Consider the following 62624-nt stretch of genomic DNA (forward strand, 5'->3'; position numbering starts at 1 on the left):
CTGCAGCTCACAAGCTGTTTGACCCTGTGCGGTCGTCAAGGACCTTAAAATGAACTAAAAGCTTATGAACTTAAAAGCTTAGTCCATTCCTCCTCTCTACAGGTGGAATAATAAGTAATTTTGGAATAATAAGTGATCCCTCCCTGTTCAATGATGCTGTGACTAGGCTCTTCCTCTGCCGCAGAGACCTTAGAGCCCCAATCTTCGCTCCTCACAACAATCCTATAATATACAGGATATGATACTTGTTTTCTAGGTGAGGAAATTGAGGCTTAGAGAACTTACGTAGGCAAGACCTGCAAGTTAGCAAGCGGCAGAACTAGAATGCCAAACCCGTCGTGGCTCCAAAACCCTCACGCAAGATGGAGGAGGACTATTTTCATTTGACGTTACCTGGTGACCATCTGACGCATGAAAATATTGACTCATCCTGAATCCCCACCGCACAACGACTTCAGAAGCGAGCGCAGCAGGCCACGCTTTCTGATCCTATGATGCGCTTAACACGTACCACGTGTTCCGAGGCCTGGCGTTTAAAAGGGCCTTGACGCACCCGGGCGCGCGGGCACAGGCACCGCGTCCCCTCCCGCCCCGCGGCGCGCGGAGACGCCCCACGGCGGAGCCCGCGCGTGTCTGTAAGTGGCGCCCCAAACCCCGTCCCCGAGTCGCTTCACACTGGGGTTCGGAAGCGTTTTCAGGGAAAGGGCTCGCGGCGGGTTTGCTCCGTCAAACCACAAGCCGACCCTCGGCTGCGGGGCCCCGCGGGCGCGCGTCCTCGGCTCCGCACCCCGGGGCCCTCGCGGGCGGGGCCGGCCCCACAAAGGCCTTTATTGAGGCCGGGGCGTGACGCAGGGGCGCCCGCAGCTCCGCGCGCGCGCGAGCGGGAAGGAGGCGGGGGCTCGCGGCGCGTGCGCGGACATGCGCCCCTAGATGGGCGCGCGCGCGCGCGGCCCTCGACCCGCGGGGGACCGCGTCCCTCCCCGAGCGCCGGTAATGGGGCGCCGGCGTCCTCTCCCGGACCCGTCTCGCAAAGCCTGCGCGGAACGGGCGTCTTCGCCCCGCGTGTGGGGGCCGATGGGAGGAGGAGCGGGGCTCTGGCGGGGACGGCGCGCTGGGAGGGGTCCCCCTTTTCCCTCCTCCCCTTCCCCCTTTCCCCCCCTCCCCTTCCCCCTTTCCCCCCCTCCCCTTCCCCCTTTCCCCCCCTCCCCCTCCCTTCTTCTCCCCTCCCCCTCCCTTCTCCCCTCCCCCTCCCTTCTTCTCCCCTCCCCCTCCCTTCTCCCCTCCCCCTCCCTTCTCCCCTCCCCCTCCTTTTTCCCCTCCCCCTCCCTTCTCCCCTCCCCCTCCTTTTTCCCTTCCCCTCCCCCTTTCCCTCCCCTCCCCCTTTCCCTTTCCCTTCCCCTCCCCCCTCTCGCCCCCTCCCCTCTCCCCTCTCCCCCTTCTCGCCCCCTCTCCTCCCCCCTCTCGCTCCCTGCCCCCCCATCTCCATCTTGATCTCCAGAGCCAGTTGCTCCCGGAATCTTTGTGCATAGTGGGTGTGGTGCTTAAAGTGGGCCACTTTTTAAGTTCAGAAGTTTGAAAAAGGGAAAATGTGGAAAGGTTTGCATTCTTTAAAGGGCTCCAGCGGAAGACGGAAAGTTCCTGTGCCCCCAGACCTGTTTGTTGCCACATCGCCAGACACTCTTTGGTGATGAGGTGTTTGAGCCAGTTTGGCAAGTGTAGGCAATGACAAAATCCGGGCCGGAATGCCGATGCTGTTCACCTGGCGTTTTCTCCTTACATGGCGAGAAACGGTAAAATGGCATCATGGAACACGAAAGACGGTGCTGCAGTAGGAGTTCAGTTCATAAACATTAATTAGGGACGTTCAGAATTTTTTTTCTGAATATTTTGATTATTTGACTAGTAAAAGTATCCAAATGAATATTTTAACATTAATTAGGTGCATGGCAATCATTTCAAGCAAAGTCAACCGAAAATCTGAGTCATTACACCAGGCACCTGTGTAAGGAAACTGGACCGTAAAAATTCACCATGGCTTATGGCTTGCCAAGAAAGAACACAATGGAAACCATTTTGCGGTGCAGTTGTTACGAAGTGTAAGTATTTTTATCACTGTTAAGCATTGACTGGGATGGGGAGAGTGTCCTTGTTAAAATAAAAGTACTGGGCACCTGTACGTTCTCCATGAGATAATGTGCTGTATGGCATTTTCAGGTGTGTGGATAGTTTTGTTTGTTTTTGTTTTAAAGGAAAATGCTTTTACAAGGATTTATATAAATATATATATTTTGCTTGATCTTTACAACAAAACACTTTCAGATGAGGAAACTGAGGTTTGGAGGCGTGGTATGATCAAAGTCCCACAGTCATGTAGTAAGGGAGTAACTAGGGCTCGAAGTCTGAGTCCTCTTACTCCAAAGCAGCATTTTCTACTACTGACAGCTACCTTAAAATACCTTAGATAGTGTAAGTCTACCTAAAAATACCTTGGTGTCAGATATATCTTAACAGAACACTGAAGTAGCTGGTACAAGTCAGTTTTGCATCCTGTACACTTTAGTGGGTGATGCATGGATCAAGAAGAACGGGGCTCAAAGCCTGGCCCTATCCCTGGCTCCCCATGTGGCCTTAAATTACTTAACTTCTGTGCCTTGGCCTCCACACCTGTGAAACGGACGCATCAACATCTACCTATATAGTGAAGAATACAAACGAAATAATGTATGTAAGGTATTGCATGTTGAAAGTTCCAGTGTGGCTCAGCAAGTTAAGGATCTGGCATCGCTCCAGCCGTGGTGCAGGTTGCAACTGTGGTGTGGGTTTCTTCTCTGGCCCAGGACCTTCCACGTGCCACGGGTACGGCCAAAAAAAAAAAGTACTTGCATCTTGCCTGACATAATAGTGAACCCATAATAAACATGGGTTGCTACCACATGGGAGTTCCCCTCTGTGGTGTCGTTGTGCTGCCTTTTTAAAAAAAATTTTTTATTATATTTGATTTACAATGTTCTGTCAGTTTCTGCTGTACAGCAAAGGGACCCACTCATACATATTTATACGTTCTTTTTTTTTCACATTCTCCTCCATCATGTTCCATCACAAGTGATCAGATACAGTTCCCTGGGCTATACAGCAGAATCTCATTGCTTATCCTTTTTAAATGCAATAGTTTGGCTCTCCTAACCCCAAACGCCCAGTCCCTCTCCCTCCCTCCCCCTCCCTCTTGGCAACCGCAGGTCTGTTCTCCATGTCCATGAGTTTGCTTCTTTTCTGTGGAAAGGCCGCATATTAGATTCCAGGTATAAGTGATATCATATGGTATTTGTCTTTCTCATTCTGACTGACTGCACATAGTATGAGGCTCTCTAGTTCCATCCCTGTTGCTGCACAACAGCAAAGAACTATCATATGGTCCAGCATTTCCACTCCTGGGCGTATATCCAGACAGAGCTTTCTTGAAAAAGGTGCATCACCCCTGTGTTGCTGCAGCACTATTCACGATAGCCAAGACACGGAAACAACCTAAATGGCCAAGGACAGATAAATGGATTAAGAAGATGTGGTACATATACACAATGGACTACAACTCAGCCATTAAAAAGAACGAAATAGTGCTGCCTTGTTTTTAATTTTTGGACATCTTTCTTCTTGTTTGCTTGCTTGCTACGCCTGTGGCATATGGAAGTTCCCAGGCCAGGGGTTGAATTGGAGCTGCAGCTGGGGCCTATGCCGAAGCAACACCAGATTCTTAACCCACTGAGCCAGGCCAAGGAGGGGACCTGCATCCTCATAGAATGTCGAGTCCTTAACCTGCTGAGCCACAGCAGGAACTCCTGGACTTATTTTTTTAATCTCTCTGCCACAATCCATGACACATTTTCTGCTGTAAGTCAATTGAATTTTACTTTTTTGTTTGTTTGTTTTTTTGCTTTTGAGGGCTGCATCTGCGGCATATGGAAGTTCTCAGGCTAGGGGTTGAATCAGAGCTGCTGGCCTACACCACAGCCACCGCAACGCCAGATCCAAGCTGCATCTGCGGCCTAACCACAGCTCATGACAATGCCAGATACTTAACCCACTGAGTGCGGCCACATCCTCATGGGTACTAGTCAGATTTGTCACTGCTGAGCCACAATGAGAACTCTGAATTTTACTCTGACAATTTTCTAAGAAATAAATGGAGATAACCCACAGGTTGCAAAAGCAAGAGCAGGGGAAAGGCAGAGAAAACTCACCATTGCATTCTATGTAATTTTTTTTTTTCCTGTCTTTTTGCCTTTTCTAGAGCCACTTCTGTAGCATATGGAGGTTCCCAGGCGAGGGGTCGAATCAGAGCTGTAGCTGCCGGCCTACATCACAGCCACAGCAATGTGGGATCTGAGCCTCGTCTGTGACCTATACCATAGCTCACGGCAACGCCGGATCCTTAACCCACTGAGCAAGGCCAGGGATTGAACCCGCAACCTCATGGTTCCTAGTCGGATTCATTAACCACTGAGCCATGATGGGAACTCCTGCGTTCTATTTAGATTTATCAGTTCAGTCTGTGTTTAGACCTTGAACTATAAGCAAATACTGCTGTAGTCATTATTATAAACATAATTTTTATGATGAAGTTATTCTTGTGTCTAAAGCATGATTTAAAGCACTGATTCTAGAGTTCCTGTTGTGGCTCAGCGGAAATGAATCTGGCTAGCATCCATGAGGACACATCCTTGCTCAGGGGATTGAGGATCCGGCGTGAACTGTGGTGTAGGTGGCAGACTCAGCTCGGATCTGGTGTTGCTGTGGCTGTGGCATAGGCTGGTAGCTCTAGCTCTGATTCGCCCCCCAGCCTGGGTATCTCCATGTGTTGTGGGTGCAGCCCTAAAAAGACCAAAAAAAAAAAAAAGTCGCTGATCTTGTGGTTTTGGCTGTATGGAATCTTATAAATAATATCCGTACAACCAGTGTCAACTCTATCATTCTCACAAGAAAATATTTGATATTCTTTTTGTAAGAGCAGCTAAATTGAGAGGAAGAGAACTCTTTGGAGTTCATTTGCTGAGGCAGCTCCTCGCTTTGGGCTTTTTTTGGTTAAGTGTTTTTGGAAAATTTTAATTTAAAAACATATACTAAAAACATTCAAACAGCACAGAAGCATTTGAAAGGAAAAATGAAATGTTATTTCTCATAATCCCATTCCCATCCCCACCCAGGTCAAGTGCTTATATTTTTCTAGCATTTCTAACCCTTGAACTAACCCTTGCTCAGGAGATACACACACGCATGTGTGTGTACACACGTTTTTACACTTGGGATTGTATTGAGCTTTGCTCTCTCCCCTACTGTGTCTTGTGCAGCCTCATAGTTAAGAGCATAGATTCTAGAGTCTGCCTTTCTGGGTTCAAATTTCAAACTCAAGCCTTGTAACCTTGAGCAAGTTCTCTAGCCTTGTTTCCTAATCCAGAGAATGAACATAACAGTAGCATCTGTCTACTTCAGAGGGTTACTATGGCAATTACATGTGTTTATATGTGTAAACTGATTAAGACAGTGTCTAGCATGTAGTAGGTGCTAGGTAAATATTACTTATTGCCAATCTTTCCAAGTCAATGTATAAGGATAAACCTCATTCTTTCGTTATATGTGTGTACTACAGTTGTTTAACCAGGCTCTTCTTGATAGATAGTAAAGCTATTTTGGGGGGGTTCTGTTGTGACAAATGATGCTTCACTGAGTCCTCATGACCATGCCTTTGTGCATTAGCTCAAGGGCATTTATAATAACTGTAGATTTCAAGTCGCTCTTTAAAGTTAATATAAAGTAGCAAGGAAGTCAGAGTGTCTGCTGTGGTGCAAAGGGGCCGGAGCATCTCTGCAGCACTGGGATGCAGGTTCGATCCTTTGTCCTGCATAGTGGGTTAGGGATCCAGTATTGCCACAGCTATGGTGTAGGTCACGGCAGCATAGGTTGAATCTGCGGCTCGGCTCTGATCCTAGGAACTCCATATGCCTCTGGGAGGCCAAAATAAAATAAGCCACCAAAAAACAAGGAAAACAGATGGTATGGGTAGAATGTCCTCACTTCCCCTACCGGTACCGAAGCAGGTCTTTCATCTTTCCTCGTGCATGTGAATGCATGTTGACTACAGATGAGAAATGTAGCAAATACATTTCCAAATTAGGATACACAGAACAATCCATTGAAAGTTCATTGTGATACTTTTTTTTTTTTTAATTTTATTTTGGCTGCTCCATGGCATATGGAGTTCCCAGGACAGGGATCAGATCCAAACCGCAGTCCAGACCAGTCCAGACAACTGTGGCAATGCCAGATCCTTACCCCACTGTGCCAGGCCGGGGATCAAACCTGCATCCCAGCACTCCCAAGATGCTGCTGATCGTGTTGGGCTACAGCGAGAACTCTGTGATTACTTTTAAATATTGTCTTTTGGGATTTCATTCCCTTCTCCAGTTTTCTAAGACTTCTCTTGACACTAGTGCTGCTTTTATTTATTTATCTATTTTGCTTTTTAGGGCCACACCCGAAGCATATGGAGGTTCCCAGGCTAGGGGTGGAATCAGAGCTGTAGATGCCAGCCTACATCACAGCCACAGCAATGAGGGAATCCACGCTGTATCTGCGACCTACACCACAGCTCACAGGATCCTTAACCCAGTGAGCGAGGCCAGGGATGGAACCTGTGTCCTCATGCATGCTAGTCAGATTCATTTCCAGTGAGCCATGATGAGACCTCCAAATGTGAACATACTTTTAATCAGCCAAGAAAGACTTAGAGCTTGCAGTTTTTTGTTGCTGTTGTTTGTTTTCTTCTTTCTTTTGTTTTTTTTTTTTTTTTTTTTTTTTTAAATACGGCTGCACCCTTGGTGTATGGAGGTTCTGGGCCAGGGATTGAATCCAAGCTGCAGCTGGGGCCATGTCGGCTCCTTAAACCACTGCAGCAGGCCAGGAATCGAACTCTAGCCACTGAAATTGGATTCTTAACCCACTGTGCCAGCAGGAACTCCAGAGCTTACAGTTCTTAACCACATCCTCTTTAAAGACATGGAAAGATTGGATTGACTCCATGGAGGCTGTTTTTTGAGCAAACGTTCCTGTCATTGCAATTAGTGGTCATTTTTCAATATAGCTCTACACTGGTTAATATAAGGCTCCTTCTCCTGGCTAGATTTGCAACTTTGGAAAATCCTGAATACTCGCCTATAAACCAAAATGTCTAGTGGGAAACGGAACTAAGAATTCAGATGCCTTTTCCATGTCCTGCAGTAGATGTCAATGAGTATCTATTGAATGAATTCATGAATTTGTGCCCCAGCCAGGACCCCTGGGAACTTGCACTGCTTACAGAGACCTGGCACACGAAACTAACCAGCATCAAGTTGCCTTTCTTGGAAGAAATTGCATTTGGTAGTTTGATACGCCTCAAAAAATGTCAAACCAGTGAGGACGGTGTGCTCCCTTCAGCGGAATGTAAGTTCTATACGAACTGCTTTAATTGCCAGTTTTGTGTGTTATTTTGGTTATTAGAGAAATGTTTCAATCAGCTCATTCGCACCCATGCTCCCTATCTAGGTAGGCCTGTCTTCGCGTTTGGTATCCAAGAATGTGCATTTTTCTGGGTGATGGATATTCAGTTTTGACTAAATCATGCCTGGTGGAAAATGTCGGTTGCCTTGCTTCACGTGTTTTATTTTTCAGCCATCCGACTTGAAAGGGAGTATGAAATGAGGCGTTTGAATAACCTGAACCATCAGGAAAATACAGCCGAGGAGGTTCAGTTTTCCCTGAGGGCAAGGCCGGGTGGCTTGAGAAGACCGCTTCCGCCCAAGTGCTGGGCGTCTCGTAGCTGAGTCTGCGCTCTGTGCCTTCTGCTTCCAAAGAGCACCAAGGGCCCCGACCTTGCACTGTGTGAAGTTGGGCGCAGACATCGCTCGACCCCCGGCGGGTGCGCCAGCTCTCGTGGGGTAGCGGACAGCTCGGACAGACCTTCTGGATCCCCGCCATGTACTGGTACCTTCATAGCAGAAGGGACAGCACGGTACGTAGATGACAGTGTAGCTGGCATTGAGTCATTTGTGCCATTCATTTTGATTTTTGCGAAATTGTACGAAGACTTTTTCCCCCTCCCCCGCCAAAAAACATTATTTTGAAGAATATTTTTTTTAATTAAAAAAATTTTTTTTTGGCTTTGTAGGGCTGCGCCCATGGCATATGGAAGTTCCCAGGCGAGGGGTTGAATTGGAACTGTAGCCACCGGCCTACACCACAGCCACAATGCCAGGGCCTAGCCATGTCTTCGACCTACTGCACATCTCATGGCAATGCCAGATCCTTAACCCACTGAGTGAGGCCAGGGATCGAACCTGCATCCTCATGGATCTCCGTTGGATTCGTTTCTGCTGAGCCATGACGGGAACTCCTACGAATATTCTGAATGTTCATCTTTGAGACCCCCAAGGAGGTACCAACAGGGAGAGAGGGGGAAATTTTTTAAAAGGATCAACTGTGAAACATTTTGTTTAAGAAAATGGTAGGTTTCATTAGTAAGTCTCTAGTGCCAGTGAAACATCATTTACTAGCCTCATGGGGTACTTTAAAGTGGTGAGTAGAACTGCCTTTGTTTTCGTTCTCCTAAGAAACCGTCTTTTTCCTTTTGCCTTGTTTCGCGTTGTCTCTCTGGGAGGCCTGCTGGAGCGGGGGGGGGCGGGGGGAACACATGCACGTGGGAAAATGATAGGAACGGAGATCTCGTTTGTGAGCGAAACTCTTTAGTTGTACAGAGTGGTTGCAGAAGGGGGAATTGATGAGCTGGAAAGAATTGGATTTGCACGAACTAATTTTCCTAGAATTTGAATCCAGCAAAGCACACCTGGATGTGAACGTTATATTGAAGCACAATTTAGCGTTCGTTAGATGATCCAGTAGCACGTCATGGTCCCGTATTTTAGCCTTATTGTGCAAGGCGTTGTACTTGAGAGTGTGCATGCTGTAACCCCGTGTGCTTTCTTCAAGTCCCAGTAGTGTGACCTGGGGCAGGTTAGTTGATGGTCCGAGCTTCGGGTTTCTTACGTGTAAGATGGGCAGAGTCCCGGTACCTGCTGCACGGCGTCGTGACGAGGACTGGATGAAAGCCGCGTGGCACGCGCTGAGAAGCACTCCAGTGCTAGCTGTCGCTGTGAGCGTCACCTCCTTTGTGGCGGGGTACCTCAGGATTGTATGTGATATTGCGCTGACCCGCTGACCTTTGTGGAGACCAGAAGTCTTGCATTTTCAGAAATGTTTGTTTGATTCTTGGCAACGTCTGTGAACTTGCCAGACCGTATGACCCGATTGTTTTAGTTACACATCTGGCTACTGGGAGTTCCCGCTGTGGCTCAGTGGTAATGAACCCGACTAGTATCTGTGAGGACGCAGGGTCAGTGGGTTAAGGATCCGGTGTTGCTGTGAGCTGTGGTGTAGGTTGCGGATACAGCTCTGGCCCTGAGTTGCCGTGACCGTGGCGTAGGCCCTAAAAAGTGGGGGGCGGGGGGAAGAAAGAAAAATCTGACCACTGTACCTATGGTGTATCCTGGTCATTTCTGTTTATAAACAATAATCTCTGATAATCAGCTTGTCACTTATGTCCTTTTAAAAGAAGCGTGGAAAGTTTGTGTGTGAAAAATGCCGCTATGAAACTCAGGCACAGACCTATTGCTTTTATGTCTGCTCTCAGGAGCCACCAGGGAACCTTAAGCATCTTCCTCCCACCCCAGAGTCTCCACACCCTGAGTTAGTGACATTAATTGGGCATTTGAGTTCTGTGTTTCCATCCTTCTTCAGAGCTGCTGTGAGAAATGAATGAAATACATATGTGATCAAAGAGCTTTCCAGAATTAAACATTTAAATATTCCTTGGGAAAAGGTGGGATTTGAAAAAACTTTAGGAGTTCCCGTCGTGGCGCAGTGGTTAACGAATCCGACGAGGAACCATGAGGTTGCGGGTTCGGTCCCTGCCCTTGCTCAGTGGGTTAAGGATCCGGCGTTGCCATGAGCTGTGGTGTAGGTCGCAGACGCGGCTCGGATCCCGCGTTGCTGTGGCTCTGGCGTAGGCCGGTGGCTACAGCTCCGATTCAACCCCTAGCCTGGGAACCTCCATATGCCGCGGGAGCGGCCCAAGAAATAACAACAACAACAAAAGACAAAAAGACAAAAGACAAAAAAAAAAAACAAAAAACAAAAAACAAAAAAAAACCTTTAGTTTCCCATCATTCTTTTGGGAAAAAAATGGTTGTTTGCAGCTTTAAGATTCTTCTAATAATGTTTTTAGGCAGATATTTCTGAGCCTGGTTTAAATTGAACGTGTTGGGGGTTCCTGTTGTGGCTCAGCAGGTTAAGAACCTGATTGGTATCCATGAGGTGGCGGGTTCGATCCTGGCTTCGCTTAGTGGGTTAAGGCTCCAGCGTTGCCGTGGCTGTGGTGTACACCGACAGCTCCAGTGCTGATTGGACCCCTAGCCTGGGAACTTCCATATGCCGCAGGTGTGACCCTAAAAAGAAAAAAAAATAACTTGCACATATTGAAGTAAAATTACATCACAAAAATAAATGTAATTTATGTGTGCTTATCTCTCCTGAAATAACATAAGAATAAGTTTTTTACTTACGTTAGTACTGTAGTGCCTGACCATAGTAATTTAGTGCCTGACCTTGATAGCTAACTTATGTAGCCCCTTAATATACATTTATTGATTATTGATTGAAAATCCCGCATGGTCAGAGGTTCGTAGTAGAAAATATTTCATAGTGTGGCCTTCTTTTTTGGGGTAGGGTAGTTTTTCCTTCCCACACTTTGAATATACTGTTCCATCCCCCTCAAGCCTGTTAAGATTTTTGCTGAGACGTCTGCCGGCAATTTAGTAGGAGCTCCTTTTTATGTGATGAGTCGCTTTGCTGCCCCTACTTTCAGCCATTATGTGATTGAATATGGTCTCAGTTTAAAACAAAAATAAAAATGAACGAGTGGAGTTTCCTTCATGGCTCAGCAGTTAATGAACCTGACTAGGATCCATGAGGATGTGGGTTCAATCCTTTTTTTTTTTTTTTTTTTTTGCTTTTTTTAGGGCCGCACTTGTGGCATATGGACGTTCCCTGGCTGGGATCAAATTGGAGCTGCAACTGCCAGCCTATGACACGGCCACAGCAACACTGGATCTGAGCTGCATCTGCGGCCTACACCACAGCTTGTGGCAATGCCAGATCCTTAACCCACTGAGCGAGGCCGGGGATTGAACCCACATCCTCAGGGACACTTTGTCAGAATCAGAACTTGCTGAGCCACCCGAGGAACTCCAGACAATGTATTTTTATATTGTGTACCCATTGATATGGATTTATAGTTAACTTTTTACACTTTGTCTTCTAAGTTCTATACTGGTGGTGAAAGCACCACCATTACAGTATCACGGTATCTTCTGCTGGTTTATATATTTATTTTTACCAGCGACACTTACACTTTCAGGTGCTTTCATGTTGCTGTCTAGTGTCATTTTGTTTCAGCTTGAAGGACTCCTTTCAGCCTTTCGTGTGGGGCAGGTCTAGTGGATGACTCTATCTGAGAAAATCTTAATTTCTCCTTAATTTTTTTTTTTTTTTTTGGTCTTTTTGCTATTTCTTGGGCCGCTCCCGCGGCATATGGAGGTTCCTAGGCTAGGGGTCCAATCGGAGCTGTAGCCACCGGTCTACACCAGAGCCACAGCAACGCAGGATCTGAGCCGCGCCTGTGACCTACACCACAGCTCATGGCAACGCCAGATCCTTAACCCACTGAGCAAGGGCAGGGACCGAACCCGCAACCTCATGGTTCCTAGTCGGATTTGTTAACCACTGAGCCACGACAGGGACGCCACAAATGTATTTTAAAGGGTAAAATAAAGATTTGTTTTTAAAAACAAGAGTTCTGTGTACCCCCACAACTCCTTTCCACTTCTACAGAAAGAATTCTTTTTTTTTTTTACAGTGTTAGATTTTATTTTTTTTTAGAAAGAATTCTTTTTACCTCTTTCACCTATTTTGTTATTCATCTCCATATCTTTAAATAACACTTTTGTTTTGATACTTCTTGGTTTTTCCTTTTTAGGCACAATGTATTGATTTCCCAGTGTTGATGATAGCATTTTGTTTCTTATCTTTTCTCCATCTTCACCAAACATACGTAATATTTCCATCTCCCTCTAAGTAATAGTGGGACAAAAGGACAGAGAAAAAACGTCATGTAATGAGAACTTGGATTCAAAAATTCTTCTAGGTCCTCTATGCATCTCCTGCAGTCCTCACCACAGCCCTGCAAGGACGAAAGGCAGAGCAGAGGTGTAACAGGAGAAGAAAGTCTAGGGACAGGACTGGGTCATTGCCTTGATGAGGCAGAACGTATGGCCAGTAGGTGACTGGGAAGCAAAAGCCTGGAGGAGGCAAACAGTCTTCTCCTTTGGCTCCACCATGTCCATGTGCCTTAGGGTCTTGCTTTCCCTCAGTTTCTCCAAGCTCTTCTCCTCAGGGTCTTAAGAACAGTTACTTCTTTTCTGTTCCACTAAATGATACCAGTTGCATCCCGCTGTGTGGTCTAGAAACGTAGGCGGCATCGTGATTCCTCTGTGCCCCGTCTCTCGTCTTCCCTCCCAGTCCAACCCAGCAGCAACTCCTGTCGGCTCTGCCTTCAGAATGTGTTCCAAATGGCCTGCTTGCTTCCCTGCCTCTGTCACTCTTGTCTGAGCCTCCACTCTTTCTCGTTTGGAATATGGAGAAAGCCACTTCTCGACCTCGTTGCTTCCGTTCGTGCCTGCCTTCTGTAGTCTATCCTTAGCTGCCATAGTGATGTTTTGGAAAGTGACAACCGTGTCATTGCCAAAAAGGTCATGTCCCCATGTCCATCCGCTAACATCCTTTCCCATGGCCTCTGCGGCCTACATCACCTGAAACTCTTTTTTTTTGATATAGCTGCTTTTGCTCAGCCTAATTATTTTGAGATTCAAACATGTTGTTGTGTAAATGTTCCTTGTAATTGTCGAGTGGTGTTGTGCCGTGTGAATATACCACTTTGTTCATCCATGAACTCATTGACAGGCCTGTGAGTTGTTTCTAGTTCTGGGTGCTTACAAATACGGCTGCTGTGAGCTTTGTGTGGGCATATATTTTCATTTCTCTTGGGTGGATACTTCAAGAAGAGGAATGGCTGGGTGGGATAATAGGTGTATGTTTAACCTGGCCCGTTTTCAAATCCGTATTTTAGTTCTGAAGGAATGGTTGGGCGGCTGGATGAAGGATTTGTGACTTCCCCAAGGTGGTACCCCTTTTAAAGGTGTGAAACTGAAATGCAATTCTAGATCAGTGTGAATTCAAAGTTGAGCCATTCCCAGAAGTCTTTGTTGTTAAGCCACCTGCTTGGCCCAGTGTGGCCTGGCTGCTTGTTTGGCTTATTGAGAAAGCTGAGATCAGAGACCGTGGCTCGTGTGGGGCTCTACAGAAATTTGGATTGGGATAGATTTTCCTGTCTCATTGCTGGCAGCCCTGGGCCAAAGCAGGTCTTCTGGGCAGCATGGTGATTTCAGGTAGGTGTACTCTCTGCTGAGAAAGGAACCCAGGAGTTCTCTAGGATGTTAGCTCCCAAGATGGAAAAGAAGGAAGGCTCGGGCCACCTGTGCCTGTTCGCTCCTTCTAAGCTTATCCATTAGCTCCCCTTCCCTTGGGACGGTGGGACTAAGGGGCGGAAAGAGGCCGCGGGTACGATGCTGTGGGAACCCTGCTTACGTGGAAGGAGACACCCAGAGTAGAGAGTGTTCCCTCTCACCACCTTTGTGTGTGATGACACTCAAGACAGGTGAGATCTTCTTGAGACAGACGAGTGAAAAGGATCATGAGTCAAGGGGAAGGTTGGGAGGAAAGATTGAAAGCCATCACTTTCCTTCCCTCCTCGGGCTCTCACGCCAGACTCTCTGACTTGTGTGCCATGTGCTGGGACAGTTCCTGTTCTGGACGGTCTTCTGTATGAAGAACCTATTGAGGCCGTTTTAAAATCCTTTGTGACTTTTCGGAGGGCGAATTAGAGGCGCTCTGGCTGGCCCACCTCCTTTGACCCTGGTAGATAAGAAATCCTGAGGGAGCTTCACGTTCCACCTGTAAGTAGCAGGAACCAGCGTTCACTGAGTGTCTTCTGTGTGCCAGGGGCTGCCATGGGCTAGCACTTCTGAACGTGCCATGGCACATGTAGAAAACTAGACTATTTCACACTGGAGCAAAAGATGAATGAAGATGCTCGTTCTACCTGATCCCTAAGCCTGGGCACAGAATATGCCAGCAAGCTCCTTCCTCCCGGACACAATCTGCAGTGAGAGAGACACACAAGTCAAGCTGGTTTGGCATTCATTTCAGCGGTGGTGCCATGGCTGAAGTAACAACGGTGGTGTCAGGTGCATCTTAAGAGACCCTTTCCATGATAAGATTTTAGGTGGGATTGGTGGTTTCCTGAAGTCCCTGGGCTTACCTGTTTTCTTAATCTTATTTTCCAGCCTTCTTATTCATGTAGTTCATACTCTGAGCTCCCAGTAGCCTTCCAAGAAATTCCATTTCTCCTCCTAGAATTGAGTGTGGTGTCCTGTTCATGCTGTAGATCGCAATACATTAGAGGGTTGTCCAGTCAGTTTAGCAGGTATGACCAACATGTAAGAAATGAAGACGTGTGGGATAGAAATACTGGAGTTAATTGACTGTTGGTAAGGGTAGGGATTATTTACGAAACCTACACACATACAAACATGTACAGATATGCATGTGTATGTGCTAAGTTGCTACGTGAAATGCTTTTCTTTTTTTGTCTTTTTGCCTTCTCTAGGGCCGCTCCCTTGGCATATGGAGGTTCCCAGGCTAGGGGTCAAATTGGAGCTGTAGCCGCCGGACTACACCACAGCCACATCAACTCAGGATCTGAGCCACATCTGTGACTTACACCACAGCTCACAGCAATGCTGGATCCCTAACCCACTGAGCAAGGCCAGGGATCGAACCCACAATCTCATGTTTCCTAGTCGGATTCGTCAACCACTGCGCCATGATGGGAACGCCAGTAAAATGCTTTTCTTTAGGTTGTTTCAAACATTTGGAAAGGAGTGACAAAGGGTTTAAGATTGTGGGCTCTGCGAGTTCCCATTGTGGCTCATCAGGTTAAGAACCCAGCATAGTCTCCATGAGGATGCGGATTCGATCCCTGGCCTCAAACAGTGGGTTAAGGGTCCAGTGTTGCTGCAAGCTGCAGTGTAGGTTGCAGATGCAGCTTGAATCCCTTGTTGCTGTGGCTGTGTTGTCAGCCTGAAGCTGCAGCTCTAATTCAGCCTCTAGGTCGGGAACTTCCCTATGCCACAGGTGCAGTCGTAAAAAGAAAAAAAAGAATTACGGGCTCTGGAATTACCTGCTTGTGTTCCAGTCCTGCTTACCAGCCATACTGGCTACATTCTTTTAGCTCCATGTAAACATGGCAATATGTAGAAACTGCTAGTTTCTACCAAAATTATTTTTCCTTTCTTTCGTAGCTTTGGTACTTTTTAAAAATCAGTTCAGGCCACTATAACCGTATATGATAGACGGGTGGCTTAAACAACAAGCATTTATTTCTCACAGTTCTGGAGGTTGGAAGTCCAAGATCAGGGTGCCAGCACGGTCAGTGTCTTGGCGCCCACCGGTTGGCTCATGGTGGCCTCTTGTTCTGTCCTCACGTGTGACAGAGAAAAAGATCACTTTTCCTCTGGTCTCATAGGAAGGACAGCAATTCCACTCATGAGGCTCCACCTCCCAAAGGCCCTGCCTCCAAATAATACCACTCTGGGGATGGGGCTTCAGCATGACTCCGGGGGGACAGACACGTGGTCCACAGCAGTGTTGTAGCTGAGCACGTGACTGCAGCTAGGCCACCTTTGCTGCTTGACTTGGAATTAAGTGTGGCGATGCGGCTGAGTCCTGGCCAAGGGACCATGTGGCAGTGGTGTAACTGCTTTCAGATCCGAGCCCTGACAGGCATTTTGTATATACCTCCTCCGTGACCTTCTCCCTCTCTTGGGGGGTGGAATCCTGAGGGGTGGTCATCCGGTTTTGACCATGTGGACGGTGATAATATGGACCATGTAGACGACAAAACACAAGTGGCCTGGGTCCTTGAAGGACTGCGTGGAATTCTACCCACCTGGGTACTCACCTCAAGACTATTGAGTATGGAGTTCCCATTGGGGCTTAGTGCAAACGAGTCTGACTTGTATCCATGAGGACGCAGGTTCGATCCCTGGCCTTGCTCAGTGGGTTAAGGATCTGGTGTTGCGCTGAGCTGTGGTGTAGGTCGCAGGTGTGGCTCATATCTGGTGTTGCTGTGGCTGTGGTGTAGACCAGCAGCTGCAGCTCCGATTCGACACCTAGCCTGGGAACCTCCATAGACCTTGGGTGTCGCCCCAAAAAGAAAAGAAATTGCAAAAAAAAAAAAAAAAAAAAGACTATCGAATCTGAGAGAAATGTCTTTGTTCTCTAAGCAATTGCATTTTGGGATCTCTTTTGTTATATAAATCTCCTCTTTACCCTAACTAGAACCCTGTCTCATGGAGCTGAGGACTATTGAGCAAGTCCTGGTGTATAAATAAGTACTAAATAAGGTATACCTGTTATTAATTTTTTAACAATCAAGAACCCTTATTGGTAAATGGGTGAGCTGAGATCAGTGGTTCTCTATGAGGGTGATATTTCTCCTCTCCTTTCCCCTTGGGGGGCAATGCCTAGAAACATTTTCAGTTTCTTAACTGTCAAGGTATCATAGAGGCGTCTAGTGGGTAGAGACCACGGATGCTGCTCAGTATTCTACAGTACCAGACTTCCCATTGTGGCTCAGTGGTAACAAACCTGACTGCTGTCCATGAGGACACAGGTTCGATCCCTGGCCCCGCTCAGTGGGTTAAGGATCAGGCGTTGCCATGAGCTGTGGTGCAGGTTGTAGGCGAGGCTCAGATCCCGTGTTGCTGTGGCTGTGGTGTAGACCAGCAGCTGCAGCTCTGATTAGACCCCTAGCCTGGGAAATTCCATATGCTGTGGGTGCCGCCCTAAAAAGACCAAAAAAAAAAAAAAAAAAAAAAAACCCACAAAAAAACCCCTGCAGTACCCAGGACAGCCCCTACGACATAGAGCCTCAAATCTCAGTAGTTCCAAGGCCGAGACCCCGATGTAGCTGATTGGGTTAAGCTACTCAGGATACATTGCTGAAACAGAAGTTCGGGTCGAACTGCGTGGGGTGGGGTGTTTCCCCAAAGAAATGCAAACTGTTTTTACCTTGTGGGAGGAGAATGAATGCTGGGCAGCAGTGAGTAGATGTCTCCAGTACCTCTTGGGCTACTCCCATTCACTCACACCCTTCTTTCTATACGTAAATCCACTCCCTTATCCCTCAAAATCACATCCAGCTGTCAGCTCCCAGTCTGGACTTAGGGCAATACGCAGTCCTTGTCTTTAGCCTGGATCACGCATCCCGTGGCTAAATGACATGCCGTTGACGCTAATTGTTGCGGCGTGACAGAGAGAGGGCGGGAGGGGACCCCCTATCTGTCATCTTAGGTCAGAACTGCCATTCCTTTCTTGGAATTTGGGGGCAGATAGCAGAGGCGTTCCCCTGAATCTATTTAGACTTCACTGGCCACCGTTGTGGAGCCCAAGGTGAAATCCACTTACAGTTTTCTTTTGCTTCCTTTGAGAGTCAAAAGGTAGGAAACAAGACAAAAGAGGCATTGACAGGGAGGCTTAGAGATGTTTTCATTGTCCCTCAGAGTAGCTCTAACCTCTGAAAAGAATCTGGTGACCTGGGCTTACTTCATTTATAATGACGGGCATAATCAATTATTCTTAATGGATCCCTATGGAAGGAGAAGTTTGCCAGTGTATCCAGGAGTCTCTATTTGGGAATTTTCTACTGCGAGGCTCCTACCCTCTATTCAGGTGTTCTTTTCAGTTTCATACCTCTCTTCACATCACCTACCTCCACTCTAAAGACGTGCTTTTCACTTTGAGACCGACAGCACTGGAATGCAGGTGTAATCTCCTCCAGGCACTGCAGTCCTAGGTCCCATTTTTTCCCCCTACATCACATCAGCTCTCATCAAAGCAGCTTCTTCCAAGTGCCAGAAACAAACGCCCTCTCTCATTGCTTTAAAGATTGCTTGCCACATGGATATTTCCTGTTGGAGCTTAGTCTCTCGTTCTCACATGCAGTAGAGCAGGTGAGAAAAGAAAAACCTGAACTGAACAAATGACCAAACATTTCCTGGGCTGGGTTACCTGCACCACCGCCTCCCCCAGGAGCTCTGCTGCATCAGAGCTGGGGTGTTCCCACAAGAGCGACTGTCAGGCATTGAAAGTACCCAAATTACTTTGCATACGCAGAGGAAGGAGCTGCTTTCATTTCCTTCAAGTGAAGGGGAGGATTGCTTCTTTTTTCTTTTCTTTTTCTTTTTTCTTTTGGCTTTTTAGGGCCCCACCCGCAGCGTAAGGCGATTCCCGGGCTAGGGGTCTCATTGGAGCCACTGCTGCCGGCCTACACCGCAGCCACAGCAACGCGGGATCCGAGCCGTGTCTGCGAACTACACCACAGCTCACGGCAACGCCGGATCCTTAACCCACTGAGCGAGGCCAGGGATGGAACCCGCCACCTCATGGTTCCTAGTTGGATTCGTTTGCACCGCGCCACGACAGGCACTCCAGGATTGTTTCTTAGTGGTGGTCTTTCATCACGGAGTTTCACGGCTCTAGTAGATCAGATAGATGAGTCCATTTTACTAATAAAAGCCTAGTGGTAGGAGGGGAAATGTGTGGGAAAACCAGTGGTGGCTAAGGTTTCTTATGCAGGTTCCTCTGGGCTGGGAAGGGTCTAGAGCTGGCTCCGGTGATTAACTTCTCTCCTTCCCAGTAGAGAGGGGAGAGGAGACACCTTTACAAATTTATGTCCTACTTTTAGGCAAATAGCGGAAGGACGAGGAGCTGCTCTTGTATCTGCTGCTGCTTTTCGTAATTCTAGCATTTAAACAGCCAATGAGAATGGATGGTTATAGTCTTGATTTCATCTGATCTGCCGAGCTGAGGCTAGAAAAGGTCCTGGGAAAAGGACCGGAAGGGCTCTTATATATAGCAGGGCACCAGCGCAGGGTAAACGGGTCTTTCCAGTTGGTTTTGTTGATGAGCTGCCTCAGTTATTTCATCCTGAAGGTGGAGCAGGTGCAGTTTCAGGCTAATCCCTTGTGAGCCCATCCCCACGCCTCTCCAGGTCCTGACTCGGCTCATGGGTGGTTCCCACGTCCGTGCATCCCATTTTCTGCAGGTATCTCTTACCTGGAAGTTTTGGTATTTGTCAGGCTTCCTTATAAAAACTATGAACAAAGACAGTGGTTGAGTCATCTCAACATTCTGGCTTCTGGAGTCATCAAGTTGTTGCAGACTTTTAGGTAGCTGCCTGAAATAACCACAACCTACTCTCTCCTTATTGCTTTTTCTTCCGTTCCTTTTTTCTTGATCGTGAAAAAATAGTAATTTATAGCCATTTCAAAGATGTTAGATAGTACAAAAAATGTAAAACAAACAAACAAAATCATCCGTAGGGCTATATACAGAAGCAAAATCACCGTGAAGATTTTGTTTTTGTTTTTGTTTTGTTTTTTTTTTTTTTTTTTGGTCTTTTGTTGTTGCTATTTCTTGGGCCGCTCCCATGGCATATGGAGGTTCCCAGGCTAGGGGTCCAATCGGAGCTGCAGCCACTGGCCTACGCCAGAGCCACAGCAACTCGGGATCCGAGCCGCGTCTGCAACCTACACCACAGCTCACGGCAACGCCGGATCGTTAACCCACTGAGCAAGGGCAGGGACCGAACCCGCAACCTCATGGTTCCTAGTCGGATTCGTTAACCACTGCGCCACGACGGGAACTCCATCGTGAAGATTTTGGAGTCTTTCCATGTGGTCTCTGCCTGTGCTGACTATTTTAACGTGGCTGCGAGTATTCTGTGTGTGCCATCTGGTCTTGATTTCTTTTGCTTAACCTTCTAATATAAACATTTCTCACTGTTAAGATGTTTACAACTCCATAATATCCCACTGTACTATAATTAAATTAGGCTCGCTTTGGGCATTAAGTGCTTTCTCATTTTCTACTTTTATAAGTAATGATAACTTTATTATTTCTACTTTTATAAATAATAGTGCCATTTTAAATATGGATGTACTTATAAGTAACAATGCTATTACACGCAGGAATATTTGTAATAATAATAATAAATACTTTTTTGGTATTGTACCTTATTCATTAAGACAGCTTCTTAGATTTACAGTGAGAAGGCTATCAGTGCATATTGCCACTTTTCCCAGAAAGGTGGTATGAATTTTCACTCCTTACCTGTAGCGTATGAGAATATCTCTGTCACTCTGCTCTTGTTTACTAACAAAGGGTAGTCACCTTAAAATTATTTTGTTCTGGAGTTCCCGTCGTGGCTCAGTGGTTAACGAATCCGACTAGGAACCGTGAAGCTGAGGGTTTGATCCCTGGCCTCGCTCAGTGGGTTAAGGATCTGGCGTTGCCGTGAGCTGTGGTGTAGGTCGCAGATGTGGCTTGGATCTGGCTTTGCTGTGGCTGTGGTGTAAGCCAGCGGCTGCAGCTCTGATTAGACCCCTAGCATGGGAACCTCCATATGCCATGGGTGTGGCCCTAAAAAGACAAAGAAATAATAATAATAAAAATTAATTTTGTTCTTATTTATGGGAAACACGTTATCTTAATGTGCTTAAAAAATCAAGTGATGTTGATTACTATGCTTGTTAACTTTCTGTAGAATTTTCTGTTCAAGTATTGGATTCTTTTTTTTTTTTTTCTGTGAGGTGCTAGTATTTCTTTTTCCCATGGGTTTATACAACTTGATTGAAGAAAAATAAACCAGTTACTGGCAGAGCTGTTGGTTGATCCCTTAGCCGTTGACAACCTGCATCCATTTATTCAGTGCTATATTAAACAGTGAATTGGTAAATAGATTAACTAATAGATGCAAGCCTTCTGACATTTTAAATGAAAATTACAACCCCTAGCCTGGGAACTTCCATATGCTGTGGTCTAAAAAGAAAAGAAAGGGAAAAAAAAAAGAAAATTACAAAATGTTTGAGAGCCTGTTTTGGGGGGCAAAGGGTGTTGGACTTCCAGTTTCCCTTCTCTCTAGAATAGGAACAGGGCATCCCTTTACTGACTTGCATGAAACACGTCACATTTTCTGTTATGCTGATGCTACAAATTCACTAAGAGTTTTCCAGCCACATCAGTTATGAGCATAGAGTATATCATGTGACCTCCGATCTCTAACAGTGAGAAGCGTAAACAAGAATGGATGCTGCTGGAATAACGCTGCTTCCTTTGATGTGACCACCGAGCATCCATCCATCTCTCTCCCTCTTAGAGGATCCTTTAGCCTGTTAGAGCTGGGAGGGATGGTTTGAGTCTTGTAACCAAGTTAAAGTGAAGACATGGGAACATAATATACATGCTCTGTATTTCTTTTCTTTTCTTTTTTTGTGGCTGCACTTGGGGCAGATGGAAGTCCCTGGCCTGTGCCACAACGAGAGCAACAGCAGACCTGAGCCGCATATGCAACCTGAGCCACAACTTGCAGCAACCCTGGATCCTTAACCCACTGAGTGAGGCCGGGAATCAAACCTGCGTCCTCACAGACACTATGTCGGGTTCTTAACCTTGCTGAGCCACAATGGGAACTGCCACATCCTCTATTTAAAAAAAAAATTCTGAATCTTGGGCAGTTGTTGTCATGTAACTTTTTTATAGTTTCCAAAAGCAGTTGTCCAAAGCTGGAAGAACGTAAGTCTTCTGAGATGTGAATGAATTGGGGAGGTAAACAAACAAACAGGAGTTCCCGTCGTGCCTCAGTGGAAACGAATCTGACTAGCATCCATGAAGACGCAGGTTCAATCCCTGGCCTCACTCAGTGGGTTAAGGAACTGGTGTTGCCATGAGCTGTGGTGTAAGTTACAGATGCAGCTCGGATCTTGTGTTGCTGTGGCTCTGGTGTAGGCCAACGGCTGCAGCTCCTGTTCAACCCCTAGCTTGGGAACCTCCATTTGTCGAGGGTGCGGCCCTAAAAAAAAACAAAAGCAAAGTAGGGGTCTAATAGGGGAGCAGCCAGTTAAGAAAATCAAAAAAGAAATAGTAATTTAAAGTTTGTTTTTTATTTTTTTGGTTTTTGGGGCCACACCTGCAGCATATGGAGGTTCCCAGGCTATAGAGGTTGAACAGGAGCTGTAGTTGTTGGGCTACACCACAGCCACAGCAGCTTGAGATCCGAGCCGTGTCTGCGAACTACACCACAGCTCACAGCAACACTGGATCCTTAACCCACTGATCGAGGCCAGGGATGGAACCCACAACCTCATGGTTCCTAGTTGGATTCATTTCTGCTGCGCCACAACAGGAATTCCCTTTAAAGTTTATTCTAGCTATGATGCAGGTTATTCTAAGGTGGCATCACAAGGCATACTTCTGAGTCCGTTCCTGAGATATCCTGTTGTACTTATCTCTGTTTTATAATCTGTGCAGTCTCTGGCACTAGGGGGTTATCTGGGTTTGGATCACATAGTGAACAAATGGATAAAAGAACTTCAGAAATCGTTAAAGCCGGAGACACTGCAATCTCAGAATGTAGCGGCATGTGCTGCCATTACTGTTAATATTTGGATGATAAGTTCAGGTGGCATATGCAGGCTTAGGTGGTTTGAGGGGGTCATCGGCAGGAAAGTGAACTCTCAAAAAGAATACACCGCCTCGATATGGGCTGTCGCTTGGTGCTGTAGTTGTGGCTTGCCAATGAAACATGTCATCTGCAGCTGAACCTGCAGAGCTCTGCTCTCGAGGGTCACTGGCCAAATCACTGAATTCCTTATTAATCTATTTTTAAGCACATCCATAGTCTGTGCTTTTTTCTTTTTTTTTTGTTTTTTTGTTTTTTTTTGGTTTTTGTTTTTTAGGGCTGCACCCATGGCATATGGAGGTTCTCAGGCGAGGGGTCCAATCAGAGCTACAGCTGCCAGTCTTCACCCCAGCCACAGCAACGAGGGATCCGAGCTGCATCTTCGATCTACACCATAGCTCATGGCAATGCCGGATCCTTAACCCACTGAGCAAGGCCAGGGATCGAACCTGCATCCTCATGGATCCTAGCTGGGTTTGTTAACCGCTAAGCCATGAAGGGAACTCCCATAGTCTGTGCTTTTTGTGTGGCACCTTTCTCTGTGTGTGCTCTGAGGTTTGGCCCAAACTCTTGATAATCCGGGAGGCTAGGAGGGTTGTCCCTCGCCTCACACCAGCTCTGCCAGACCCAGGCGCAGAGGGGCCGGGCCTCCCTCCAGCTTCGGCCTCAGCCTCCTCCTCGTGTGGCACCTGGTGCCTCCTTGCCCCTAAAGGGCTCACACACATGACATGAGGTGATCGTATTTTTAGTTTTCCATTTTGATTTTTTAAAAACATGGAGTTAAGCTTTTTATCTTGTGTCATGGAAGAGTCTGATTTCCTTATCACCACATTCCTTTAATTTTGGATGAAATAAATAATTTCCCTTTGTTTTGCATCTTACATTCATGAGTTTGCCTAAACTCTCTTGGAACCTGTAGGATTTTTTTGAGTTCTTCAAGCTTCTAGAAGGTTCCTGTTGTGCTGATTTTCAGAGTTTGGCAAACAATTCTTTATCGATGTTTAATACCTTTCCTTTTGTTGCTTTCCCTTCTGCCTTTACATGTCCAGCTTGAAGTAGCCAGGCTCTTCAGTTGGTTTTCCTGAAGAATATTTTAGCCTCGAATTCTGTCTGCAGAGAGTAGAAATCCACGGAATATTTCCTGTGATTCGTAGAACTCGATCTCAAAACTTAGGAACACATGTTGCAGGTGCTCAGGTGCACTGTAAGCTTGTGAGCCAATGAGACACATGTAGATATTCGGGATTCGCTGGTTTATTTCTCCATCTGTATATGCCAAGTAGTGGCAGATTCCTGAGCTGTGTCTCAGGGTTACCGGTCTTTTCCGCTGGGTCATGCTTTCAACTGCTTTCATTGTTCCCACTTCAGTTTGCTCCGGGGCACTGAGGCCCCAGTGAGAAGTAGACTGGGGTTTGCATTTTATAATTCAGTCGCTTAGTAACCTTGGACAGATTACATAGGCCCCTCTTGGCCTTTGTTTCTTTATCTGTAAAGTGGGGAATTATAGTACTTTTCTCTTAGTCTGGATGTGAAGATTAAATGGGATCTCATGATCCACCTTGATAGCTTGGGGTACAACTTTGCCTTTCAGAATTTTCTAGTTAATTAGTTGAATCCATCCATGTAATAAGTTTAGGATTCCCTATTTAAAATCTCCTTTACAGATTGACTAAGAACTCCAGGGCCTTACTTTCCCAAAGAGCCTCCTTCTCAACCTCAGTCAGAGAGAAACTTGGAAAAGCTGGCCCATCCACTAGTTTCAGTCTCCTGGTTTCAGCTGCTGTTATTTTGCTGGAACTTTTGGTTCGACCCAGGCCGGTGGGTCTTTGTCTTTTGCCGCCAGATTTTTGCACAGTGTGGTGGTTGCCCATGCTTGGCTTCTCGAGGTTACTTCTTTTTTCTTCTTCTATATTTATGGCTGCACCCATGGCATATGAAAGTTTCCAGTTTAGGGGTTGAATTGGAGCTGCCGGCCTACACCATAACCAGTGCAAGGCCTGCTCTCAGCAATGTCTGCGATCTACACCACAGCTCACAGCTCGGATCCTTAACCCGCTGAGTGAGGCCAGGGATTGAACCCGTGTCTTCATGGATACTAGTCAGATTCGTTACCGCTGAGCCACAACGGGAACTCCTCAAGGTTCCTTCTCATCTGGTTACCCACATACTCAGTCGTCGTGTCCTCATCACCCCGTGACGGCTGTGCCAAGACAACTGCATCCAGAGGAACTCGGCACCAGTCCAGACACCCCTGCTTTTCATGCTGTGTAATTAGACTTCAGTGTCTCTGCCTACCAGTGGACCTCAGTTGGGGGTCGTCCTAATTTATCTGAGAAATTCTGAGAACACTGACTCTCCAAAGGCAGACGGCCAAGGTCACCTTCTCCTTGGAAGACCCCTAAGTCTGCTATGCAAATTTAGCCCCACGTCCCACTATCAGAGCTGAGTATCAAACAAATCACCAGAGTTCCTATCACTTCTTCCTCCCTCAGGAATGACCTGCTAAACTTAAATTTGCCCAAGTAAGAAGGGCCCTTCAAGTGATTCTTTTTTTTTTTTTGTCTTTTGTCTTTTGTGTTGTTGTTGTTGTTGCTATTTCTTGGGCCGCTTCCGCGGCATATGGAGGTTCCCAGGCTAGGGGTCGAATCGGAGCTGTAGCCACCGGCCTACGCCAGAGCCACAGCAACGCAGGATCCAAGCCACGTCTGCGACCTACACCACAGCTCACGGCAACACCGGATTGTTAACCCACTGAGCAAGGGCAGGGATCGAACCCGCAACCTCATGGTTCCTAGTCGGATTCGTTAACCACTGCGCCACGACGGGAACTCCAAGTGATTCTTTCAGGAACAAAGAAGGTCTACCTGGGACTTTTTGATCCTCCGCTAGAAATAATCTGTTACTTCCTTAAAGGGCTTTATGGATGGAAGTCAGCCGTGAGCAAAGGCATGCCCACCCCTCCTCAGAGCAGGGACCATGAGAGACTTATTCTGTCACTTCAGCTCTTTCCTGCTTTGTTTTCATGATGTTTTCTAGAAAAGAAGTTCAAATGATTATTTGTGCTCTGCTGCTATTTCCTCAATGAAATTCTGCCTGTGAGCTTAAGTGAATAAAATAAACCTATCAGAATTAAAAAAAAAAAAAAGAATCTGATACTTCCTTACTAAGTGTAAGGTTACAAAAAAAGGTCTGCCTCGCTGCTGGCAACCACGTGTGTGTAAAGTCCCGTGCGCGCCCCTGTCACTCAGGAGGTGCTCAGCCTCCTTCATCCTGCTCAGCTCAGCCCCACCCCCGAGGCCGCCTCCAGCGCTTTCCAGAGGCCTAATCCCCTCCTGAGGTCCACGTCTCTGCTTGGCTCTGGGGAAGCCGGGTCCACATGGTTCCGGGTTGTCTCCTGACAGGCTCCCCACGCTTGGTGTAAACGTCGGCTTGTTCTCAGCTGTAAAACAAGAGTTGGTGGCAGCAGGTCCTCCTGATGCTCTGATGGCCTCCAGCAAGGCTCTACCTTCAGAGCTGCTTTTGGAGGGAGCTGGCCGAGGGCAGTTTATACATTCCACAAAGTTAGATTTCATTTGACGCTGTATTCAACTTGGCCTTTATACAGCAAACATGCTCAGAGCACTTTGTCACGGAACACGCTTTGCTAACCCAGAGAAATAGTGCACAGCTAGTATCCTTCTGAAGCCAGCAGAGGCATTTATGAAATGAGCCTTGTCTTCCACCTCTGTCCCGCACATGCACTTGCTGCTCTCTGTGGGAAAGGGTGTGGCATCTGCTTTTTTGGAGCTTTCGTTTCACAGGACCGTCTTGGCCTTGTCTGGTTTTGCCAACAAAATAGGTATCTGTGTGGCTGAGGCGCACAGAGGGGCCTCAGGCCGTTGCCGTCAGGGGCCACCTCCGACTCTGTCTCCAGCCTTCCAGGCAGGCTCTTGACCGTATTTCAGTTCCCAACCCTCCCCGGGAGGCCCAGGGGTGTGACATCTCAAAGCCATCCCTATTCTCTGAAAGAAAGTGACAGCTCCCTTGAATCATTTGGGGCTTGGAAATGAGTTTCCACATGTTTGACAAGACAGGTCAGGTGCTTAATTCCATGTTATTCTACAGATGTTTAATTATCGGCTTCAGACACAAATTCTAGTAGAAATAGAAAGAGTGAGGCTAATTCTGAAGCTCTCTTGAAATTATCTTTAGTCCCTCCTGATGTTTCCTTAATTGGCCTTTTGTTTTCATATCTTAACAAAAGTGTTTTGCGGATGCTGGGAGGCGTGGCTTTGGTTTAGCTGTCTTTGTTTTTCCCAGGCAGCTTTTCTCTCTGCCAAACATTGCATCCTGGCTCTTTGAAATCCCCACTGAGTTTGGAGAAATCATGTCTTGGCATCTACCCGACTTTCCTGGAACACAATGGAATTTGCTGACAACGTACCAGCCGCTCCGCTTGATAATAAGTCTGCCTGTCTCATTGCACTTCAGTATTCAGTGGTGAGTAAGAACAGAAGTGGAAAGCCTTAGTTACCACAGCTTATTCTGTTTCATGCCCATGATAATTACTTTTATAATGCCACTCATGAATAAATCGATCCTATTAGGATGAATCCCGTGGCCGGCCAATAGCTATTGGAATGATGCTCCACGTGTGGCTTGGTTGCTTTATTACAAAACGCAGTGGGATAGACCCGCCCAGCCATCACGGCAGACGTGCATTTGGGATGCTGCCTTAAGAGGAGATAAGGAGATGAGAGCAAATTGTTCCGGCAGCTCAGCCTGCCTTGCCAACCGTTCGGAGGAGGAGTTGCCGGTGGGTCTGGAGGCATATGGGAACCTGGAACTTGTTTTCACAGTGGTGTCTGCCGTGATGCTGGGCCTGCTCATGTTCTCCTTGGGCTGCTCGGTGGAGATCCGGAAGCTATGGCTGCACATCAGGAGACCCTGGGGCATCGCCGTGGGACTGCTCTGCCAGTTTGGGCTCATGCCTCTTCTAGCCTATCTCCTGGTCAAGAGCTTCTCTCTGAAGCCGGTCCATGCAGTTGCTCTCCTCATCATGGGGTGCTGCCCAGGGGGAACCGTCTCCAACATTTTCACCTTCTGGGTGGATGGAGATATGGACCTCAGGTACGTTGCCCCAGGGGACCTGGCTTCGCCTGGTAGCACTCCGGGGGGGAGGTGGGGGGCGGTGACTGACACGTCGATGTTCAAAGCTCTGCCAGTCTAGGTACAGGGTCCAGTGGGAAACTTTTTGCAGAGACTTGTTCGGTCCTGGAAGGACTTTCAGAGCTTAAATTTTACTTTGCCGTGATTGGTCCCTGTGGTACTGGCAGCTACCTCTCTGAGCAGAGGGTGGGTTCACAGGCAGTAGTGAGAGTAGGGCTCCTCGCCCAGCGGCCACACGGGCGGCTTTAACCATCATGACCGTCCTGGTTTCACAGTCGCCCAGGACGTAGGTTCAGAATCGCAGGAAGTGAAGTAGCGGCTGGTGGCGGCGGCGGTGGTGGCGTAACCATAACCAGAGCGAGGCCCGCATAGCTCTAATCGGCAAGTGATGCCTGGGCGTCTACTTGATGAAATGCGTATGTTGGGGGACTGCTTGTGGTGGCCAAGGGGGAGGGCGAGGAGTGGGATGGACGGGGAGCTTGGGGTTGGTAGATGCGAACTTTTATGTTGGAATATGGAGAAGCAACGAGGTCCTGCTGTACAGCACGGGGAAGCACGTCCAGGCTCTTGGGATCGACCACGATGGACGATAATAGGGGAAAAAGAATGTCTGTGTGTACGTATGACTGGGTCACTTTGCTGTATAGCAGATCGGCACAACATTGTAAATCAACTATATTTTTTAAAAAATAAAGGCTTCAGGCTACTAAAAGCAAAAAAAAAGTATTTTGGGGGACTGGATAAAGGAGCAACAGGTGTTATGTGGTAGACATATCCTTTTTTTGGGGGGGTGCTGTCTGTGGCATGAGGAAGTTCTCCGGCCAGGAATTGAACCCACGCCAAAGCAGCGAGAACACCAAATCCTTAACCCACTGAGCCACCAGGGAGCTCTGACATACCGTTTTAAGTGGCCTGTCAAGTGGACTTGGGAACAACATAAAGACTTTCAAGACTAAAATGATTTCTTCTTGTTGCTTTTCAGATTCTTAGGTTCAGCACTAGCATCTCCCTCCTTTCATGTAAGCCGGTGTCCTTATTCCCAATTACAGGGGAGATAAATATCCCTGGGAGACATTCGGCTTCACCATTCGTTTACATTTTAACGAGAATAAACTGATCTCATATATTTTGGAATACTTGTTTCCATGCCGGAAAAAGAGCATTAGAGGAAAGAATAGAGGAGTCACAATTGGGAAAATGAAAGGGCTAAAAGCTGGGGTCTTTCTAGAATCTTTGCTTACTTAGGAACAAACTGTTCCACCTTTTGCCCAGGGAAAGAAGTCCTTATGAATTGAAGGCTTTGTTCGATGTGTGTCATTTCGTTGAGATTTATTGTACAATGAATGAATGAATCAGAGGTGCTGACTGTGCTGGGAGTTGACATGGGTGAGTCCGCTGCTGGTGGGTTTCCAGTTTCCTGCATGTGCTGGATGTTTAGCATATGGAACTCATTTCACCTATACATTTTAATGGGCTCATGCCAAGCAGACCCATAATTAATTTTCATCTGGCTGTGGTTTTAGTTACCCACTTATCAAAGATTTGAAATGAATCACCTGCATTGCTAATTCAAAAAACCCCGCTAATGTGCATTGCTAATTTACATTCAATAAAGTTGACCATTAACGTAATAATTGGGAAATGACAAATATTCTTTACACGAAGTCCCTATAACAGTGATAAATTCCAGGACCGGAAAGTTTTGGGAAAGAGAAAGGAAACCTATTTATTAAGTCCCCCGACAGGCACGGGGTTGATGCTTTCATGTGTTCTTTTTCCCTTCTTTCTTGGCTTTCATAATAACCTTGTAAATGACCTTTTATTAGTCTGAATTTTACAGCTGAGAAAAGGGTGACTCAGTTGGTTAAGTGGGTTGCCAAATGCTGCAAATGAGTGTGGCAGAGTGCAGCGTCAAAGTCACATCTGTTTCTCGTCAGTCTGACATTGAGGCACTTTCTTCGGTGTGCCAATTATTAAATAACAAAGCTCTATCTTCTGTTCTGAGTGGGAGCATAAATCTTTAAACGTTCTTCTCCAACACTTCTGCTTCGGGAAGGAGAACATTCGTTACCTTCATCTCTTATTAACCAACTCTACAGTAGAAACACGAATTAATAGGAAGCCTATAAAAGATAAAGCCCATTTTACTTCCTTTTAATTAGCTTTTAACTTTGGTCAGATTATTTCACCTACAAGCCTTATCTCTTCATTTGTAAAACAGGGTTAAAATTACCCATTCTCCACAACACTGTATTTTAAGGAGGAAATATATATGCAGGATGCCAGACACAGAGTAGGTATGCAATAAATATTAGCTACTTTTCCCTTTTTTTATTTTATGATTTTTATTTTTTCCATGATAGTTCATTTACCGGGTTCTATCCATTTCTTTTCTTTTTTTCTTTTTTTTTTTTTTGCTATTTCTTTGGGCCTCTTCTGCGGCATATGGAGGTTCCCAGGCTAGGGGTCGAATCAGAGCTGTAGCCGCCGGCCTACGCCAGAGCCACAGCAACGCGGGATCCGAGCCGCGTCTGCGACCTACACCACAGCTCACGGCAACGCCGGATCGTTAACCCACTGAGCAAGGGCAGGGACCGAACCCGCAACCTCACGGTTCCTAGTTGGATTCATTAACCACTGCGCCACGACGGGAACTCCTCTATCCATTTCTACTGTACAGCAAAGTGACCCAGTCCTACACATATAATAATATATGTATAATATATATAATATTCTTTTTCTCACATTACAGCAGGGCTGTAATGGGCTATACAGCAGGATCTCATTGCTTATCCATTCCAAATACAATAGTTTGCATCTACTAACCCCAGACTCCTAGTCCATCCCACTCCCTCTCCCTCCCCCTTGGCAACCACAAGTCTTTTCTCCAAGTCCATGAGTTTCTTTTCTATGGAAAGGTTCATTTGTGCCGTATATTAGATTCTAGATAAAAGAGATGTAAGGTATTTGTCTTTCTACTTACTTCACTTAGTATGAGAGTCTCTAGTTCCATCCATGTTGCTGCAAATGGCATTATTTTGTTCTTTTTTATGGCTGAGTAGTATTCCATTGTGTATATATACCATATTTTCTTTTTTTTCTTTCTTTTCTTTTTTTTTTTTTTTTATTTTCCCACTGTACAGCAAGGGGGTCAGGTTATCCTTACATGTATACATTGCAATTACAGTTTTTTCCCCCACCCTTTCTTCTGTTGCAACTATACCACATCTTCTTAATCCATTCATCTGTTGATGGACATTTAGGTTGTTTCCATGTCTTGGCTATTGTGAATAGTGCTGGAATATATCTGGGTGCATGTGGGTGCATGTATATTTTTCAATGAAAGTTTTATCTGGATATATGCGCAAGAGTGGGATTGCTGAGTCATATGGTAGTTCTATATTTAGTTTCCTGAGGTACTGCCATATTGTTCTCCATAGTGCTTGTACCAACTTACATTCCCACCAACAGTGCAGGAGTGTTCCCTTTTCTCCACACTCTCTCCAGCATTTGTTATTTGTTGACTTGTCAATGATGGCCATTCTGACAGGTGTGAGGTGGTACCTCATAGTGGTTTTGATTTGCATTTCTCTAATAATTTGTAATGTTGAGCATTTTTCCTGTGCTTGTTGGCTATCTGTGTATCTTCTTTGGAGAAATGTCTAGTCAGGTCTTTTGCCCATTTTTGCTGTTGGTTTTGGGTTGTTGATATTTTTTGCTGTTGAGTTGTATAAATTGATTGTATCTTTCACAGATTAAGCCCTTGTCAGTTGCATCATTTGATATTATTTTCTCCCATTCTGTAGCTTGTCTTTTTTTTTTTTTTTAATGGTTTCCTTTGCCATGCAAAAGCTTTTCAGTTTGATTAGGTTCCATTGGTTTATTTTTATTTTTGCTTTCTAGGGCCGCACCCACGGCATATGGAGATTCCAAGGCTAGGGGTTGAATAGGAGCCGTAGCTGCTGGCCTACACCACAGCCACAGCAACTCGTGATCCAAGCCGCATCTGCGATCTATACCACAGCTCATGGTAACGCCAGATCCTTAACCCACTGAGCGAGGCCAGGGAGAACCCGCATCCTCATGGATCATAGTTGGGTTCGTTAGCTTCCCAACCCTTCATGGCTCAGGGAACTCCTGCCATTGGTTTATTTTTGCTTTTATTTCTTCTTCTTCTTCTTTTTTTTTTTTTTTTGTCTTTTTGCTATTTCTTTGGGCCGCTCCCACGGCATATGGAGGTTCCCAGGCGAGGGGTCGAATCGGAGCTGTAGCCCCTGGCCGACGCCAGAGCCACAGCAACGAGGGATCCGAGCCGCGTCTGCAACCTACACCACAGCTCACGGCAACGCCGGATCGTTAACCCACTGAGCAAGGGCAGGGACCGAACCTGCAACCTCATGGTTCCTAGTTGGATTCATTAACCACTGCGCCACGACGGGAACTCCCTATTTTTGCTTTTATTTCTGTTGTCTTGAGAGACAGACCTAAGAAAACATTTATAAGATTGATGTCAGAGAATGTTTTGCCCATGTTCTCTTCCAAGAGTTTGATGGTGTCTTGTCTTAGGTTCAAGTCTTTCAGCTGTTTTGAGTTTATTTCTGTGCATGGTGTGAGGCTGTGTTCAGGTTTCATTGATTTGCATGTGGCTGTCCAGGTTTCCCAGCACCACCTGCTGAAAAGACTGTCTTTTTATCATTTTATGTTTTTGCTTCCTTTTCAAAGATGAATTGACCGTAGGTATCTGGGTTTATTTCTGGGTGCTCTATTCTGTTCCATTGGTCTGTCTGTCTGTTTTTGTACCAGTACCACACTGTCTTGATGACTGTGGCTTTGCAATATTGCCTGAAGTCTGGGAGAGTTATGCCTCCTGCTTGGTTTTTGTTCCTCTGGATTGCTTTGGCAATTCTGGGTCTTTCATGGTTCCATATAAATTTTGGGGTTGTTTGTTCTAGTTCTGTGAAAAATGTCATGGGTAATTTGATAGGGATTGCGTTGAATCTGTAGATTGCTTTGGGCAGTATGGCCATTTTTACAATATTAATTTTTCCAACCAAGGAGCATGGAATATCTTTCCATTTCTTTGAATCCTCTTTAATTTCCTTGATTAGGGTTTTATAGTTCTCAGCATATAAGTTTTTCACCTCCTTGGTCAGGTTCCCTTTTTTCTTATAAAATTTTGATTATGAGCTTCACAAACAAAAAGCAAAACCAAAAACAAGCAAAAATTTTTAAATTCTAAAAAATGAAAATTTAAAATGGGAATTACATATTAGATTTTCAAAAGCTTGCAGATATAAGAGTAATAAAACTTAATTCTCAGTAAAATTTGCAAATAGGAAATACAGTATTTTTTTTTTTTTTTAGGGCCACACCCGCAGCATATGGATGTTCTCAGACTGGGGGTCAAATTGGAGCTGTAACTGCCGGCCTGTGCCACAGCCACAGCAACATCAGATCTGAGCCGTGTCTGTGACCGACACCACAGCTCACAGCAATGCCAGATCCTTAAGCCACTGAGCGTGGCCAGGGATCAAACCTGCAAACTCATGGTTCCTAGTCAGATTCGTTTCCTCTGAGCCATGATGGGGAACTCCTGAACTAGTTTTTTAAAACAGATTTTCTTATAGTATAGTGGATTTATGGAGTTGCTGTTGTGGCGCTGCGGAAACAAATCCCACTAATATCCATGAGGATGCGGGTTTGATTCCTGGGCTTGCTCAGTGGGTTAAGGATCCGGTGATGCTGTGAGCTGTGGTGTAGGTTGCAGACATGGCTTGGATCCTGTGTTGCTGTGGCTGTGGTGTAGGCCAGCAGCTGTAGCTCTGATTTGACCCCTAGCCTGGGAACTTCCCATATGCCGTCGGTGTGGCCCTAAGAAGCAAAAAAAAAAGAAAGAAAAAAGAGTATAGTTGACTTACAATGTTGTGCCAATTTCTGCTGTACAGCCAAGTGACCCAGTCATACATACATATCCATTCTTTTTTAAAATATTCTCCATCATGTTCTGTCCCAGGAGACTGGGCAGAGTTCCCTGTGCTCTGCAGTAGGAATTTATTGTCTATCCATTCTAGTAATTTTCGTCTGTTGAGCCCAGGCTCGCAGTCCATCCCTCTCTCTCCCCTTGCCCCCTTGGCAACCACAAGTCTTTGGGCTGGTTTGTGCATTCGGAGTCTCGGATGCAGAGACCAGTTGTCCCTGCAGTCACCTGGGCTCCTCATCGCAGCAGCCCCATGACGCCCTTCGTCCTCACGTCTTTCTCTCAGTCTGTGGCTCCTGCCACAGCTCACCCTCTTGATGTCGCCCATAGCTGTGGCTTCCTGTCGCCTCAGGTCAGTCCCCCACATTTTCTTTTTCAGCCACACTGGCAGCATATGGAAGTTCCCAGTCCAGCTACACCACAGCTGCGGCAATGCTGGATGCTTAATCCGCTGCTCTGGGCCAGGGATCACAGCAGGAACCACCCCCACAATTTCTTTCTCGGCCACAATTCGTCACAATGTTTTTTCTACCTTCAGTCTTTCCGTCATGGTTTTGTTTTGCTTTTGTTTTTTTTGGCCATGCCCATGGCATGTGGAAGTTCCTGGGCCAGGGATCGAATCTGTGCCACAGTGGTGACAATGCCAGATCCTTAACCCACTGAGCCACCAGGGAACTCCTCATCATGTTTTTGTAGTAAGCGGATAGGCAGGCTCTGAGGTCTGGCTGCCCGTCTTTGTATTCTGACTTGGAACCTCTTTTCTGTAACTGGAGGTCACAGTGCTTCCTTTATGGTATTGTGGGGAGAAAATGAACATGTTATACAAATAAAGGCTTCTGAACCCCTGCTAATAAAATGGGTAGAACCTAAACCAGGTCTAACCAACCTCTGTAGATTTATTTCCTGTTAACCCTTTAAGCACGACTGGTCTGTAGTCAAAATGGACCAACCGTTCTTTAAATACACCCCCCACTTTTCTAACTTTCTTTGGCCCGTTGTCCTCAGAGTCTGCAGTGACAAGTGGCCTTGTCCATTTTCTCCAGTCATCCTCAGTTATAACGGTTCTGGAAAGCCATCGGCCTGTATGTATGAAGAGCCTGAAAATGATCCTGCCCTAGGCGTGAGCTCCGCTGATACGGGCAGGGCCCTCGCACATGTCTGGGGACCGGCTGGATGCAGACGGGTCTTGGATGGCCTCAGCTGGGACACCTGGGCTCTTGTCCATGTGGTCCCTCCTTCTCGGGCAGGGGTGCCTAGACGTAACCACGTGACCGCAGCTGGGTTCTGAAAAAGAAGCAGCTCACCAAGGTCCCTTGAGGCCTGAGCTTAAAGCCCATTCATCATCCCTTCCACGGTATTCCACTGGCCAGTGCACACGGCACGGCCAGCTCAGAAGCAAGACCTGGAGAAGCAGCTGCTGCCTCTTGATGGAATGAGCTGCCAAGTCACGGTGCAGAGAGCAAAGAAAAGAGCGGGGTAAAGAACTGGCACCTTTTGCAACCTACTGTGCTAAGGATGAGCAGGAGTCTTGCTTCGGGCGGTGGACGTGAACCCCGAGACCTGGCAGGACGGTGCTGTCGTCTAGTGCACCCATCTGGGCCGCTAAGTCCATCCCTCACTTACTAACTCGGTCATTTCATCAGAGTATCTCAATTCTCTATGTGTTAGTGTCCTCACTTCTAAAATGAGCAGAAACAGAAGCTATCTCAGAGGTTGTTGCAAGGATTGAATGGGTTAATAAAGTGCTTAGAGGAGTTCCCGATGTGGCACAGCGAAAATGAATCCGACTAGTAACCATGAGATGGCGGGTTTGCAGCTGCAGCTCCAATTCGACCCCTAGCTTGGGAACCTCCATATGCCGTGGGTGCAGGCCTAACCCCCCCCCACCAAAAAGTGCCTCGAGTCCTAGCTGGCACAAAATGCTCTATGCGTCATGATTGTTATATGGGGCGGGACACAGAGCCCTGTGTCAGTCAGGGGTCTGTGTTTTCGTTTCTGCGAAAGGAGCCGTGTGCCTTTGAGCAGTCTTCCTCTCTCTAGGTCTCATTTGTAAAATCAGTGGGTTAGACTCTCTGAATTCCTTTTCCTGCCGTGGTGGAATATGCATCCGTAGCCTCTAGCACTGGTAGGTGTTCCGTCCCGCGGCGCTGAGTTCACTCACACCGGCGTGGCCGCAGCACCGCCCGCATCTCCAGAGCGTCTTCATCTTCCCAGAGCGAATCTGTGTCCCTCCAACAGTGAACCCTCCTTCCCTCCAGGCCCCGGCAGCAGCCTCTCTTCTACCTTCCGTTCCTGTGAATCCAGCTACTCCAGGTACCTCATGTTAGTGAAACCACACAACAGTTGTCCTTTTGTGTCTGGCTCATTTCACTCAGCATCGTGTCTCCAGGTGTATCTGTGTTGTAGCGGGTGTCAGAATTCGTTTCTTTTTATGGCTCAGTAATAATCAGTCGTGTGTACATGAGCATTTTGTTTATTCCTTCATCCGGCAGTGGACCCTGGGGTTGTCTCCACCTTTTGGCTGCTGTGAATCAGGCCGCTGGGAATATGGGGGTGCAGGTGTCTGTTGGAGTCCCTGCTTTCAATTCTTTGGGGCATAAACCAGAAGTGGATCTGCAGTTCTTTTTTCTTTTTTTTCCCCCCCCTGATGTTCTTTTAAGTATTTTGTGACAATAAACAAAGAAAAGCAAATTATAAAATCAAAGTATTCCCCCTCCCACCTCAGTTTTTAGTGTTTCTCCTGAGCAACAGAGATGCCTCTCCTCTTTGTTCCCCAGCACAAAAACTGTCGGCGGCCACTGCAGTGGCCGGGCTGCTGACCGGCCTCCGTGCTAGGGCCCTGAGCTTCCCCAGGGCGTGTTCATCTTAAGTGCTCAGTGTCAGCCTGGTGGTGGCAGGTGCTCGATAGATGTGCGTGAATGACGGAGGACTGAAGGAATTTTTCTTTTGCTTTTTAGGGCGGCCCCTGTGGCATATGGAAGTTCCCAGGCTAGGAGTCCAATCAGAGTTACAACTGCTGGCCTGCACCACAGCCACAGCAACGCCTGATCTTTAACCCACTGAGCGAGGCCAGGGATCGAACCCACATTCTCGTGGCTCCTAGTCAGATTTGTTTCTGCTGAGCTACAACAGAAACTCCCTGAAAGAATGTTTCTAATTGTCCCTGTGTGTTACAAAAGCTTCTCTTGAAATGTGGTTTATTGATATAACCCAGGGCAGCTCCCACCACTGTTTTTAGCTTGATAACTTTTGATATACAGGCTTTATTTTTCCCTGAGCAAAGGAAGAATTCTGACTCTTGGTGGTGGTGTAGAGCCTGGGGGTTCAGTGGCCAGTTCGGACTTTTGAGCTGTAAAGAAACTCCTGGTCCTTCGGCAGAGACCCTGGACATAGGCCTTCAGAGTCTTGAGGTCTGTCCAGGGGGCCTGGCGGGGAACCGAAGCTCGTCTGGAGAGACAGAACTTAGATTGACTCCATATGGCTTAGTGTGAGTTTCTATAACACTGTGTGCCTGAGTTTCCTTTTCTAGAAAGTGGAATTAATACCCACACGAGGGTTGTTGTCTACACGAAAAGAGAAAATGTGTGTGATGAGGTTTGATCCTTAGCAGGTGGTGCTCAATACATGCTGGTTATTGCTCTTGAGAAGCAGACAGAGTGGCATTTCCATCTGCGGATGGAAAACCCGCCTTGGCCTCTTCTCTAGGGCCGAGTCTGTTGATCTGCTCTTACAGCATGCTCCGTGTCCATCTGGCTAGCTAGATAATTAAAACATTTCTTTTCTTGGCGTTCCTGTTGTGACGAGGAGGGTTAATGATCCACCTTGTCTCTGTGGCAGCGCCAGTTCGATCCCCGGCCTGGCACAGTGGGTTAAGGATCCAGCGTTGCTGCAGCTGCGGTGTAGATTGCAAGTGTGGCTTGGATCTGATCCCTGGCCCAGGAACGCTATGGACCTCAGGGTGGCCAAAAAAGGGAAAAAAAAACTTTTTTCCCAGTGGGGAAGCAAGAGTATACTTTCATAGTTTCAAGTGTCAGAGCTCCTGAGTTTATTGGTTTCAAACTAAAACAACACTCGAATAATTTAAACTCCAACTGCAAAATGGTGTACTTCCCGATACTACACTCTAATGCCTATGTGTCTAATTTCCATGTTTTAAAGGAGTTTCAGGATTTACCTGTTTGTCCAGACTTGCAGAATCTGACTTGTTATTCTCAGTAACTCGGGGATGGCGATGCCATTCTTCTTTGTGCAAGTGGAATCTTGTTCTATTGAAGTCAGATTCTGGCACCAATTTCCCTGTATGTGAACTGGCAAGAGACCCAGCTGGCCACATCCTGTCTTTATGCCACGCTGGAATTTCGTGGCTATGCCACACAAGTGTGGCTTTCCGCTGCACTCACATGGGTTCGCTGTGGGCTCTTCCAGCTTCGTTGGCGTTTATAGCTGTTGGCAGGGTGCCAGGGTCATCTGTCACCATCCTTGCCATCCCTGTGAACATCATGGGCTTGAACAGTTGTACAAAGCATGGAAGGAGGAGTTCCTATCGTGGCTCGGTGGTCAACGAACCTGAGTAGTTTCCATGAGGACGCGGGTTTGATCCCTGGCCTTGCTCCCTGGGTTAAGGATCTGGCATGGCTGTGAGCTGTGGATGAGGCTCGGATCCCGTGTTGCTGTGGCTGCGGTGTAGGCCAGCAGCTACAGCTCTGATTCAACCCCTAGCCTGGGGACCTCCACATGCCGAGGGTGTGGCCCTCAAAAGAGAAAAAAAAAAAAAGAAAGAATGGCTACTTCCTTTGTAGTCGAGGATACAGAATCTGCTATAATCTCACACTTTGCCTTGCAGAGCCGGGAATTGTACTGTTCTGCTGTTTGAGCCAAAGCCACGCTAGTTCTTCAGAAGTTCAAGATTAAAATGATGCAATAGGGAATTCTTTTCAGGATGTGGTGGTATGAAGAGCCAGGAAGGTAGCACTGCCACAGACTAGGCGTTTGGAAAGGTGTCCCAGACACAGTCCTGGTGGATGCAGGGGTCTGAGAGCTGTGTGTGTGGCAAACTGCTTTTCTTCCTTTATCTGTTCCCTAGTGAGGAAGACTTTGGCCAAAGCAAGCATTCTTAATAGGATAAAATAATTTTAAATCTCATATGGAATAAGATATATGCAAGAACCTCTCGGAAAAGTTGGAAAAGAAAAACCTATGTGGAAATAATCGGCTCTGTCGTGTACAAAACACTATGAAACATTGGTTAAGACAATCTAGAGTTCCTGCTGTGGCACAGCAGCTTAAGGATTTGGTGTTCTCTGCAGTGGCTCGGACCACTGCTGAGGTGTGGGTTTGATCCTAGGCTAGTGCACTGGGTTAAGGATCCGTGGTTGCTGCAGCTGTGGCATAGGTCACAGCTGTGGCTTGGATTTGATCCTGGTCCAGGAACTTCCAAATGCCATGGGTATGGCCCAAAATAAACAAACAAGAAACTATTTAAGAAACAAGAAAAATCTGGTATTTGGTTAGGAAAAAAGAACTTTTTTTAGAAGCTCTCCTTTTTTTTTTTCCCCCCTGTGTCCGTGCATATGGAAGTTCCTGGGCCAGGGATTAAACCTGAGCCACAGCAGTGACAACGCTGGATTCTTAACCCACTGAACCACCAGGGAACTCCAAAGTTTTACTTTTTTTTTTTTTTTTTTTTCTTTTTAGGCTGCACCTGCAGTATGGATGTTCCCAGGCTAGGGATCAAATCAAAACTGCAGCTGCCGGCCTACCCCACAGCCACAGCAGCACTGGATCAGAGCTGCGTCTGCAACCTCTGCCATAGCTCGAGGTGGTGCGGGATTCTTAACCCAGTCAGTGAGGCCAGGGATCAAACCCACATCCTCATGGATAATAGTTGGATTCATTTCCACTGCCCCACAACAGGAACTCCCAGGAGCGTTTTTAATATCGTTGAAGTATAATGGTTCCTGCTTTGCCGAGGGTGCACACGTTCTGCTGATAGGCGATGTCAGGGTAATCACAGGTTGTTTTAGAGGCAGGGCACTTTGATGGAAATGGTGATTCACACCATGAGGAAGAATGATGGGGGGAGTTCCCGTCGTGGCGCAGTGGTTAATGAATCCGACTAGGAACCATGAGGTTGCAGGTTTGATCCCTGGTCTTGCTCAGTGGGTTAAGGATCCGGCGTTGCCGTGAGCTGTGGTGCAGGTCGCAGACGCCGCTCGGATCCCGCGTTGCTATGGCTGTGATGTAGGCTGGCAGCTACAGCTCCGATTCGACCCCTCGCCTGGGAACCTCCATATATCGCGGGAGCGGCCCAAGAAATAGCAAAAAGACACACACACACAAATAAAAGACTGATGGGTGACTTTGGGGCCTGAGAAAGTGCTGGAGGACACTTGCTCTCTCTACAGCGGATCTTAGCCCCACGCAGGGGCTCCTTCCTCTGCTCAGTGGGCTGGGAGCTGGTGAGCCTCAGTCTCTCGGCCACTTGTGCCGCGGACACAGATGGGCACACGCTGCACGCGAGGCCGTCTGCTCTGAGGACTCAAACGATGTGTGTTAGCATGTGTCCAGATGCTCGGCGCCTGGTGTCGAAGGGAACGAACCCTCGCTTGACCCCTGGGGTCGGGTCGTATGAGGGTCTGTGTGCCTCGCCTCCGTGGTCGGGCAGCATTTATCAGGTCTGTAAACAGTCGGGGCAGTTTTGTCAGCCAGCAACTTTACGATGAAACATTTTGTTGGCCTGAAAGACAGCTGTGTCATTTCCATTTACCTTATTTCCCCCGATTTTACTGTTTGAGGCTGTCACTCGTTGTATTGCTGAGATAAGGACAAAATCCTGTGAAGACGGAAAGTAGGCTACTGGTTGTCAGGCGCTGGGGAAGAAGGGAATGGGGAGGGCCTGCTAAGAGTGGAGTTTCTTTTCGGGGGGATGAAAATATTCTGCAAGGAGTTCCCACTGTGGCTCAGCAGGTTAAGAACCCGACACATATCTGTGAGGATTTGGGCTCGGTCCCTGGCTTTGCTCAGTGGGTTAAGGATCCAGTGTTGCGGCAGGCTGTGGTGTAGTCGCAGATGTGGCTCGGATTCGGCAGTGCTGCGGCTGTGGTGTAGGCCGGCAGCTGTAGCTCTGATTCGACCTCTTGCCTGGGGACCTCCATATGCTACAGGTGCAGCCCTAAAAAGAAAAGAAAAAAAAATATTCTGGAAATAGAATAGCATAGAATAATATGTTCATGTACAAAAGACACTTAAAATGAATGAAATTTGTGGTCTATGAATTATATCTCAATAAAGAACTGTATGTGGAAAAAAATTAAAACATACAATGACACGCAGACTGTTTAGGACAATAAGTGCTTGTAAGATGTGAGTTAACTGGTAGCCAATTTCTGGGCCACAAATGCAGCCATCATTTTCCGATTAGTAAGACAGGTGGGAGTTTCGGGCAACTTCTCCTTGGTAATCGCTGAGACGTGCCCGAGGAGTTGTTTTGGTGCGGACTCCATTCCTCATGTCACCTTTCCCTCTCATGCATCACTTTGCTTTTGCTTTCAGCATCAGTATGACCACCTGCTCCACGGTGGCCGCCCTGGGAATGATGCCGCTCTGCCTCTACCTCTACACCTTGTCCTGGAATCTTGAGCAGAGGCTCACCATCCCGTACCAGAACATGGGTCTGTATCGGGCTCGTGACGTGAACGCAGTAATTGTAAGGTTAACGGCGATGGCTGTTGTTTGCCATGGGTCTCCTCTACACCAAGTCTCCAAGAAACCCTACAGGATAGATTCGTTTTTTCCATTATTATGGCATTTTTTATTACTCAGTTACATTTATAGTTGTGCAGTGATCCTGACAGCCAAATCCTACAGTATGGACTCTTACCAGTTTCATTTCCTGTATTTTCAGGATTAGGGAAGTTCAATGGCTTGACCCACCAAGGTTATGCAGCTGGTAAATGCAGAACTGGAGTTCTAACTCAGGAATCTGATGGAAAAGTCCAAGCTCTGAACCCTTACAAGAGTTCACTTTTAAAAAGGAGGTCAGAAAACCTACTCATTAAAAAACAAGCAACCCTCAGGAGTTCCCTGGTGGTCTAGTCGTTAGGACTCAGCCCTTTCACTGCTGCAGCCTGGGTGGAACCAAGATCCTACATCAAGCTACTGCACACTGCCCCCCGCCTCCCCCAAAAAACAACCCGCAAACCAAACCACCTTTACATCATTCAGTAGAAGACGTTAGACTCACGTGAGCCGCAGGTTAGCTGAGTCACAGTGGCTTTAGCTCCCCAGCTCTACCTTTTATCTCACCGTGAGCCTTGACTTCTTCACTGAGCCGGGTAAACTAATCATCCTGATAACTAATCACTGAAGCATAGTCACTTGTCACACCGCACTGTCTCGCTTTCATTATCTCCTTAAACTCTGCCCTTTTTCTAGAGAGCTCCGTGGACTTACTAGGATTGTAAGAAAAACCTGGCGAGATGACGTGCGTGTTCTGGTTTGATCAGAGTCTTTGGAGGATTGGTAGGAACTGCGATGCTTAAAGTCTAAAGTGTCCATCTGGAGTCGCGAGTAATCTCTTAGCGGGATCACAACCCCTGGCCCGCAGTTCAAAACCGTGAACAGCCTCCTCCTGGGAATAGCTTAAGCCCACTGAACTTGTAAAATTTGAGGGAAATCTTAATTTAGAAATCATGACTTTACAGGTAACTTTTTCTGATCACTCATTTACCTGTTTTTTCTTTCCTTCTCTCTTTTTTTTCATTCTGTGGCATGTGGAAGTTCCAGGGCCAGGAATTGAACCCTCACTGTAGCAATGATCAGAACTGCTGCAGTGACAGTGCTGGATCCTTAACCCACTGAGCCACAAAGGAACTCCTACTATCTTCTGTTTTGATAATGTATTCTAAAAGACTCTTGTAAAGAATTAAAGCCCAAAACGTTACAAACAATTCATAACTTCGGAGCCGTATTGCAAACAGCCAGACTGGGGAAGCGGAACTGGAAAATGCCCGTGTGCGGATCTCTGCTCTGTCGAGCCTGCCCTCAGGGTCTTTATTCACTTGTGTGAATTAAAAGGCGTTTTTCTACCTGCCTTTGGGTTACCTGGCTCCATCAGCAGAGATGAGCCCTTGCTTTGGCTTCTGTCACACATGCTGTTTTGGTCTTGTAATAAGCAAATCACCCGCTGGCTTCAAATAGAGAAATTAGAGCTAGAGTCGTCGAGTGCTGACCCCACACAGCCACCAAAGCATGTCGCAGACGTCCAAGGCTCCTCCTGTTTCTAATCCTTGTTTTTACTTGTCTCTCAAATTCCCTGCTGTTGTCAGAGGGATTCTGAGAGCAATGACAGACCCTGTATGGTGGCATTCAGTATCTGTACCCTCCAAAGACCGTCTTCCAAAGATCTGAAACAAAAATTCGGAGGTGCAGGCAGAAATAAAAAGCGGCTTTAATGACAGCTTTTATCTAATTGGAATGGACATCAAGGGTGGCGAGGCGGGCCGTCGGGGTCCGCGGGGACCCGTCTGACAGATCTTTCTTCTCCTCAGGAATCACCCTCATGTGCCTGGCCATTCCGGTGGCCTTCGGCATCTGTGTGAATTACAAGTGGCCCAAACAGTCCAAAATTATTCTCAAGGTAAGCTGGTCCCTGGGGCAGCGAGCGCGTTTCAGGCCCAGACACTTGGCAGACGCAGGATGCTGCCCAGAGCACGCTGGCCGCTCGCATACAGCCCTGCCAGCCGTTTTCCTTACCTGTCCTGCGTGTTTGGATCCACCTCCCTGTGTCCTCCAGTGCTGAGCCCTGCTGTGTCACGCCCGTGCACGGAGGCTTGTGACAGCCCGCAGGGTGTGGAACTGGAGCTTCAGTGACAGGAAAGCTCAGGCCCGCGTGTGGCCGGCGAGGGCCCATCGTTCCGAGGGCACGCAGGTGCTCTCAGGTGAGGGCTGAGAGGGGCACCTGCGGCGGAGCCGGGGTTTGGGGGTGCAGCGGCTTCAGGGGACAGCGGGATGAAGGGCTCTTCCAGAAACACCCCTGGGCTCTTTGTACCCGAGAGCAGGTGCTGCGGCCCGCGTGCAAGGAAGTGTGGCGATGACGCCCCCCAGCGCACGGGAGGGCGCCTGGCCCGCGAGGGATGGGACCTGGAGCCCCCAGCTCCCCTGCACTTTCCAGGGTTGTCTTTTGTCTGCTGCAGAAACCAGCAAGTGCCCTTGTTAAATGGCTTTTAAAATCGTCTCGCTTGCCTGGAGGCCTTCTCGGCGGTGGTGTCCCCTTCCTCCGGTCCTGGCCCCTTTCCCCGTGGTGTGTTGCTTTAGAAATGATGCCTCATTGTGTCCTGCTTTCATGAAGACTTTTTAAAAAGCTACTGTTCCTTTTTGCATCTCTGAAGAAACATTTGGAGCTGATTGTTCGTGCAGCGAACCGATCGCGGTTCCTTTTCCTTTGGGGTTTATGGTTTGGTTCGGTTTAAGCGGCGGATGTTTGGCGCCCCTGACGGGCCGGGCCCCTCCGTTTGCCTCCGCGAGTGGCCGCGGCTTCCCCGCGGTGGGACAGGACCCTGAGTGCCAGCGACACGAAGCGCCAGGGAAGAGGGGCTGAGAAGCCGCCGGCCGAGGGGCGCCGAGCGCGGCAGGAAGGGTTCGTGCTGTGCCTTTGGGCTGCACGCGGCGCCGTGGCTGTTTCTCCGTGGGAGGAAGGTTCCAGTGTCGCGGGCGGGCGGTTAGAATTTTGTCTGTAAAACGAGAGGAGAGAGCACGACCATGGGAACCTCTCACTTTTCAAGTACTCTGTCTTGGATTCGCTGTTTCTTTGGTCCAGGCCCATGGCATGTGGAAGTTCCCAGGCCAGGGATCGAACCCTTGCCACAGCAGCCACCTGAGCCACTGCAGAGACAACGCTGGATCCTTAACTCACTGGGCCACAGGAGAACTCCACCGGCACAAAATATTTATTTATTTATTTATTTATTTATTTTGTTGTTGTTGTTGTTGTTGTTGCCATTTCTTGGGCCGCTCCCGCGGCATATGGAGGTTCCCAGGCTAGGGGTTGAATCGGAGCTGTAGCCACCGGCCTACGCCAGAGCCACAGCAACGCAGGATCTGAGCCGCGTCTGCAACCTACACCACAGCTCATGGCAACGCCGGATCGTTAGCCCACTGAGCAAGGGCAGGGATCGAACCTGCAACCTCATGGTTCCTAGTCGGATTTGTTAACCACTGCGCCACGACGGGAACTCATTTTTTTTTTTTTTTTTTTTTTTTTTTTTTTTTTTTTTTACAAAATATTTAATAATTTGCACAAGTGTTCTAGAGCACCTTCGTTCAGAGTAGGTCATAATTTAATCATTACTTTGGGCTGTCTTCATGCTCTGTTCATTTTAGATCTGATTCATGTTCTGAACAAGTTGCTCTTGGTAGATTTTCAACTTTGAAGTTCCCTTCTTGGTAGAAAGTAGGAGGAGGATGTGTACAGTCCAAGGCCTTTGTGTGCCCAGCGTCTTCCTGTTAGGCAGACACCCAGTCTCTCCCGTGCAGTGAAAACGACCCCCAGCCCATCGGGTTGTTTGTATTTTGGTTTGGTTCCCTCAGGCCGTCTTCCCCCATGCCCTGGATCATCTTAAGTCAAAGTCGGTGCTGTAACTGGGCGCTTCGTTTGCTGTCTGCATGGTGCGAATGGGGGCTTGCCACAATCCCGATTTTCCCCTGCATCTTGCTTCTTTTCTATCTGGTTTAAAAGGCAGGCCATTGGAAAGAATTTTTGTTGCTTTTTCATTTAAATAACAAAAGTGAGAGAGCGCGTCATTTGGGAGAGGATAGGAGTATCTATTGTTGCGTCTCATATTGTATGAGTCTTGGCTCAGGTTGTCTCATGAAGCACAGGTAAACTTCATTTGGCGAAGAAGTTGTTCGGGTGGTTGACAGGGTGGTGGGGAGTTCCCTGGTGGCTCAGCGGCTTAGGGATTCGTCTTTGTCACTGCTGTGGCATGGGTCGTGGGTTCTGTCCTTGACCTGGGGATTTTGGCATGCCTCAGGCACAGCCAAAAGAATAAAGGGTGTTGGGAGGAGAGTGGCGGCTGGTCAGGCAGATCTCAGGGAAGGGGTCCCCTGTGTGGGGTGTGAGAGGTTTGTATTATAACATTGGATGCTTATCATCAGGCTCTTCACTTGTTTCACAGATTTGTCCTATTCATGAAAGGCTCTACTACCCACTCCTTCCTGCAAACCCCTTGGCTTGAAAGGGAAGACACTTCTCTTAAAATGAGAAGACTTGGCCTTGTTGCGCTTCCTCCCATTCTCGCTCAGCCGAGTCACCGGACCACTTTGGGTCTCAGTTTTCTTCACTCCAAAACGAGATCGGATTCAGGGGTCACTCAGTCCCCTCTTTGTTCTAAAACTCCTTGTTTCCAAGGCTTTTAGAGCAGTGATGGATTTTGCAAAAAGACCATGATGTGGGAGTTCCCATCATGGCGCAGCAGAAATGAATCCGACTGGGAACCATGAGGTTGCAGGTTCGATGCCTGGCCTTGCTCAGTGGGTTAAGGATCCGGTGTTGCTGGGAGCTGTGGTGTAGGTCGCAGACGCAGCTGGGATCCCGCGTTGCTGTGTGGCTCCAGTTGGACCCCTAGTCTGGGAACCTCCATGTGCCGCAAGTGCGGCCCTAAGAAGAAAAGAAGAAAGAAGACAAGACCCTGGCGTTGACACGCATCTCTTTTGTTCGTTTGCCTGAGGCTGGGGCCATCGTTGGCGGGGTCCTTCTCTTGGTGGTCGCGGTTGCTGGTGCGGTGCTGGCCGAAGGATCTTGGAGTTCAGACGGCGTTCTTCTGACCATCAGCTTCATCTTTCCTTTGCTCGGCCACGTCACGGGCTTTCTGCTGGCTCTTCTTGCCCACCAGTCTTGGCAGAGGTACAGTTAACGATCCACCAGCTTTTATAAGGAGGGCAAATTAAACCATCGGTAGGCTTTGCTGCCCGGCCGTGTCCGGAAGCAGGGTTTTGGCTTGCGACGTGGGTGGGACAGGACACCTCACCATAAAGAGCCTGAAAAGATCCTGGTAATTCTGTAGGTGAATGAAAACCAAGGCCAAGTGGGTGGCAGGTCGTAATCTCTGAACTCAGGGTCGGGGTGTGAGCACTGCTTGTGATCTGGACACACCTCTCCTTATTCTGAGGGTCGCAAAGGATGGGCGAGATGGGTTCAGTAAATAGAGAGCTCGCGCCATAGGGCACAAGCAAGGCCTAACACTTAAGCACTTGCCGATTGTTTGTGCCCATTTTTAAAAAGTGCTAATTGTGGGAATTCCTGCCGTGGCACAGCGGGTTAAGATTCCAGCTGCGGCGGCTCTGGTTGCTTTAGAGGCCAGCCCAGTGCAATGCGTTAAAGGATCTGTGGTTAAAAGCTCTACGCAGCTGTGGTGCAGGTTGCAACTGTGGCTCAGATTCAGTCCCCGGCTTGGGATCGTCCATAGGCTGCAGGTGCAAAACCATTAAGAAAAAAAGTGCTCATTAGAAAGGGGCAGGAGAAGAGAGGACAAACTTGAGGAATAAGGTAAGATTTTATCTTAAATGTTATCCTTACAAGGTGGGGCGCGTGATACATACATAAATATTGCACAATGTTAAAAATGTAGCACTTGATAGTGCTGTGCCTGCTGGAGGGACGTAAGTGGCACAAACTTTGTGGAGAGCGATTTAGTTACATCAGCAGCTTTATCAGTATTTATGCTATTAACTCCGAGATTTTACTTCTAGATATCTGTCCTGAAGCTAGCAGTATCAGATAAGCACACAATATGGATGTGCAAGGAATTTAGTTGCAGTGTTATTTATGAACATAAAAAATAGGAACAAGTCAGATGTCTAACAAAAGGGAGAAGTTTGACTCACAGCCGTGTGTACGTGATGGAATGTGATCCGTCAGTTTCAATGCTTTTGGAAACTACCTGAAATTTAGTTGAAAAACAACAGAAAACTGTATGTATTTTGATTCCCATTTTATAGAAGAAAATAATTTTATGCTTAGGAAGATAATGGAAAACCTACCACAGGCTAATAGTGTTTAATTTTAAGTAGTGGGTTCAGAGTAATTTTAGTTTATTATTTCCTTGGGTTTTCTAAATTTTTCAGTGAGAATATACGATGGTTTTTGTTTTTTGCTTTTTTTGTTTTTTTTTCCTTTTGCTTTTTAGGGCCCCCCTCGCAGCATGTGGAGGTTCCCAGGCTCGGGGTTGAATCAGAGCTACAGCTGCCGGTCTACACCACAGCTCACGGCAATGCCAGATCCTTAACACACTGAGCGAGGCCAGGGATTGAACCCACAACCTCATGGTTCCTAGTCGGATTCGTTTCTGCTGGCCACGATGGGAACTCCCGAGTATGTGCTACTTTTAAAATCAGAAAAGAATTATTGAGGAAAAATAAACTCTGCAGTTGAAGTCCAAAGGGGTTGTTTGGGAAATTTTCCATTGGCTTTACACTGTTGTCCACTTGGGGAGCATTTGGGATGGTGCCGAGCACTTGGTGAGGCTCTGTCAAGTGTATGTACCTCGTTTACTTCTTACTACAAGTCTGAGGGGTAGGTACTCTTGGTACCTCGTTCTGCAGATGAGCCCACCCTTCAGAGGAGCTGGGTAACCTGACCAGGTTCATAGAGCCAGGATGTGGTAGAGTCAAGAGTTGGACCTGGCTGTATGAGGTCAGTACAGCTCTATCTGCAGGGAATGGTTCCAGGGTGCCCCGCAGATACCAACATCCAGGGTACGGTTGGTATGTACAAAGGCGCAGTATTTGCCCGTAACCTGTGCACATGCCCCATATACTTTAATCATCTCTGGATTACTCAGAATACCTAATACAATGCAAATGTTATGCGAAGAATTGCCTGCATGGCAAATTCATGTTTTGCTGTTTGGAATCCTGTGGAATTTTTCTTTTCCCAAATAATTTTTTTTTTTTTTGGCTTTTTAGGGCTGTACCTGCAGCATATGGAGGTTCCCAGGCTATAGAGGTTGAATCAGAGCTGTAGCCACCGGCCAACACCACAGCCACAGCCACTCTAGATCTCAGCTGCGACCTACACCACAGCTCACGGCAACACTGCATCTTTAACTCATTGAGCAAGGCCAGGGATCGAACCCACATCCTCATGGATCCTAGTTGGGTTCGTAGCCCATTGAGCCACTAAGGGAACTCTCCCCCCAAAGAATTTTGATCCAAGGTTGGTTGAACCTGTGGATGCAGAGCCTGTGGATAGAGGGCCCACGGTTATTAGGAATACAGACTGTTGAGGAGTTGAAATATGATTGGATCTGAAAAGAAGGTATTTCTGTAGCAAAGTGTAGTCAGCCATCACGTTTATTTCACACCTGATGGCTTGAGAAAGATCGGGACTGAGATACTGCATTTGCCTTGGGGACGGTCCAGGCGTGAGGTCCAGCCGTGCAGCTTAATTAATCGTGTCAGGTTATTGACGGGCTCTGAGGGAGGGGAGGGTGGGCTGGAGAAGGAGTCCAAGCATCCGGTAATTAGAAGTAAAGGAAGATTCCGGAATTTGCCCCGTACCCGTAACCACGTTTCCCACTCTTGTGACCTCCGGCATCCCAGTCCAGTTTGCATAGAAAAGCCGGTTTATCAGACCCCCTTTCCTCCTCTCTGCCAACGTCTGTGAAAACCTGAAGACGCCCTTTGTAAATTAGAGAAGAGGAAGCTGCCTGACCCAGCCTTCTCTGAGGGCCTGTGTTTTCCCCTTTCTCCTCCTTGCCTTTCTTTTTCTTTCTTTTTTTTTTTTTTTTTTTTGTCTTTTTTGCTATTTCTTGGGCCGCTCCTGCGGCATATGGAGGTTCCCAGGCTAGGGGTTGAATCGGAGCTGTAGCCACGGCCTACGCCAGAGCCACAGCAACGCGGGATCCGAGCCGTGTCTGCAACCTACACCACAGCTCACGGCAACGCCGGATCGTTCACCACAGCTCATGGCAACGCCGGATCGTTCACCCACTGAGCAAGGGCAGGGACCGAACCCGCAACCTCATGGTTCCTAGTCGGATTCGTTAACCACTGTGCCACGACAGGAACTCCGCCTTTCTTTTTCAAGTAAGGTTTCCCTTCCTCTCTCTGGAACTTATAAAACAGATAAAATACAGCAAAGAGGAAAGTATAAAAACGTATTACTAACCCTTTCACCGAAGAAACCCTTGTCGACGTTTTGTTTTCACGTGGGGCTTCGTGTTTGCGTTGCGGTGTTGGGTTCATACTGTTGCAGGACCCTCACCCCCCTGCCAGGCTCGTCTCCTCCACCCTCCCCTCCTCATGGGTGTACGGAATAGGCCAAGTTCAAACCTGTCCCTGGAACTTTGATGTCAATCATTTCCCCCCATTAATGCCTCTTCCCCTCTTTCGTCCTTTAATTCCACTCTTCCTCAGTGAAGCCTTCGCCAACCACTTATGGTTTTCTGACTTTCTACAGCCTCTCCCTGCCACTGCTTGTGCCTTGTCTTGCATGGTTTCTATGTGCAGAGCTTGTCTTTTCAGCCAGATGCCCCGGGAAGTGTTCGTGGAGCCCTGTTTGGAGGTATCGCTCCGGTGACCTGCTACGGAGTAGCCCGTCAGTGATTATGGAACAAGCACACATTTTTAGAGGCTTCAGCTCATGGCTCCCTCTTACCAGGGTGGGGGAGAGAAGGTTTAGGAAGAGTGCTTATGCTGAGACGTACATGTTTCCCGTTGGAAGGTGCAGGACGATATCCTTAGAAACCGGGGCCCAGAACATTCAGATGTGCATCACCATGCTTCAGTTATCTTTCACTGCCGAGCAGCTGGTCCAGGTGCTCAGCTTCCCTTTGGCCTACGGACTCTTCCAGCTGCTGGATGGATTTCTCATTGTTGCCGGTAGGTGAAGCCTCCACTGCGTAGACCTGACTGAAAATTGTTGACCCAACTTACCACTTGTTCAGTCTGAGTTTATATGTGCTGCCCTTATGATACATTTTTAACCCGACATCTCTGGGGAAAATAAAGTCCACAGACAAGATCCTTTGCCACAGTGGAAGTTTTACAGGAAAATATAAAAAACGATGTGAAAGTGCGCTTATAAACAAATACGCGTCACAAAAAACAACGCACTATCAGAACTTTCTGTAAACAATCATTCATCTCAAAAATGACATCTTATGTATTGACTTTTTACAGCTGCACCTGCAGCATATGGAAGATCTCAGGCTAGGAGTTGAACTGGAGCTGCAGCTGCCTGCCTGTGCCACAGCAACAGCAACTCAGGATCCAAACCGCATCTGTGACCTACGCCACCCTTCCATCGCTGTGAACGAGGCCAGCGATGGAACCCACATCCTCATGGATATATCATGTGGCTGATAATTCCTTGTTACTTATTTTTTCAGCATATGGAAGGTCCCAGGCTAGGAGGTGAACCTACACCACAGCAGCAACCTGAGCCACAGCAGTGACAACACCGGGTCCTTAACCTGCGATGCCACAGGGAACTCCTGTTACATATATTTTTTAAGAGCCTTGCTTGAAGTCTTCCAAGTGTTATTTCACAGTACTTCTGGGACGAAGAATTATGCTGAATGGCTGTTAAATATTTTTAAACTATGATATGTAATATGATATATAATACACACACAGATGTTAAAATTGTAGACTATATGCTTATTTATCCTGGCAGCCAAAAATACATCATTTTGGAGTCAGTGTCATGAGGTCCACAGACGGTAGATTTAAAATATATAGATTTCAAATGAGATCCTGCTGTATAGCGCTGGCAGCTATATCTAGTCAGTTATGGAGCAGGATGGAGGATAATGTGAGAAAAACAATATATGTGTGTGTGTGTGACTGGATCACCTTGCTGTACAGCAGAAAATTGACAGAGCACTGTGCACCAGCTATCATGGAAGAAATAAACATCATTTAAAATAAAAATAGGGGAGTTCCCGTCGTGGCACAGTGGTTAACGAATCCGACTAGGAACCATGAGGTTGCGGGTTCGGTCCCTGCCCTTGCTCAGTGGGTTAACGATCTGGCGTTGCCGTGAGCTGTGGTGTAGGTTGCAGATGCGGCTCGGATCCTGTGTTGCTGTGGCTCTGGCGTAGGCTGGCAGCTACAGCTCGGATTCGACCCCTGGCCTGGGAACCTCCATATGCCATGGGAGTGGCCCAAGAAATGGCAAAAAGACCAAAAAAAAAAAAAAAAAAAAGTTTGAAGTTTAAAAAATAAAAATAGGGATTTCCATCGCAAACCCCCAAATGATAGTCTTTGCCAAAGTGATGTTTCATACTGGTATGTTTTAACACCCAGCGTATAAAATGTACAAGAGGAGCCTGAAGAACAAACACAGCAGCAGGAGCCCAGGTTGTGCAGACACCTGCCACGAGAAGAGGTCCACTTGCCCCGCCGAGACCGGTGCTTTCTTAGAGGTGAATGAAGAGGCTGCTCTGACTCCCGGGCCAGCAGGCCCATGGATCTCCACTAGGCTCTAGAGCCAACTGGCCACACCACACGTGCCAAGTGGGGACCTGCTGGCTTGAGGGGCCCCTGTCTTCCTCAGCGGCCAGTAAAGACAGCGCAGAGCCCATGGGCAAAGCTCGCTGGCAGGGCTCACGGGAATGTTTGCGTGTCAAATGTTAACATATTTATGTTTCGTGTGGGTGTGAGTTGGTGCAGGATCCCGTTCTGAGGGTGTGTGCTGCCTCTTTCAGGTTGTTCCTCTCGGGTTCACGGGTGTATTGTTTGGCTGCTCTGTGCGCTTGTTTCCTCCCACAGTGAGGAGCCATCCCCGCTGGTGTGCGAGGTCGTCCTCAGATTGTGACTTTTCGTCTCACCTGACTTGCCACTCTGTACAGATGTCACCTCATCCTGCAGGGCAGGGACAGAGTCGGGACCACTTGACTTCTGGACTTGGGGCAAGTCCTTTGGGGCATCGGGGAGGAAGCATACAGCTCATAAAAAACAGGGTCTTTTCTCAGATGATGGTTAACTTTTTAACAGCTTGAAAAAAAAGTTTGAGTTGTAGATGTAACGTAAGCCTAGAGGGAATTTAAAGAACACTTGAGCTTCCTGGCCCTGGAGACAGGCGTGTGTCTGTTCTTCTGTTATGTCACTTTAAAAACACTGAGCTGGTTCCGCATATACTGTTTCGTAAATCACTTAGTGACCTGCGACGGAGCATCTTTACGAGTCAGTCCGTGTTGACCTACCTCATTCCGTGCAACAGCGGCTTCATGGAAGGATTCCGGTGCATGGAAGGACGGCGGTTTAAACCTGTTCCTTCTTCAGGGACCCCTAGCTGGCTTTCGACTTGTTGGTATCGCAGCGCTGCCAGCAACCCCGGTGTCTTCATGCAGGTCTTTTTGTCGGATCACTTTCTAGACTTGAACTGCCAGGCTGACCGCACATTAGAATGTTGGGCACAGAGCCCTCTGGCAGCGATGCCTCGCGGTGCTTGCCCGCGTCTGGTTTCCCAGTCCCACCCGTCTTAAGAAGGAGCATTCTGCTTTGTGAAGATAGCTCATTTAAAACTGCATTGTTAAAATTATGAGTATTTTTTCATGACCGCTTGCTTTTTTATGTCCTTTGCCAGCTTCTGTATTGTCATTTTTCTTTTTTTTTGTCTTTTTGCCTTTTCTAGGGCTGTTCCCGCGGCATATGGAGGTTCCCAGGCTAGGGGGTCCAATCGGAGCTGTAGCCACCAGCCTACACCACAGCCACAGCAACTTGGGATCCAAGCCGCGTCTGCGACCTATACCACAGCTCCTGGCAACGCCGGATCCTTAACCCACTGAGCAAGGCCAGGGATCGAACCCTCAACCTCATGGTTCCTAGTTGGATTTGTTAACCACTGCGCCACGACGGGAACTCCTGTTTTTCCTTTTTTGATTGATGCATTTTAACAGTGTACAGACAGTGACCCTTTGCGCGATGTTTTGTCAATATATGACCTACTCTTGTCGTCTGTTTTTGTATGTCTTTTGCTGTAGAGAAGTTTTATATTTTTTACATGTTCTGCTGTATTAGTCTTTTTAGAAATGTTTTTGACCTTAATATCTGTCAAATGTTAGACTGTTTATCTTTTTGTGTAGATGGTCAAGTGTAAAGGGATCTCTTTTCGACAGCGTATTTGGCCCTTTCTCAGGGAGCTCTCTCGGGGTCTGTAACATACTAGCTGCAGTGGATACTGTCTGGCTGTAGCTAAACCCCATCCTCCTCTGTTCATACATTATTAAAAATATTCCCCATCTGTTTTTCTGTTACTTTTCTGGACTAACTAGGTACATGTGTATTCCACTCTGAAGTTATTTTTCTCTAGGGTGTGTTAAGAATCTAATTAATCGTCTAACATTGTATATTGAATCCTTCATCTTTTCTCTACGGATACAAAATGCTACCTTTATCACAGAACTTCCTTTATAATGTGTTTTCTTTTGGAGATGAATGTTTATTACAGCATTTCTGGGCCTACCTCCTCCATAAACCATCTGTACAGAGTTGGGAGGCAGGACCATGATAGATGCCGGAGGGGACAGCATGGTATCCGGGCTCGGGGATCAGTCCGTGTCATCAGGCTCCGCATCCTCCTATACTGTGTTTGTGTTGGACTCTGTTTGGTTTTGCTTTTTCTATTATTTGTAAGTTCTGAAATGTGTAAGGAAGCTTTGGTTATATATACAATATAATGACAGTGGTCATTATTGTATTTTCACAGTTAAGGATACTCTGTGGTTGAGCTGACATAGTTGTCACAAGTGTATTTACATGGAAGAGAAGTATAGAGATTGTTAATTCTCTGCGGCAGTGAACATGGTAGCGCTGCATGTGTGTTCAGAGCGCCTCTGTTCTACAGTGAGCATCACCGTGAATTTCCAAGGATCCACAAACCAGAATTTCTAAATTGTTCCTCGGCATAGGCAGCTATCACAACACGGTAACTTCAGTGGTCTGTTCTGAAAGCAGTAACTGCATGGTCAGTATTTAGCACAGTCAGGACAGGTCCGGAGACAGGACTACCACAAACTATCCTTTAGGACAGAAACCACGAAAATCAGTGTGAGGGTTTGAAAGGGACCACTCAGAGGACTGCGTCTCCAGAGAGTCTGTGAACACGCTGCCGAGAAGAGCCAGAGATAATCAAGCTGTCCAGCAGGCCGCACCTTATCTTTAAAAAGAATGTCACTAAACAAAAGCTCTAGCTGAATAAATGATATTCTAACCGATCTAAATAATCACGTGTTCATAAAAGCAGAGGCCTATACATGGCTCAGAGGCAGGGCCAGAGAAGTAAAATTAAGCAGAATGAGCCCAGCTCTGTGTCTAGAAATGAGCCAGTTGGACAGTTGAGGCGGCAGAGTGTACTCGAGAGAACATGGGCTTTGCCAGGTCGACTTGCTGTAGTCCACGTAAAGAGCTAGGATGCTTCAGGACTTTTGGGTTGAAGTTGGGCAGTCCTAGAACTGAATCCCAGTGTTGATACTTGGACAAACCTGAACAAGTGGCAGTCCCTTTGGACTTCAGTTTCCTCTCTTAAGGAAGGATAAGATAATATGCCACCCATCAGCGAGTTGGCACCAGTCCAGGGACTCACTGGGCTCTGCAGCCAGCTGCCCTGGGACCTGGTCCAGTCTACCAGTGGGTTGACACTGGCTTTGGGACCCCCTAGACTATGAAGCCAACCACAATGAGACTCAACATTGCCCACCAGTGGGCCAGCAGCCACCACGCTAGGCGGGGCCTGGCAGGCAAGAAGGTGAGAGCCAGCCCCCAACACCAGCATGCCCACTGTATTCAGTTCTGCCATAAAAGGGCCCTGTAGCCAACAGGAGGAACCCACAGCACATGTAGTTCTGGAACTAGAGGGCAGTGTGCTGCTCAGCTCCATAGTATGTCTCCTACATAAGGGCACTTCTCTAAGATTGGGAAACATAACCAACCTACCTAATACATAGAAATAAACACAGAGAATTAGGCAAAATGAAGAGACAGAGGAATATGTTCCAAATGAGGAACAAGACAAGATCCCAGAAGAACTAAGTGGAAATAAGCAATTTACCAAATAGAGTTTGTTTAATGTCATAATCATAACGATGCTCAACCAACTCGGGAGAAAAATAGATGAACACAGGGAGAAGCTTAACCAAGAGTTAGAAAATATAAAGAGAACTGAAACAGAGCTGAAGAGTACAATAATAGAAACAGAAAGTATATATAAGAAGCAATCAGTAGTTTAGATGATAGGGAAGAATGGTTCAGTGAACCGGGAGACAGCAGTGGAAATCACTCAAGCTGAGCAGGAAAACAAAAGAGACCTCCAGGACAACACCAAGCATAGTATTCACTTTATAGGGGCTGCAGGAGGGGAGGAGAGAAAGGGGCAGAGAATATATTTGAAGACATAATAACTGAAAACTTCTCTAACGTGGGGGGAGGAAAAAAAGACATCCAGGCCCGTCAATCACAGACTCCCAAATAATATCAACCTAAAGAAGTCCACATTAAGACACACTGTAATTAAAATGGCAAAGATAGAGAAGCTTTTCAAGGTAGATTTCTCTGGTGGTGCAGTGGGTTAAGGACCTGGCATTGTCACTGCTGTGGTGTGGGTTTGATTCCTGGCCCCAGAACTTCTGCATGCTGTGAGTGTTGTGAAAACAACAAACAAAACCCAGCAGCAAGGCAAAAACACCTGGTTATATCCAAGAAAATTTCCATAAGACCATCACCTGACTTTATTAGTAGACACTGCAGGCCAGAAGGAAGTGGCACAATATATTCAAAGTGATTAAAAAAATCTACAACCACTACTCTACCCAGCAAGGCCAGCATTCAGATTTAAAGGAAAGAGTTTTATAGAGAAGAAATAACTAGGAGAGTTCAGCACCACTAAACCAGCTATATGAGAAATGTTAAAGAGATGTATTTAAGTGGAAAAGAAAAGGGCACATTAGAAACATAAAAATTACAAAGGGAAAAATCTCCTTGGTAAACACAAACATACAGTAAAGGTTACTGCCTTTCTACGGATCAAACACTTATAAAGCTAGTGAGAAGGTTAAAGACAAAAGTACTTAAAATCATCTATATCCCCAATAAGGGATAGACAAAACAAAAGGATATAAAATATAATGTCACAAACAGTAAACATGGTCGTGGGGAATGAAAATGAAGGGATGTAAAAATGTATTCAGCTTAAGAGATAAGCAAAATAATCACATATATAGATAAATAGAGACTTCTATATATAAACCTGTAATAACCACAAACCAAAAATCTATACTAGATAACCCACAAAAAAAGAGAGAAGGGAATCCATATATAACACTAAAGATAGTCATTAAATCACAAGGGAAGAGAAAAAGGAACAATCACAAAAAAAAAACCCCACAAACCTACACCAAAACAATTAAAACGGCAATATATACATATTTATCAGTAATTTCTTTAAATGTAAAAAGGATAAAGTCTCCAAAAGTAGGAAAGTAGTAGAAAGATTAAAAGACAAAAGTAGTAAAATCATCTATATCCACAGTAATCGGTTAAGGTATATGCAAAACAAAATGATGTAAAATATGATGTATAACATTAAATGTGGGGTGGGGGAGTAACAGGGTTGTTACAATCCATTCGAACTTAAGAGATCGACTTAAAATTTTATATGGGTGCGTGTGTGTATGGTTTGTCATATATAAACCTCAAGGTAACAACAAATCAAAAATCCGTAATACATATGCACACACAAAAGAGAAAGGAGTTCAAATATAGCACTAAAGATAATCATCACATCACAAGGGAAGAGAGCAACAGAAGAAGAAAGGAAGAAAAAAGAGCTTCAGAAACAACCTGGAAAAAAATGAACAAAATGGCAATAAGTATATACCTATTAATAATTACTTTGTAAATAGACTGCCCCAATTAAAAGACAAAGTGGGGCTGGATGGATTAAAAAACACACATACACACAGATAGGCTATCTACAAAAGACTCACTTCAGATCTAAAGACACACATAGGCTGAAAGTGAGGGGACCAAAAAAAGGTATTCCATGCAAATGGAAAACAAAAGAAAGCCAGGGTACCAATACTTATAGCAGACAAGACAGACTTTAAAATTGTAACTAGAGAGAAGGAAATTACCCAGTGACAAAGGGATCAATCTGATAAGAAGATGTAACAACTGTAAATATATATTTGCACCCAACGTAGAAGCACCTAAATACTTAAAACTTTTTTTGGCAACAAATATATTTTTGGCAGGTAGAAATTCCTGGGCCAGGGATTGAACCTACACCATAGCAGTGACTCAGGCCATAGCAGTGACTCAGGCCACAGCAGTGACAATGCTAGATCTTAACCCACTAGGCCATCAGGGAACTCCTACAACAAATATTAATATACATTAAGGGAGGAATTGACAGTTACATGATTAGTAGTGGGCTTCAACACCCAACATATCAAGGGATAGATCATGCAGATGGAAAATCAGTAAGGAAACACTGGTTTTAAATGATGTATTAGATAAGATGGACTTAGTATCTTTTTCTTTTTTTTTCTTTCTAGGGCCACATCCGTGGCATATAGAAGTTCCCAGGCTAGGGGTCGAATAGGAGCTGCAGCTGCTGGCCCATGCCACAGCCATAGCCACAACAACTCGGGATCCAAGCTGCATCTGTGACCTACACCGCAGCTCACAGTAATGCTGGATCCCTGACCCAATGAGTGAGGCCAGGAATTGAACCCAAATCCTTATGGATACTAGTTGGATTCCTTTCCGCTGTGCCATAACAGGAACTCCTGGACTTAGTATCTTACATAGAATATATACCACACACACACATTAGGTAAGATTAACTTACTGTATAAATAGAACATCTCATCCAAAGATAGGAGGATACAGATTCTTTTCAAGGGCATATGGAGCATTCTCTATGATAGTCAAATACTAGGCCACACAACGAGTCTCAGTAAATTTAAGAAGAATGAAATCATATAAAGCATCTTTTCTGATCATGATGCTATGAGACTAGAAATCAAATATAAGTAAAATAACTGCAAAACCCACAAATGCGGAGATTAAACAACATGCTGCTAAATAACCAATGGGTCACTGAATAAACCTGGAGACAAACATTACACAATGATTCAAAATCTATGGGATGCAGCAAAAGCAGTTCTAAGAGGGAAATTTATGGTGATACAAGCCTACTTCAGGAAAGAAGAAAAATATCAAATAGCCTAATTTTACACCAAAGGAATAAAAAAGGAAGACCAAACCAAACTCAAAGTTAGTAGAAGGAAGGAAATAATAAAGATTAGAGCAGAAGTAAGTGAAATAGAGGCAAAAAAGAAAAAGATCAGTGAAACTAAGAGCTGGTTCTTTGAAAAGATAAACAAAATTGATAAAACTTTAGCCATATTTGGAGTTCCCATTGTGGCACAGCAGAAATGAATCCAATTAGGAACCATGAGGTTGCGGGTTTGATCCCTGGCCTCACTCAGTAGGTTAAGGATCTGCTATTGCCATGAGCTGTGGTGTAGGTTGCAAATGTGGCTCGGATCCTGTGTTGCTGTGGCTGTGGCTGTGGCTGGCAGCTGTAGCTCTGATTTGACCCCTAGCCTGGGAACCTCCATATGCTTTGGTGTGCCCCTAAAAAGCAAACAAACAAATATCAAAAAAACCAAAACAAACTTTAGCCATATTCATCAAGAAAAAAATCCCCAAATAAAATCAGAGATGAAAAAAAGAAGTTACATCTGGAGTGTCTATTGTGGCTCAGCAGAAACAAACCTGACCAGTATCCATAAGGATGCAGATTTGATCCCTGGCCTTGCTCAGTGGCTTAAGGATCCAGCATTGCCATGAGCTGTGGTGTAGCTTGCAGATGCATCTTGGATCTGTCCTTGCTGTGGCTGTGGTGTAGGCTGGCACCTGTAGCTCTAATTTGACCCCTACCCTGGGAATTTCCATATGCCACACCTGTGGCCTAAAAGGGGAAAAAGAAGAAAAAAAAAGTTACAATCAACACTACATACAGAGAATAAGAGATTACTAAGAATAATTATCCACCAATAAAATGGACAACCTAGGAAGGTCCCTGGTGGCTCAATGGGTTAGGGATCCAGTGTTTCCTCTGATTACTGCTGTGGCATGGTTTGATCTTTGGCCCAGGAACTTCTGCGTGCAGCAACAACAACAAAAAAAAAATGAAGAAGAAGTAGAAATAGACAAAGGCTGGAAATGCACAATGTCCCAGGAAGAAATAGAACTTTGGCCCAGGAACTTCTGCATGCAGCAACAACAACAACAAAAAAATGAAGAAGAAGAAGTAGAAATAGACAAAGGCTGGAAATGCACAATGTCCCAGGAAGAAATAGAAAATATAAGCATACCAATTATCAATAATGAAAATGAATCAGTATTTTAAAAATCTCAACAAAGTTCAGAACCAGATAGCTTCACAGGTGAGTTCTACTAAACATTTAAAGAAGAGTTAATACATATCCTCCTCAAACCAGTCTAAAAAGTACAGGGGAAAGAATACTTCTGAACTAATTCTATGAGGCCAGCATCACCTTGTACTAAAACCAAAGGTATCTCTCTCTCTCACACACACACACACACGAAAATTACAGGCCATTATCACTGATGACCATAGATGCAAAAATCCTCAACCAAATTCAACAATACATTAAAAGGTCATACACCATGATTAAGTAGGATTTATTCCACGGATGCAAGGATGGTTCAATATCTACAAATCAACCAATGCAATAAACTACACTGAAATAAAAATCATATGATCATTTCAGTAGATGCAGGAAAAGATCTTGACAAAATTTAACCTATGTTTGTAATAAAAGCTCTCCAGGGAGTTCCCGTCGTGGTGCAGTGGTTAGCGAATCTGACTAGGAACCATGAGGTTGCGGGTTTGGTCCCTGCCCTTGCTCAGTGGGTTAATGACCCAGTGTTGCCGTGAGCTGTGGTGTAGGTTGCAGACGCAGCTCGGATCCTGCGTTGCTGTGGCTCTGGTGTAGGCCGGCAGCTACAGCTCCTATTCGACCCCTAGCCTGGGAACCTCCATATGCTGTGGGAGCGGCCCAAGAAATAGCAAAAAAAAAAAAAAAAGCTCAAGAAAATGGGTATAGAGGGGACATATCGCAACATAATAAAGGTCAAATATAAAAAACGCACAGCTAACATAATCCTCAATAGTAAAAAGGTGAAAGTATTTCCTCTAAGATCAGGAGCAAGACAAGAGCGGCCCACTCTTGTCACTTTTATTCAACACTGGAATGATGTTATTCAATATTGGAAGTCCTAGCCATAGCAATCAGACAAGAGATAAAACAAATCCAACTTGGAAAGGAAGAAGTAAAACTAACTATTTATAGATGATATGAAACTATACATAGAAAACCCTAAAAATAATCACGAAAAAACTACTAGAACTCATCAATGAATTTGGTAAAGTTGCAGGATACAAAATTACTATATAGAAATCTGTTGTTTGTACACACCAACAACAAACTATCAGAGAAGTTAAGAAAACAATCCTATTTACAATCACATCAAAAAGAATAAGACACGTGGGAATACATCCAAGGAGGTAAAAGCCTGTAACTCTGAACACCAGAAGACACTGATGAAGGAAAGTGATGATGACAAAAGCAAATGGAAAGATATACTATACTCATACATTGGAAGAATTAATATTGTTAAAATGACTGTACTACCCAAGGCAATTCCTATCAAAATACCCATGCCATTTTTTACTGAACTAGAACAAATAATTCTAAAATTTGTATTGAAACTCAAAAAACCCCAAATAGCCAAAAGTTTTAAGCACAACAAAGGTGATGGTATCACACTCCTTGATTTTAAACTATACTCCAAATCTACGGTAATCAAAACAGTATGGTATTTTCACAAAACAGACATAGAGCAATAAAATAGAATAGAGAGCTCCCTTAAATGAACCCAGACTTATATGTGCCATAAATCTATGACAAAGGAGTCAAGAATACACAAAGGGGAAAGACAGCCTCTTCAATAAATGGTGTTGGGAAAACCAGACAGCTACATGCAAAAGAATCACTATATACAAAAATAAATTCAAGATGGATTAAAGACTTAAATATAAGACTGAAAACAATGAAAATTCTAAAAAGATACCATAGGTGGTATGCTCTTGAACATGGGTCTTATAGTATTATTTTGGATATGTCTCTTTAGGAAAGGAAAACTAAAGCAAAAATAAACAAGTGGGAGTTCCCATCGTGGCTCACTGGTTAATGAACCTGACTAGCATCCATGAGGATGTAGGTTCCATCCCTGGCCTTGCTCAGTGGGTTAAGGATCCAGCATTGTGAGCTGTGGAGTAGGTTGCAGATGGGGCTCGGATCCCATGTTGCTGTGGCTGTGGTGTAGGCTGGTGGCTACAGCTCCTACTGGACCCCTAGCCTGGGAACCTCCATATGGGAACCTCCTAAAAAGACAAAAAAAAAAAAAAAAAAAAAAAAAGAAATGGGACTATTTCCAATATTCTTGAACTGTAGAATCATCCCAGCAACTGTCTACTTCTGAACTCGTTTTCTTAAAGAAAGAAATCTCTAATTTGTGTAACCTATTAGGTTAGTTTTTGGTTACTTGTAGTCAAATGTAATTCCAAATTGATGAATTAAAATTTAGATTGGTCTTAAAATATGCAGGTCAATGAATGATTGA

The 62624-nt window shown here is 46.2% G+C and overlaps 2 protein-coding genes and 1 pseudogene across 15 annotated transcripts; 2 read left to right on the forward strand and 1 right to left on the reverse strand.

Annotated features, from left to right (window-relative positions):
• Positions 1-445: 445 nt before the first annotated feature.
• C8H4orf36 (chromosome 8 C4orf36 homolog) lies at positions 446-7853 on the forward strand. Of its 3 annotated transcripts, none has more exons than XM_084973711.1 (4): positions 446-635; positions 1940-2096; positions 7319-7473; positions 7702-7853. In XM_084973711.1, exons 2-4 carry the CDS (start codon positions 2032-2034, stop codon positions 7851-7853), a joined length of 372 nt encoding a protein of 123 aa, XP_084829837.1. In that variant the 5' UTR covers positions 446-635; positions 1940-2031. The 3 variants fall into 3 exon arrangements, with proteins under 3 accessions (XP_084829837.1, XP_084829838.1, XP_084829839.1); XM_084973712.1 differs by lacking the exon at positions 446-635 and adding an exon at positions 915-990; XM_084973713.1 differs by lacking the exon at positions 446-635 and adding an exon at positions 1770-1790.
• Positions 7854-7903: 50 nt separating this feature from the next.
• SLC10A6 (solute carrier family 10 member 6) lies at positions 7904-55121 on the forward strand. Of its 12 annotated transcripts, none has more exons than XM_084973699.1 (8): positions 7904-8041; positions 27084-27259; positions 27619-27889; positions 41457-41575; positions 43454-43542; positions 46631-46806; positions 50626-50783; positions 52212-54152. In XM_084973699.1, exons 3-8 carry the CDS (start codon positions 27633-27635, stop codon positions 52391-52393), a joined length of 981 nt encoding a protein of 326 aa, XP_084829825.1. In that variant the 5' UTR covers positions 7904-8041; positions 27084-27259; positions 27619-27632; the 3' UTR covers positions 52394-54152. The 12 variants fall into 12 exon arrangements, 10 of the variants coding, with proteins under 10 accessions (XP_084829825.1, XP_084829826.1, XP_084829824.1 ...); XM_084973700.1 differs by lacking the exon at positions 7904-8041 and adding an exon at positions 41809-41941 and having other exon boundaries at positions 27120-27259; XR_014813467.1 differs by lacking the exons at positions 7904-8041; positions 27084-27259 and adding an exon at positions 41809-41941 and having other exon boundaries at positions 27380-27889; positions 42339-43542; positions 52212-52981.
• On the reverse strand, positions 22558-26352 carry LOC100628099 (ubiquitin-conjugating enzyme E2 D3 pseudogene; annotated as a pseudogene).
• Positions 55122-62624: the final 7503 nt, after the last annotated feature.

This window comes from Sus scrofa, chromosome 8, assembly GCF_054392235.1.
Source record: "Sus scrofa isolate SSC_HxYL_T2T_F1_AM1 chromosome 8, Sscrofa_HxYL_maternal_Yorkshire_Landrace_v2.0, whole genome shotgun sequence".
In the NCBI taxonomy this organism is placed as follows: Eukaryota; Metazoa; Chordata; class Mammalia; order Artiodactyla; family Suidae; genus Sus; species Sus scrofa.

Bases quoted from the DNA above. Each gene is read 5' to 3' on its own strand.
- C8H4orf36 (XM_084973711.1), top strand. From the start codon at position 2,032: ATGGCTTATGGCTTGCCAAGAAAGAACACAATGGAAACCATTTTGCGG. The intron at 2,097-7,318 runs GTAAGTATTTTT...TTTGTGCCCCAG, and splicing joins CGGTGCAGTTGTTACGAAGT to CCAGGACCCCTGGGAACTTG. The intron at 7,474-7,701 runs GTAAGTTCTATA...TTTATTTTTCAG, and splicing joins TGTGCTCCCTTCAGCGGAAT to CCATCCGACTTGAAAGGGAG.
- SLC10A6 (XM_005667022.4), top strand. From the start codon at position 27,513: ATGAGAGCAAATTGTTCCGGCAGCTCAGCCTGCCTTGCCAACCGTTCG. The intron at 27,890-41,456 runs GTACGTTGCCCC...TTTTGCTTTCAG, and splicing joins GATGGAGATATGGACCTCAG to CATCAGTATGACCACCTGCT. The intron at 50,784-52,211 runs GTAGGTGAAGCC...TTTAACACCCAG, and splicing joins TGGATTTCTCATTGTTGCCG to CGTATAAAATGTACAAGAGG.